Source organism: Vigna umbellata, chromosome 6 (genome assembly GCF_029865625.1).
Source record: "Vigna umbellata cultivar VRB3 chromosome 6, Vumbellata_1.0, whole genome shotgun sequence".
In the NCBI taxonomy this organism is placed as follows: Eukaryota; Viridiplantae; Streptophyta; class Magnoliopsida; order Fabales; family Fabaceae; genus Vigna; species Vigna umbellata.
In genome coordinates this window covers 8,812,716-8,884,804 of record NC_142170.1, presented here as the reverse complement: position 1 = coordinate 8,884,804, position 72,089 = coordinate 8,812,716, and the positions used below count along the sequence as shown (strand labels likewise).

Genomic DNA, 72,089 nt, shown 5'->3' with positions numbered 1-72,089 from the left:
CAATTATTTTGATTGGGATGCGTACATGATCATATTGCTTAAAAGGGTTTCTGTAGTCTATAAACCCTATTCTTTTTCTTGATTGTTGTACATTGCAATATTATAATGAAAGTGAGGGTTAATCCTCTGCCACGTACTGGAGAATTCAGAAATTATTTTTTATTTTTATAGGTCATTTTAATGACCTGAAGAATGCTCTGCAGCTTTATTTTGCACGCATACATTAAATGCTAATGCATGCTTTTATGTTTAAATAATATTATTATTATTTTTATTTTTATTTAACATATTATATAGAATATGTTTTTATAATATTACGTTTTATTATGATACGTAAGCATATCATGTTTTATATATATATATATATATATGTGTGTGTGTTTAAATGTTTTTGGGTTGATAATTATGTATATTTTATAGATATTATTTGTATGTATATATTTGTTGTTATACGTGCAAATAAAATATACATTATTATTACTATATTTGCATATTATGAATTTTATGTAAATATTTATATATTATTAATGTTTTGGTAGTAATATAATTTTAATAAATTAAAGAGTAGCCACAGCATCTTTAATCAATTAAAATTGTGTATAAAGTTTTGCTACATGAGAAACATTAATTGTAATTAATTATATATAATGTGATGAAATATACCCACAGGATTTTCCTTACATTTGTATGATTAATTAGGATAAAATGTTTATTATAATTCTTAAATTTCCCACAGGAATTAGGAATGTGATATAATTTAATAGTTTTATCATTAGGTTAAATGAGTCTAATTGAGTAAGACTTTAGCCCACAGGCAAGTTTTATGTTAATAGACTTATTGGTAAAGACATGTTTTACATTGGTAAAACATGATATTTATTTTAGTCTCAAATTTTGATAATGAACATGAAAATTTTGAATTTGCAGTTTCTCAATCTGTGAATATTTCTGATATCAAGTGTGGTATTCCCGAATTGAAAGGAGATAATTATAAGATTTGGAAGGAGAGAGTTCTTCTTCATTTAGGCTGGATGGACATAGATTATGCTATTAGAAAACCTGAACCACCGGGTATTACTGAGACTAGCAATTCAGATGCCATTGAACTTTATGAAAAATGGGAGAGGTCAAATCGTCTCTCCGTAACGTTCATAAAAACCAATATTTCCGCTGGAATCCGGGGTTCGGTTGATCAGTATGAGAATGTCAAGGATTTACTGAAGGCTATTGATGAGCAGTTTACGACATCTGATAAATCTCCATTTGCTTTTGTCTGTTATGAATCTAATTTGACTAGTTTTAATCATAACACATGGTGGATTGATTCTGGTTCTACAATCCATGTTTCTAATACCTTGCAGGGTATGGAAAACCTAAGGAAACCGATGGGAAGTGAGCAACACATCTATTCAGGAAGCAAGATGAGTTCACATGTTGAAGCCATTGGGACGTGCAATTTAGTTTTAAGCAGTGGTTTTGTTTTATGTTTAGAAAAGACCTTTTATGTTCCTAGTTTTAGCAAGAACTTGATTTCTATTTCACAACTTGCACCTTTGGGTTTTTCATTTAATTTTACGGATTCTGGTTTTACTTTATTGAATAAATCCAAGGTTATTGGCTTTGGGGAATTATGCGATGGTCTTTACTTTATTAAATTGCAAAACAATGCTGCCTATAGTTCTATGCATGTTTCCGCTGGGTTAAAAAGATGTGTTATGAATGAGGATTCTTCTGTTTTATGGCACCGAAGATTGGGACATATCTCCATTGAGAGAATTAAGCGATTAGTAAATGAAGGAGTACTTAGTACTTTGGATTTTACTGATTTTGAGACTTGCGTGGATTGCATTAAGGGTAAGCAAACTAACAAGTCCAAAAGAGGTGCTAAGAGGAGTTCAAATTTACTAGAAATTATTCATACAGATATTTGTTGTCCGGATATGGATGCAAGTAGTCCGAAATACTTTATCACCTTTATAGATGATTACTCACGATACATGTATCTGTATTTACTTCGTTCTAAGGATGAAGCCTTAGATGCCTTTAAAGTTTTTAAGGTTGAAGTAGAATTGCAATGCGGAAAGAAAATTAAGATTGTGAGATCAGATAGAGGTGGAGAGTACTACGGTAGATACACGGAGAATGGACAAGCACCTGGTCCGTTTGCTAGATTTCTTCAAGAACATGGGATTGTTGCCCAATATACCATGCCTGGCTCTCCAGATCAGAATGGTGTAGCAGAAAGAAGAAATCGAACCTTGATGGATATGGTGAGAAGTATGAGAAGTAATTCAAAACTTCCTCAGTTCTTGTGGACTGAAGCACTTAAGACGGCTGTGTATATAGTAAATCGGGTCCCAACTAAGGCTGTTTTAAAAACACCTTTTGAGTTATTCAAAGGTTGGAAACCTAGTTTGCGACATGTACGCGTTTGGGGATGTCCGTCTGAAGTAAGAATTTATAATCCACAAGAGAAGAAACTAGACCCAAGGACTATTAGTGGGTATTTCATTGGATATGCTGAAAAGTCCAAAGGGTATAGATTCTATTGTCCAAACCATAACACTAGGATTGTGGAATCAAGAAATGCAAAGTTTCTTGAAAATGACTTGATTAGTGGGAGTGATTTAAATCAAGACGTTGATCTTGAAAAAGATCACTATGAAGCTCAAACCTCTCAATCAAATGAAAGATTGGTAGTCATTCACGCTCCTTCAGTTCAAAAGCGTATTGAACAACCAATAATTGATGTTCCACAAATTGCTGAAAATGATAATATAGATCAAGTTGTTAACGAGGAGCAACAAGTAAATGTTGAACAACCAGTTGAACAACAAGCTTCTCATCAAGATGTTGACACAACATTAAGAAGATCTACTAGAATCAGAAGACCAGCAGTTTCTAGTGATTATGAAGTGTATTTACAAGAATCGGATTACAACATTGGAGCTGAAAATGATCCTGAAACGTTTTCACAAGCCATGAGTTCTAAAGAATCAAACCTATGGTATGATGCCATGAAAGACGAGATGGATTCTATGGCATCCAACAAAGTCTGGGATCTCGTTCAGTTGCCTGATGGTGTAAAATCCATTGGATGTAGATGGGTTTTCAAAACCAAAAAGGACTCAAAAGGCAACATTGAGAGACATAAGGCAAGACTTGTTGCCAAAGGATTCACTCAGAAAGAAGGAATTGATTACACAGAGACATTTTCTCCTGTATCTAAGAAAGATTCCTTCCGAGTAATTATGGCATTAGTAGCTCATTTTGATTTTGAGTTACATCAAATGGATGTGAAAACAGCATTCCTTAATGGTGATCTAGAGGAAGAGGTTTACATGAAACAACCTGAAGGATTCTTTTCTAAAGACAGTGAACACTTGGTATGTAAGCTTAATAAATCCATCTATGGATTAAAACAAGCCTCCCGCCAATGGTATTTAAAATTTCATGATGTTATCACTTCATTCGGTTTTGAAGAAAACATCATGGATCAATGTATATACCAAAAGGTCAGTGGGAGTAAGATTTGTTTCCTTGTTTTATATGTGGATGACATTTTGCTTGCAACCAACGACAAGGGTATGCTATATGAAGTGAAACAATTTCTCTCAAATAACTTTGACATGAAGGATATGGGAGAGGCATCTTATGTCATCGGCATTAAGATTCATAGGGAAAGATCTCGAGGCATTTTGGGTTTGTCTCAAGAGACCTATATCAACAAAGTTTTAGAGAGGTTTAATATGAAGAATTGTTCACCAAGTGTAGCTCCCATTGTAAAGGGTGACAAACTTGAATTAAGTCAATGTCCGAAAAATGATCTTGAGCGGGAACAGATGAAAAATATTCCATATGCTTCAGCTGTCGGAAGTCTTATGTATGCTCAAGTTTGCACTAGACCTGACATTGCATTTGCAGTTGGAGTTTTAGGAAGATATCAGAGTAATCCAGGTGTTGACCACTGGAAAGCTGCAAAGAAAGTAATGAGATATCTTCAAGGAACAAAAGATTTCATGCTCATGTATAGACGAACTGCTAATTTAGAAGTGATTGGCTACTCCGATTCAGACTATGCTGGCTGCGTTGATTCACGAAAATCAACGTCTGGTTACATTTTTATGTTAGCTGATGGAGCAGTATCTTGGAGTAGCAAAAAGCAGACCTTGACTGCTACTTCTACTATGGAAGCTGAATTCGTTTCTTGTTTTGAGGCTTCTTCACATGGTGTATGGTTGAAGAGTTTTATATCTGGGCTTAGAGTTGTGGACTCAATTGCTAGGCCACTGAAGTTGTACTGTGATAACTCTGCTGCTGTTTTCATGGCTAAGAATAATAAAAGTGGAAGTCGAAGTAAGCACATCGACATTAAATATCTGGCCATAAGAGAACGTGTTAAAGAAAAGAAAGTGGTTATTGAGCACGTTAGCACTGAGTTGATGATTGCTGATCCTTTAACTAAAGGCATGCCACCAAAGAATTTTAAGGATCATGTAACGCGAATGGGACTTGGTTCCATGACGTGACAATCATTGTAAGTACTTTCATTTTGATAAAACTCTTATTCAGTTTGATGTTTTTCTCATATGTTTTTGTGCACATTTATTTTGAGAAGATATCATTTAGTTTTGATCTAGCATAAACATATGGTTTATGCATTAAGTTGAGAGCTAATGTTGAGAGAAATATATATTGTGGTACATGGAAGATAACACTCACTATCAGAGGACCTATCGCCATGACTCGTATATATTCTGTCACTTGTTGTGGTTAATAATTGGATAAATGGACCAAGTGGGAGAATGTTAGCATTATTTTAAATATAAAATAAATATTATAGCATTTTCAGTTCCTATTTTTAAGGAACATAAAGTGGTCCATTAAGCCATTATTTTTATGCTTTTAACTGCATAGAGGTTATAGAGCAGTTATTAATTTTTAAACGTAAAGCCCATTTATTTTGAAACCTGTGATGGCCAGACTTTATATAAGGGAATGGGTTACTCTCAGTTTTGATCACTAAGCCTACTCCTCTATTCAGAAAAACACACCATCGAGTTTGAGTGAGTCAAGGTTTAGAAAACAAAGCTGTCTTGTGTTTAGATTTACAAAATTGCAATGGCAGGAGGTACGCACATTATTCTTTCATTTTTTCTTCCGCTGTTTTTGATCTGAATGTGTTACTGTGATGTTAATATAACATGTTTAGGTCAATTTCATACTCTGCTATTTTATCAAAAGGACCACCCAAACTTTAATTTTATGAGTAGTCATGTTCAATGAGAAGATGTACAGGCTAAGGCCAAAAAGTTATCTTTTGAGCAGAAGGTGATAATGATAAGTCATGAATAGCAGTGTCTACACAAATGATATCCAGCAACTGCATTTAGGGTCCAGAGGGACCTCCTGTAATTTTTGTTTTCTATTTTCATGGAAATGAAATTTGATGTTAATTGGGAGGTGAAAAAGGACAACATGGTCCATGAGACAAAACGAATCAGAGCTGCCGGATTCGAACCAGCGACTAAGGATAACTGAAGGTGGTCCCACGATACAGTCTCCTCCGTGATGTCGTTGTTTTTAAATATTCAAGGATGTCCTTAGGGTTAAAGACTTGATACGATAAATCACTGGATATATGTTTGAAAATGGCTTCTAGATAAATATTAATTCATTGAATTTTTTTATAAATTTATAATAGGTTGTTAAAAAAAATTGTAGAAGTTATTTTTTATAAGCTTCTTTCAAATCTTATTTCAATTGATTCCAGAAAAATAATAAGTTAATTGCAGTTACATGTTTTACAGACAGATTTTACATATATGATTTTTGTATCTAACATATTAGTATGAATGTCACCATTTTTGGAATCACAATATAGAAATTAAGCAATATCCACAAAATATATAAAAACAAGCCCATTTCAACCAAAACCATCTTGAATAAATTGCTCTCTGATATGATTGCTTTTAAAGATTTTGTGAACTGTATCCTTATAACAGTGATAATAAATCCCATATCAAACTCTTATTAGGCAATAAAAACTCATCATTTAACGATGAATTTGCACGCCATGTCAACTTTGAAGGAAATAATTAAAATGGTGACCGTGAACCTAAGAATAAGCATTCTCAGTGAACTCTGAATAACATTATATAAAGGTTTACTGAGTAATTAATTTGATTATATATATAAACTTTTCTTTCCTTTTAGTCTTTATATTTGTATTTTATATTTGTTTTTTCCTTAATGAAGTCTCTATTTTTTTTAAAAAAAAATTCATGTTATTTTTTCCATTTAAATTTATGTTAATACAGTTCAAAAGTGTTGTGTAAAAATTTAAGTATGTTAGATATCAAAATCTTGATTATTTTTTACTTTGAAATCTCTCTGATTTTGAAATAATATTTCAGATTTTGACATATAACATTTTAAAATTACGTTAACGTCAATTTAATGAAAAAATAATAATATTGAATCTTCTTTAAAAAGAAAATTGATTGAATTTAAAAAAAATATTTAATTGAGTAAAAAATATAGAAACTAAAATGAATCAATAATATAAATATAAAGAAGAAATTATTAATTAAATCTTATATAGAAAAGTATTTCCTAATTTGATTGTATAAAAGTAATGATACTTAAGAGACAATTATTGTAGTAAAAAGTTAGGTAAAAACGACTTTTATCTTTAATGAGACAACTTTATCTGTGTGAAATCCATGTCTACCGTCCGCTTTGAAGATATAGGATGAGTCTTAGTATATAAATTGTTTTGAAAATGAGAAAAACTAAGCAATGCGAGATATGTAAAACAAAAAAATAAGAGAGAAATAAAGAAGAAAAATCTTAGTTTGATAGAAAACGTAACGCACATTACTCATATACTTGTGTCAAATGCAACAAACCCAGTGTTCAAAGCACTTGAAATGGCCAATAGGACTTTAAAATCAAGTTATGAAGAAAGAATCCATGAATATAGAAGGAGGAGGTTCGTCGTAGTGTCCTTAGTGAGTGTGAAATGTTGTTTTGAGAATATTTTGTTCGACCTTCTTACTGTTAAAATCCTGTTGGAGATCAAATTTGGAAAACCATAAAGCATACTCATACTCCTCCCTCCACAAATACAGAAAAAAGGTTTTTTATATTTCACCCTTTTGGCTATTTATGTCTCTTTTAGATTAAAAGTAGATTTGAAAAATGTAAATTTAAGTATGTTAAAATAATATACGCAAATTTACCTCTAGTGTTAAAATAAGACACGTAAGTTTAATAGGGATGTGTATCCCATGATTCAATCAATTGTTTGTGAAGTGATGAGCAACATTTTAAAGAAAGTGTCGCATCTCAGATTTTCTCTTCTTTAACCGTTTTTTCCTTTCTCAATACAAAACAATGTACAATAATAGAAAAAAAAGAGAGTTTTCCATCTTCCTTTTCAATTTGAATATCTTCAGTGATGTGTGCACAATCTTTATAGTTTTTCAATGAAGTATTCATGGATTTGCGCTATGGTGGAAACAAATGGTGGTTCGAGTCTTATTTTTGTGTCTCAAAAGTAAAAGCTTCACACAGATTTGGAAGTGCTCACGATGACTTTGAATGTTCAAAACTGAGAAAAAGAAACGCGAGTGAAGAAAGGAAGTTTCATATTAGAAGAAGAAGAAAAAGTTCAAAGATGAAACATAATGTTTGTAGGGTGTGTTCGCACTGTTTCCTTATAGTTATATGTAAAATTTGATATTTACATCTGTTCCTCTATAAGTCATACGTAAATATCAAATTTTGCATTTGACCATAAAAAATTAGACGTAAATTTTGACATATTATTACAACAATTTTACTGCAAAATTTTTAATGTTTGATTTTCTCTTTTCAAACATAAAACATTTGACATAATAGACGTTTTATGTGTTATTACCCCCAAATATTGACTAGTAGATTTTTTAGTATTATGTTATGCCAATCCTAGTCAAACCAATTGATAAAAAAATTATATTAAAATATGCTAAGCTAGTATAATTTCTTGACAAATGATAATCCCTCTTTCTTAACAAGATATTTAAAAGATTTACACTTTCAATGATTGGTGGTCCATGAAAAAAATAGAATTTACAAAACATATTTTATAAATAGCATGTGATTATTGCAGCTAACTATTAAATATATATAATCCTTAAAATGATTGCAACTTTCGGAGATTCTTGTAGGCCTTTTGGGAGTTAGGCTTTGTTATTATGACATAAGCTAGTATAGATCACAAATAAAACCCAAAAATGTAGATAACAAAGTCATTCATAGAATCTTTTTAGTTAAGCAATGAAACTTCGTATATTTATAAAGTTATGACAATGTATGGCGACAGTGATCCTAGTTAAAAATTTTACTCCTTGTATTATGTTTATTTTGGAGATGAAAGTATTTAAATGTATGTTTATCATAATAATTTAATTAAACATCCATTTTTTACATTGAGAAGGGAACCTGTAAATCAATACACACTAATTAGAATATAACCAAGTAATATAATCTCTACTGAATATTACTATATGTTAACAAAACCAAATACATGTATGCAAAATTAGTTGAGATCGCAATAGAAATGTATATATTGTTATTAGGTAACTGGAAGGTATAAACTTAATTGTGTAAGCGATACGTGTATAAAACATATTTATAAAAATGAACGATAAAGGAAAATCGTCGACAGCAGGATTCGAACCTGCGCAGGCAAAGCCCAACAGATTTCGAGTCTGTCTCCTTAACCACTCGGACATATCGACATCACGACGTTCGACTTAGAAGCTTAATTAATGATTTAATCCAATAAATTATGTTTGCATTACCTCTTCCTTAATTTTAGAAAATAATACTTATTTCAATAAGAAAAAATTACAGTATTCCTTGTTTTTCGTTTGTTTAAGTTTTTAAATTTTAATGGATACAAAAGTGAAAATAAATAAGAAACAAAAATAGCATAGCAAAAAAATAAACTTTTTTTAGAACTATAACCTAGCATAATATAGAATCTTATTTTATAAAAATTGTTTGGTTTTAAAAATATCATATCACCTCCAAATAAACGCATAAAATTTGCACGAGAAAGAAACCAAGAACAAATAGTTGATAAGTCATAAAGTTGGTGGATAGATATAACATGTAAAAGAATTAAATTTATCAAGAACGATTTGTTTATGTTTCTTGATCTATTTTCGTAATGTTTAAATTCATTTTCATAGAGGTGTATACGTGGTGTGAAAAGAGAAGATTTATATTTAGAAAAAATTACGTTGTTCTTTACTTTTTATATTATGAAAGTAGCAAGTTGTTTTTTTAATAGTACACGTTAATTTACATATAACTATGTCAAATATTGCAAATTTACATTTAACAATACTAAATATGATTTTATTCAACTTCGTAAAAAAAACTTTTAAAAAGATATATTTGAAATACTCTCATCAAATTCTACAGTCTCGAGTAGAGCTTAAACTAAAAAATTAATTAAGTGTTTGATACATATGATGGAGGACAATATATTGATGAAGATTTTTTAGCATTTTACAATTATGAAGATATTAAGACACAATTTTTTATTCCACATACACCTTAGTAGAATGTGTGGTATACTGGATGAATATAATTCTCCATGATAGAATAAAAGTTATGCTAAGTATAATTAATGTGGATAAGTCATTTTAGGTACAAGTAGTTAAAACCACTTCTTACGTGATAAATCAATTATTGTTAATAACAATAGGTTTGAGGACATCCAATAAAGATATGGTATGACAAACTAGTTAATTAATCTTCCTTACAAGTATTTAACTATCATATATGTTATATATAACTTCCAAGAAAAAAAACAAAGTTGAATATAAAATTTAAAAAAGTTGTATTCTTTGGCTATACGAACAATTTGAAGGAGTATTGTCTACATATACCACTGCATACAAGGTTGATTTTAGGAGAGATGTATTTTTTTTTTTTTGTAGAATATGAACTATAAAATGAGCAAACAGATTTACAAAGGACACTACCATAATATAAATAGAGAATAAGCCTTTAGATTATTCTTCTAAGTTCAAGTAGGATCTATAGTAGCTTTATTTCTATAACAATGAAAATAAATGACCATCATACAAATTATATTAATACTTATTGTACTATAAATGTTCGAATACACCTCAGTCATGTCAATATAATAACATTGTTTGTCTAAATACATCTCGACCACCTAAGTTAATATGTATTTGGCTCAAACATATGCGACTAGGATGAGACTATATCAGCCAGACTACTGATATAGCTAAACTATGATTAATTTAGAAGGAAGGGTTAAATTAAAATTAACAAGTAATTAGGAAACACACCTAAGTCTATTCGGGTATGGGCCTATGAATAATAGTATAACTAGAACATTATATGAGGTACATTAATTACATTAATTAATTACCGCATTTATTACCATCTGACGCACTTGATTGACTTGAGCGGCAAAATATTTTCTATAGACACAATCGTCATTCAAATTGAAGAGGACAAGTGTCCTTGGAGAGGACAAGTGTCCTTGGAGAGGACGAGTCCCTATAATTGGAACTAACAAGATTGGAATGTAGTTTGTGTAGAAACAGTTGTATTTTAGTGATATTTTTTATTGAGGATATAACAAATTTATCCTGTGATTAATGGAATTATCATTTGAGGTGTAAGATTGAAAATATCATATGAAGGATAAATTTGTAATTATTATTGAAGAATCACAAATTGTTGATATTGTTTATGAGTCAATCGTTACTTGGTATACGTTGAATCTTTCTTTCAAAACATCACACCTCGTTGAAAATTTTCCATTTGAGTGGCTAATGCTATAGTCACATTCAAAAAAATAATTTGGGAAGCATGTAAACCATTTTAAATATTTAATATCCGTAGAAAATAATAAGATAAAGATAAAAAAATAAATAATGTAGGAAAGTTAATGGGACGGAACATGTACACATTTGATTTTTCCATTCACATCTTCAAAGTAAATTTTTTCTTCATTTACGAGTATGAAGTTTTAATTCCATCCTTTTCTCTATTGGATAAATAGTATACATGTACTCACGCCAGTACTTCTCTATTTACTATTCCAAATATGTTTTAGTAATTTAAAACAAAAACAAATAAAAAAACAGATACGGAATAAATATAAAATCAGAGACAAAATAAATGTATACTTATTCATCTCATCGTATCCAATTAAAAAGGTGGATATTATCCCATATCCATCCATATTTCGTCATTAAGTTCATTCACTATTAAAAAAAAAGAATTTTGTTTTTCTCTTTTTAATTTTTACAAGATCATTATTGTATCTATGTAAAAGATGATGATAATACCAATAGAAATACATAAAAATAAGAAAACAAAAGTTGAAATTATGTGAGTGCAATACATGCACAATTATGAGATCCTAGAACCTACTGTTGAATATTTGTAAGAGATATCAATATAAGTTTGTTGGCATTCATTGAGGGTTTAAACATAAATATCATTTTAAATAAAATCTAAAACTAATTTGCATACATATCACACATATCTTAAATACATATTAAAATAAATTAGAACTTAAACATAAATTAAATTTAATTATATTTTTCAATTTATTTTCTTCAATTATATTAAAACCCAAAATAAGTCATTTCAATCATAATCATAATGTTGTCGTCATTCTTGTCTTAAAATTTGTGAAAGGGATTTAAAAATATTTATCATTAATTTTCTTAATTTAAAAATTAAAAAATTGTGAAAGAATTATTGCCGTTATCAACAATTATTTTACAAAATAACTATATTATTTTGATAAAAAAGTTTTATTTTATTATCTAAGTTCAATTAAGTCAAATAAATACTTATATCATATCATTTTAGTTCAGAAAAAAAAGACATTAAAAAGTTAATATAGTTTTATTATTATTATTATAATATATATATATATATATATATATATATATATATATATATATATATATATATATATATATATATATATATATATGGGGTTTGCTAACGCGCGTACGCCTGTTTTTCAGTTGGTACCGGGTTTTAGTAGACAAAAATATCCTTATATATCATGGATTCTAAGTTTTAAGGTTAAGGGTATTTTAATAATTTTCATTCTCAAAACTAAAAAAAGAAAATAGAAACCCCCAAACCCTTACTCACCTCTCTCATTCCTCTCAACCTTTTCTTTTTCCTCTTTCTCACTCCAATCTTTTCTCTCTCATCCTACTATAGCCCCAATTGAAAAAATCAGAAACACTTGCTGTTAAACAATCTTACAAAAAAATGATTTTATAATGAGTTTTCATCATATAATTTTTGTCTTATCTAATTTTATCCAATTTTCACAAACATAAAGAAATTGGTAATTGACCTGAAAAAAATCAGAAATACTCGCTGTTAAACAATTTCTTACAAAAATTGATTTTATAATGAGTTTTTATTTTATAATTTTTATCTTATCTAATTTTCACAAGCAACTGAAAAACATGAATTGGTAATTGGCCTGGAAAAAAATCAGAAACACTCAGTTGTTAAACAATTTCTTACAAAAAATACTTTATAATGAGTTTTTATTTTATAATTTTTGTCGTATATAATTTTATCTAATTTTCACAAGCATAATAACATCCGAAAGAATTGGTAATTGGCCTGGAGGGTTTTTTAGAGATGATGATTCAACAAATACAGATGATGAAATTAGAGAGGTTAGTGAAGATGGTGAAATTGAAGAGAGGAAAATTTTTTAAAGGCATGTGTTTCTGATTTTTTTCAATTGGGGCTACAATAGTGATGACAGAGAAAAGGTTAGAGTGAGAGAGATGAAAGAGAAAGGATTGAGAGGAATGAGAGAGGTGAGTAAGGGTTTGGAGGGTTTCTTTTTTTTTTTTAAGTTTTGAGAATGAAAATTATTAAAATACCCTTAACCTTAAAACTTGGAATCCATAATATATAAGGGTATTTTTGTCTACTAAAATCCGGTACACATTGCTAAAATGTACCAACTGAAAAACAGGCGTACGCGCGTTAGCAAACCCCTATATATATATATATATATATATATATATATATATATATATGGGTTAAATATGTTTTTAGTCCCTAAACTATTGGCCGTTTCTGGTTTTCGTCCCTCTTTCAAAATAAGGTACAATTTGGTCCTCATTCTTTTCGAAACTTTGGTTTTAGTCCTCTAAAACTAATACCTTTAAAAATTAGCTGACGTGGCTAACGGTAGACTGACACACGATTTTTTTTTAATGTGTTTCTCACCTTTTCTCCCCTTCTCTCTCTTCCTTCCATCTTCCACCCAACTTCATCTTTCACAGCATCCCTGGTCACATCTGTAACGTAACCAGCTTTCTTTCCTTCACAACTCTTCCCTCTCGCAACCTCCACGCATATCCCAGCGGAGCGTATCCTTGTTCTTGCTGCGACAAATAGGCCGTTTGACCTGGATGAAGCAATAATTAGGAGATTTGAAAGGAGGTATGTCTACTTTGAAATTCAGTAAACATATATATATATATATATATATATATATATATATATATATATATATATATATATATGTTTGTGACAATCTGAATACTTTGAAATTCAGTAATACTTTATCATTTGTAATTACTGTAACTCCCATCTTTTGTTAATAGAATAATGGTGGGGATGCCAAGCGTGTTGAACTGGGAAAAAATTTTGAGGACTCTTTTGCGAAGAGAAAAGGTGGACAAGAAATTTGATTTTAAGGAACTCGCAACTATGACAGAAGGATACAGCGGAAGTGACGGAATGGTAGAACACAGGAATTGTTGATCGTCCGCGTGTAAAATATTTAATTAAGAAATGGTTCTAATTTTAGCTTCTATTAGCGAATTTCTTTTTGTTTGGCTATAGTAAATCAAAGCGATATTGATTTAAGGGTTTGATTTCTGGGTAGCTTGTTTTCCTTTTGTGCAACGTGAACTGCGGCTTACACTGTAGTGTTTGAAAAATTTCAGCCCAGAACGACAGCAGCAGCACGCAGAGCAGAACAACGCTGCTATGGATCTGATAAATAGCGTTGTAGGTGTTGATGATGAAGGTTGGTCCCGACAGAGGATTCTAACATTTGCTGCCAGGAGGTAACATGGCCGCTTCTATTTGCTACTGGGAATTACCCATGCTGCCTAACACATTTTCCCTCCCACTAATTGTTAAATGTAGGACTTGTGTACAACTGCTGCTTACAGACCTGTTAGAGAGTTAATTCAACAAGAGAGGGAAGATGGAAGGAAGAGAGAGAAGGGGAGAAAAGGTGAAAAACACTTTAAAAAAAAATCGTGTGTCAGTCTACCATTAGCCATGTCAGCTAATTTTTAACGGTGTTAGTTTTAGAGGACTAAAACCAAAGTTTCGAAAAAAATGAGGACCAAATTGTACCTTATTTTGAAAGAGGGACGAAAACCAGAAACGACCAATAGTTTAGGGACTAAAGACATATTTAACCATATATATATATATATATATATATGTTATAGATAAAATTTAAGAATAAAACTTAAACTTAAAACTTACTTAATAATTTTTAAAAATAAATAATTTGTAAGAAAGGTTAAAACTTTCAAAGGTTGTTTATAATAATCAATCATTTAAAAAACATAGTTATGCAATATAATTGTAAATATATTCATACAAAAGACTAGTAATTGTAATTGTTAGGGGTGACAATTTAAGTTCGATGAATTAACTTGGTAGTCCGAAAAAAAAAAGTAGATTAGATTATCTTTTGAACATGACAGTTTGGTATAACTTTTTCTATTCAGCTCAACCTTATTAACAAAATTAAATGTAAAATACTCATTTTCGTCTAGTTTGGCACGCCAATTCAGCTAGCAGAGCAACTTAACATCATTAAAAAAAGCCTACATGTACAACATTTGCTCTTGTCCAGTCCGACCAGCCCGTCAATTCGTTCGTATGACAAAAATATTATATTTAAATAATTGATAAATTATTTAATATATAAATATATTTTGATATTTAATAAAAATTAAAATGTCACGAGTTACCATAATTAAATGATAAATTATTCAAATTCAACTTAAATTCATAGTCTGACATAAATTCCTTTTAACTTAACCAACTCAATATGCCAACAATTCAATGAAACGAATCCATAAAAGTCAATCCATAGTTAATTCTTTTGCAATCAAATTGTAATGTTTTGGTATAATTTAAGAAAGTAAACCTTTGAAAAAATCTGGACAGTCAATTGTAACGATTTGATAGTTTTCTAAAACCGCACACTTAAAATACAAATAAAGTAGACTATAAATTATAATTAATGCAACGATATTGGTAAGAGGGTTTTGGTTGAGTGTACAATAGCCAAATTGTCATAAAGGTATTCATATTCAGAAACATTTATTAAACCTATTCAAATTAACTAATTTTAAGTTATTTAAGATTTGATTCACAGTCCAGAAGACAAAATATTCATATTGTACGTGTTTAAACATGTGACTATTTTGAATATTACTTTTTATGATGAACAATTTATATCAATACCACATAAAATAAATAATTTTAGAAAATAGTTACTTTTTCAACTCTAGATTTTAATTTTTTTAGTCTCATTTTAAAAAACCTTTTGGCAACTTTTATTTTAAATTTTAGCCAATTTAATCATTTCCAATTTCAAAACACGATTTCAAACTTTTTTCTTGATTTAAAACGTAAAACATCATTAAGTTCATCTCCTTAAAAACTATATACATCTCAAAACCGATGTTTAAAGTAAAAAATAAATATAAAGAAAGCCAAGCTTACATGAAAAATAAGTCACACGTGTAAAAATACTTGTTTTTTTTATTTCCCATAAAACCTATTTTTCATGCAATTTTCATCATATTTATTTTTATCTTTTTATTTTAACATAAGTTAAGTTATACAATTTACACGTGAAAATGTAAGAGTACAAGTTTCACAACTTCGATTAGTAAAAAACATATTTACAATTAAGTTCCAAAATTTAAATGGTCCTTATTTTGAACAGGTTAAAGTGATACAAATTTAAAAGATTAAGGATTACAATGAAAGAAAATTGTAATTCATAATGTATTTAAATAGTTTTTTTTTATATATATATAGCCGCCCAAATTGTTGAAGGTGGTTATTGATAGCGCAGTACTTCTTTACTTTGGACTGGAAAGTTGTGAATTTCTTAAATAACCTAACTATATGTAGAGTGACATTTTCGATGTCAAATTCAACCTTCAAATCCATAAGTACATGCTATCCTGAAAATAAATAAAAAATAATATATGTTTATATTATAAAAATATCTTCCATTTGCGTTAATTGTATAATTAAGAATTTGACGCGCCATGTAGTAAATCGTAAAAAACAAATTTTAAGCTTAATCTGAAATTTACGCAAAGTTAAAAAATAAACATTATCTAAATTTTCGAAATTAGTAAGATTTGAACCAATTATCACGTCATGTCAACTCACTTAGTACTACATTTAACATAAGTTTAACTATCAATGATTTATTTTAAACTATATTTATAAACTTGTACGCTATGTTCGGATAAAAGAAATTTTCTGTTTACGTGAATTAGGGAAGATGTATTTACGAGAAAAAATTGTGTTCGCTTGTGCTGATATGCAACGATAGAAAAACAATGATTTGCACAAATTTCATTCTTCAGACCATCTCTCCAGGATTTGCAATGATTTATGAGTAAATGACTTATATGCCATGTATCATTATTAAAAATTCCAAGATAATGTGCATTCCTACATAATATAAAAAAACATAATATTAACGTTTGAAAGTGTATTGGATTCTTAAGTGCACTTTTGGATTCCACTGAAGCGCTTTTTGTGTCAAATATAAGACATAACTACTAATTTTAAAATTATATTAAGAAAAAATAACTTTATTTAATTAAATAAACTATATTATTTTAAAGTATAGGTTTTCTATTTAAACTTTTATCATCAAAATAAAAGTATATTTTAATTTTTTAATCTTAAAATTATACTGAGGTAAAATATGGTATTGTTTAAATAATTATTAATTTTTTTACATTTTAAAAATTAATTTTATTAATTATTTTTTATTTTTTATAAACATTTTTTACAATTAAATATAACATTAACAAATATCATTTTATATTACTTTAATAACTAGGGACATTTTGGTAATCTTTAATTTCTATCAATTAAACAAATTTTTTAAATCTGTCCTATCAATCAAATCCTACACTAATTCTCACAAACTTTACTCTCAAATCTACTCTCAATTACCCACAAATTCACTCAAAAAAATAATAAAAATATTACCCTCAAATCTATTCAAATCCATTCAAATCATCTCTAGATTGGGATTCGTGGATAAGATAAGATATTTTTTTGTCGGCTTTATTGCTTTTTGAGTTTCAGCTACTTTTGATTACTTAAAAATGAAGTTATCAATCAACCATTTTCATTCTATTTTTAAATAAAGTTCCACGTTTATTGTTATATTTCGTTTTGTTCAATTAGTTGTTTAGTTTTTAGTTTAGTAGAAAAATTTTAAGTTGATTATTTTTTTAGTAGAACATGTACATAAAAGGAAGACCCATTTTTGTCTTTTTTTTCTTTTTTTTGTGCATTTTTTCCTTATTTGTAGGAAAGCAAGCAGGTTCACAAGTTTTATTTTCTTTAGAAAGCAAGTGATCTATAAACTAATTTTTATTCTAGTTTTAAATATAGTTGAACTTTTAGGTGCACTGTAATATTTTTTTTTTCTCAATTACTTTATTAGTCTTCATTGGAAAATTTGAAGTTAGTTCTTTCTTCTTAGAAAGTTTTAATTGCATTTAATTTTTGAAAACTTCATTAAGTTTTTACGAAAAAATTTTAGCAACTTTAGCGGTGTGAATGTGTTTTTAATTTTTATTGTTTTACAAATGTTTTGTTCTTAATGTGATTTTTATTGTCGTATCACATGATTTCATGATAGAACAATAGCACACGTTAAGATTTATGTCAAAATTTTAATTTACTTTCTATATATATTTATTCCGATTTAGTCTTTTTTTATATAGAAAATAGAATAATAGTATTTTTTTCTAGATTGAAATTAAATTGACTAAATTTATTATTTATAAAAATATTATATTAATATTTTTTTTATTAAAAATAACTTTTAAAATTTTATATTATTATATATTATTAACTCATTTTATTAATAATGACTGTTAACACCAAATTTTAATATAAATATTAATATAGTATTTATATAGATAATAAATTTGGTACCAATTTAGTATTTGAATAATTAATTAAGTTATTCTTATAAAAAGATATGAATTAATAATATATTAGTTTTAAACTTTTTTTAAAAAAATATTTATATTTAATTAGTTTTAAAGTAGATTAATAATATATAATAATATAATATTTTTAAAATTTAATTTTAATAAAAAATTAATATAATATTTATACAAATAATAAATTGGGTCTCAAATTCGAAAAGAACAATATTCTTTTACTTTGAAAAGAAATAAAATAAAATTAAATTAAGCATATATATATATATATATATATATATATATATATATATATATATATATTCTTTTGTACTAAATTGAAATTAAGATAATCACATTTGATATTAATACTATTGTTCTAACATGTAACAGTGATGGTGTTACATGTCATACTATCAAATCTTTTTACAAAATAGTAAAAATAAAAAAATTAAAAATATAAAAATTCACAACACTTTTCTAATGTCTGTTAGTAATTGTTTTTTTAAAATAATAATTGAAACACCCATAAGTTAGGATATAATTGAAAATTTTTAATAAACAAAAACTAACATGATATTTTATAATAAAAATGAGAATTAAACAAGTAATTAAATTTTTTATTTTCAAAATATTAGAATGTTTATAAACTCTAATTAATGACCTCCTTACGGATGGTTTTTATCTAAAAGTTAAATGTAAATAGGAGATACGAAAAGAATGAGATTTCAGTTTTAAACTTGTAAATTTTTTAACGATGTGATAGAAGTGCGTTATGTAATTCCAAAATTAAGATGTTCGTTAAAAGTAAAATTTTTGAAATCATAATATCATCGTGAAAATCTTGATACCAAAATTTAGTAAAATAAAAACGAAATAAAATAAACCTGATTACATTGTCTTTAATATTTATAGTACAAAAACTTTAAATAATATAAATTTTTTCTCATTCTCGCGTCTCTATTATACATCTGGAGCATCTACAACATCTGCTCTCGAATAACCAAAAATTATACGATAATCGCAAGACACACACAACCACAAACACAAACAAATATGGGTAAGCTACCATAGCACAACCAATAACAATAAAATACACACATAGGAAGCAAACACAACTCAATAACAAATCAATAATCTACAGTGATATCCTACTAACACAATCATTTATACACCCTGATCATCATCAACATCCTCATTAACTATATCATGCCTATACCATCAACGTCATCCTTATCAACATCGTCTCCAAACACATCGTTACTATGAATCATCATGACACGTACCTCCATCAAAACTATCATCGTCATGAATCCTTCATCATGAATAACACCATGAGGATCTACAATACCATAACTCCATAGTGAAAAGAATTAGTCACACTCCTGTACCCTACCTCAAACCTATAGCCACCCCACAGGTCCCCTATAGCCTCTCCTACAGGTCTCCTCGAGGTCGCGGTGATTGCGCGAGGACGCTGGTCGTCCTGATTCGCGACACAAAGGGGAGGCTCCCTTTCTCTTTTCCTTTGTTGTTTCGCCTTACAATGAGAGAAGAAGACGAAGACGTGTCGTGAGTGACCTCCAATGACGACGACGAGGTTGAAGGGCTGATTATCCGGTGATGGCAGCGTCAAATACGACACTATGATTTTGGTGGTTCTGATTCTGCGTTTTAGGGTTTAGGTTGTTCATCAATTTTTGGGGTTTTGCTTATGATGATCTGATTTCTTCTGGTATTTGAGATGTAGGGTTTCATTCGAATTAAATTCGGGGTTTTTCCTGTTATTGTGTTTCGATTAAGGTTTGATGACTGTGATGTTCGCCTCTTGAATCAAAAGTGTTGTTTTGTTATCTGATGTTTGGCTCTTCTTTGGTTGCGCGAGTGGTGGCCATGGAGGGCTGATGGATGCCGCCGTAGGGTCGCGGTGGCGGCGTTATCAGCTTCGATTTGACTAAGGATTTTCTAAACTTGTTATTGAGTTAATGATGATGTTGATGATGATCAAGGTGTATAGATGATTCTGTTAGTAAGATAACACTGTAGATGATTGATTTGTTATTGAGTTGTGTTTGCTTCCTATGTACATATTTTATTGTTATATGTTGTGCTATGGTAGCTTACCCATATTTGTTTGTGTTAGTGGTTGTGTGTGTCTTGCGATGATCGTATAACTTTTGGTTATACGGGAGCAAATGTTCTAGATGCTTCAGATGTATGATAGAGACGCGAAAGTAGGAAAAAAAATGTGTTATTTAAAGTTTTTGTACTATAAATGTTAGAGACAGTGTAATCGAATTTATTTTATTTCGTTTTTATTTTACTAAATTTTGGAATCATATAAGTAGATTTTCGCTTATGATTTTAAATATTTTAAATTTTACTCTTAATCGGGGCATCCCAAAAATCGAGATATTCTCATTATATTTAATGTAGATAATTGAATAGAGATTTTCAATGTAAGATATTAATGGAGTTTGTTCTATTTTTAGTAGTTATGTTAATTTGGTTCCTTTTGAAACAGTTAGTTTCCTTTTTGTTCTTTGTTCCTTCTTATGCATATATTCATGTATGGGTCTCTTTTATATATAATTTGTTTTTACGGTAAAGTGTTCTTTTATCTTTTTCATCGCTTTGCGATATGCTTTCCAACTTTTAACCGAGAGTTTTGACACAATAATCATGTTTGTGTTTTTATAAACTTTAAGACTTATAATTATAAGTTCAATAGTATTTTTTTTAATATTCGAAATGTTTATTTATGTGATTCTCAATATTTTTCTTTCTATTTAATTTTAAAATTATTTAAAAAGAGTGTGATTCTTCAATTAAATTGATTTTCGTTTTGAAGGTGACTATGTATAAGTAATTTTGAAATTTTATAACCCTTCACTCTATTTATTTTTACTTGGTGTATCAGTTTCTATTTTCATTTAGGATCGGTCGTGAAACTGCAATTAGTAGAAACACAAAGAATAAAGGGTCAGAGAAATCCAAATCACCAACATAGTCACCTTTAAAAGAATATTAATATTAATTTAACTACAAGAACTACATTAGTTATTTTTTAAATAAAATGGTTAAAGAATCACAATTATTAAACCTTCAGATATTGAAATCGAAAAATCTATTAACTTCCGTAATATAAAAGATATATTATTTTTATTTGTTACAAAACTTAAACCTACTTTATTATTGAATCGCGGTTTAAGTCTACGACTCAAGTGATAAAATTACAAACCTAATGAATTTAGGTCCAAGATTTTCAAAAGTATATAATAATAATAATAATAATAATAATAATAATAATAATAATAATAATAATAATAATATATTAATTATTATTATTATTATTATTATTATTATTATTATTATTATTATTATTATTATTATTATTATTATTATTATTATTATTATTATTATTATTATTATTATTATTATTATTATCATAACCGAAACATATATTCTAAGAAAGTTGAAAATAAAATAAATAAAATATAATTATTTGAAAAAATTGTATTAGATAAATAATAATAAAAATATAAAGAATATAAGATTAATTAATTTATTATTTTTTTTTACTATAAAAATTATAAAAAATCGATTTTCACTTTAAAGCCTATGTAAAGTTTAGATCACATTTAAACCCTTGTAGTATCTATATATCTTTTTCTTTATTAGCATTCCGAATGTCAATGCATTATTTTGATTCGTGCACCCACGTCCTCTTCAAATAAACTCCTCTTGACAATTAAAGAGAAGGACAATTAGACAATTAATGAAAAGTACAGTTTCCGATGAATGTATTTAGATAACAACTTGACAGTTAATGAAAAGTCATTCACTTTTTCAACAAGCATGATTATTTAATATTGGTATGTCAACTAGTTGATATATCTTTTTAAAAATATTTGAAATTGAGAATTATTTTTAATTTTGAAATATATTTGTTTTTATTGGGCCCATTAGTCTCATGTCATTTAAAAATTGAGATCAAAGTACTTTAAATATTTATCTTTATTATCTGATATGTTTTTTGAAGATAAAATTATGATGGTGTTTGATGTTGTAAAATAAATAATATTTTAAATATATGGTATAATTTTTCAAACTTTGAATTAGAATAATATTAAAGGAAAAGTAATTATATTTTAGAGAAAAGATAGGTCGAATTATAGTTCATGCAAAACTTGAACAAAATAATAGTAGAGAAGACAGAAGCGTGTATATATATATAGAAGTGCAAACAAAGGTATTAACATCCATCATTATTCCTAGAACACCAGTTAAATACTAAATAATACGATAATGGTGGTTACAGAAGCAAGAGTTGCGTCCTTTACAACCTCACTGGCTTCGCACACTTCACGCTCTTTCATGCATCATCCACCATGCATTTTATCTTCGTTTCAAACATCACGACCACATACTATGAAGCAAAACAAATTATCCATTAAATCGGTTGCTTTCCGCGACAAGGTACTTCTCCTACATAGATGTCTTCCATAGATGTTTTTTGTAAGATTCTTCGCTGGAATCTTCTTCTCATTCGCTTTCGTATGAATAATCTGCTTTCATAATTTTCTGCCATGAACTTCTTTGACGTAATATTTTTCTGTTTTTTGTTATAATATTTTGTCTCAGTCTGAGATGGATTTTCCTGTTGCAGACACCGATTGTTCTTAATAATCACTGTCAACGCTGTCCGTTTGGTAAAGAAGAAACTAATTAAACTGATAGAAAAGAAATGAGAAATAAAAGTTGTTTGATTAAAGAGAAATAAAAAGTCAAGTAAAAACAAATTCTATAACAGTTTACTTTTCAAAAATAAAGAAATACTAGCTTATTAATATTATTTTTATTACTAATATTATTATCAGTAATAATATTTATTTATTTACTGTATATTTCGAATAAAAACATAAGTTATTTTTAGGGTTTGTACGTAGAACATGTAATTCAAATTAGGGTTCAAAATTAAACCCATCTAAAAAATAATAAATATTAATCTAAAAGATAAAAAAGTTAATGCATATTGTCTTCTTATTTTTCGAACCCTCTTAAACCGAATAATTTATTTTCAATTGAAAATTAAGAATTGAATAAATTTATTTAAAATATTTAAATGTAAAATATTATATATTGATAGTTAATTAACCACTGACATCCGTACATAAGTATATATATTAAAAGTTGTTTTATTATACTTTACTTACTAAAATAAGATAACACATAGCTATTATTAATAATTTTTATCCACAAAATTATGTTATGGTGTTTATAAGTATAAGAAAAAGTTAAAATCATGTTAATTGACATGACTTTTTATTTTACGAGTTTTAATTATAGAAATGTTTATCACCTTTTTTCTGTAAAAAGTATTTTATAATTTTATAATAACAAAAAACGTAAAAATCCATTCAAAAGAAAATTTGAAATATTGGTTTGATTTAATTCAAATATTATATTAAGTTAAACTAATTTTTACATTGGATTCAGATCTCTCTTTAGTGAAAAAAACTAATTAAATCGAACTGCAACCATATTCCAAACTTTATATAAAACCTTTCAGATCTCATTTACATTATTTGTCTATTATAATCTTACAAATATACATATAGCATTTAAAAAAGCTACTAAAAGTCTCGTTTAAAAATTATTATTGTATGTTAATAAAAAAAAACTTGTTTGGTACACACGAATAATTAGTTGAAACAACTTTGAAATATTAAAAAAAAACTAAAAATTAACTAAAATAACATGTGAACCATATATAATACCTAAAAAAAGAGGTACAAAGAAGGCAAGTCTCTAGAAAGATGGTTTTGAACTAAAATTATAATTTTAGTTTTATATATATAATGTTTTTGTTATTTTAGTCTGATTGAGTTCTATACCAAACATATTATTTAATTACTTTCCATTACGAATATTAAAAATGAAATTTAAAAAAAAAATGTAATTACTTATAGTGGTTTCTAATTAATTATGAATACAAAAATCATTACACCAATAATATATGAAAATATTTATTTATGTTCTTTAGATTTGTATGAATATTGTTGTTTGACAGTATTAATATGTGATGAGAGAATGCAAGAGTGATGAGAAACTTAAAAAATGTTGACAATCTTCTCTTTAATGGGTTTTGTCATGTTGGTGGTTGAAGGTGCCTATTCAAATTGATCCTGGGAAAAAGAAACTGGAGCAAGTTAAAAGAAGCAGCCAAGAGACACTATTAAACTCAAGTGATCCAACCAAAACATTGAAGATAATTGACAACATTCAAAGGTTAGGAATTGGCCACCATTTTGAAGAAGAGATCAATGTAAAACTTGGAAAGGTAGCGGATTGCGATTTTTCTCAAGACCTCTGTGCCACTGCTCTTCAATTTCGACTACTCAGACATAATGGCTGCCATGCTTCTTCTGGTACATTCATATTCAGTCTTTGCAAAGTTAGTTTCTGAATATGTTGTTACACACACATGCTAGTTTGATTAATTCATTGCATTGGTAACAGATGTTTTCAAGAAATTTTTGGACCACAGTGGGAACTTCAAGGAATCGATTACCACTGACATTTGGGGAATGTTAAGTATGTATGAGGCATCATATTTGGGTGCAAAAGGGGAAGAAGTGTTGCAACAGGCCATGGACTTCTCCAGTGCTCATCTGCAGCAATCACTTCCACTTCTAAGTCCTGATGTAGGGAATCATGTTGTCAGAGCCTTAACACTTCCGAGACACCTAAGAATGAGTAGGTTGGAAGCCAGAAACTACATTGAAGAATATAGCCAAGTGAGCAGCAAGATGCCATATCTTCTGGAAATGGCAAAGATAGACAATGACATGGTTCAGTCAATGCACCAAAAAGAATTAGCAGATATCTCTAGGTAATCTTGTGCTGAATTAGGATTTTTTCTATTGTACTTTTAAAATACATTGATTTTGATGTTTAAGATATATTAGAAATAAATTTAAAACACGAACAACATCGGTATATGATTTTTACTTTTACTTGATTAGGTGGTGGAAGGACTTGGGACTTGTTGAAAGGCTTGGTTTTGCGAGAGATAAACCAGCAGAGTGCTTTCTATGGACAGTGGGGGTGTTTCCAGAACCATGTTATTCAAATTGTCGCATTGAACTTGCAAAAACCATTTGTATTTTGCTAGTTATGGATGATATTTTCGACACTTACGGCACATTAGACGAACTCGTTCTTTTTACCGAGGCAATCAAAAGGTTTGCATCTAAAATTTTTGTGAATTAAAATCAGCTAGCAAAATGAATAACCAAAATATGAAACCTCCGTTATCATTTACAGGTGGGATCTTGATGCGATGGAACAGTTGCCTGAATACATGAAGATAAGCTATTTGGCATTGTATAACACCATCCAAGAAATTGCATGTAGAATTCAAATGGAGCACGGACAAACCGTTCTTTCTTGCTTGAAAAGAACTGTAAGATTTTGCATATCCTTATAATTTGAAACATGTATGTAACTGTATAGAAGAGTAAGAGTAAGAGGTTAATGAGAGATTTTTGCTGAATTGGTGCAGTGGATAGACATATTTGAAGCTTTTCTGAAAGAAGCCAAATGGTTCAGCAACAAATATGTGCCAACTTTTGAGGAATATTTGGCTAATGGGGTGATTTCTTCAGGATCATACATGGCATTGGTGCATGCAACTTTTCTTATTGGGGATGGTATCTCAAAGGAAACCATTTCCATGATGAACCCATATCCAAGACTTTTCTCATGTTCAGGGGAAATTCTTAGGCTTTGGGATGACTTAGGAACTTCAAGGGTATTGATTTTCATTTGATTGATGTGATGTTAAAAATATGTTAGAACAAGAAAGTGACACTGATGAGAAGTTATTGATGTTTCATGTTCAGGAGGAGCAAGAAAGAGGAGATAATGCTTGCAGCTTACAGTGTTTGATGACAGAAAATAATATTTCTGATGAAATTGTTGCAAGAAAACAAATAAGAGGATTTATCAGGAACTTATGGCCAGAGTTAAATAGTCTTGCTTTGACCACAGCCTCTTTGCCTTTCTCAGTTATAAAGGCTTCTCTTAACATGGCTAGAACTTCTCAGGTAATTTATCAGAATGGAGACGATCAAAACACATTCACAGTTGATGATTATGTCCAAACACTACTCTTTACACCAGCTCTCGAATATTGAGATGAAATTCATGTATCAGTTATCGATTATGTGTCACAGGATTAGAAGCTAAGTTTGTATCAGCTGTTTGTACCATTATTTTGGCTTTAATTCCCCTTTTGTTCATTCAATCAAAACAAGTTAAATTGAAGGTGAATTTAAGTTTATCACACAATTTGTAAAATGAGATTTGTTATTATTTGTTTTAACAGAATTATTTAATAATATATATATGTGATTTGATTGAAAGATCGGGATTTTGAAAGTGTATTTTCCTATTTATAAAATAAATGTTCTCATAAAGTTTTCAAGGTAGAAATTATACTGCTTGCATGTTATGAGCTTTACAATTTATTACATTTGAGATGCAAGATGATCCTCTGTTTGGACAATAAATAGATGAGAATGATGGAACACAACAGTATATTTAAACCTTATTGTTTTTAAAAGTTTAAAATCTAAAAGGATAAAAAACACCCTGTTACTAAGTAAAATATTATAATTAAACTAAATATTTTAAATTGTCATATACTTATGTTAAACTCTCGGTGAAACTAGACACTAAAAAACTTTAAAACAAGCATTTAGAGATAAAAGGTATTAACATATTTAAAAGGAAAGGAAATAAATTATTGATGAATGAATTGAAGTAGAATTACTATATAAAGTCAAGTCAGATTTAGATCACCCTAAAAGGTGAGACGAGTCTCAAACATGAGGCGGATTTAAATATTAATACAAACTCTCCATTTCTGTTAAGTTTGATCATGTTTGAGTAAATCTACGGATAATCGTGTCCCCATTTTTTTATAAATTTACCCTGCATTTTAAATAGTTTGAATATCAAGTTATTAGTTATTTTTAAATATAGACATGAAAAATATTTTATGCATAATAAGTGTTGTGAACAATTGATATAATTAGTTGTAAATTTTTTATATTAAATAATAACGAATTGATGTAAAAAATCATGATAAGCTAATTGTGAAATGGTCATTGTTAGAATTTCATTTATTTTATTTTCGATGTTGAAAAATTGGAACAATCCTACCAAGTGGCACGAGTTCATGTTTTTTATTTTATCAGTGCAATGAATAAACTTAAAGAAATATAAACAAAAATTATAAGGCGGGTCGAAAACTAAGGGTGGGGAAGGATTGCACTACTTATTTCTGATGATCTTGAATCCGAACTTTTTTATAAGAAAAAAAAATCCGTAAACTTGGTCCGTTTCCTTCAAATTCAGAACAGGTCCCCTTATATGTGGGATAAACTTGTCTTTTCCAAACTTTCATTTTTCAAGAAAAAGTTAAAGAAATAAATTGACAAAAGTTTTGGGAGAAAAATACGTATCAATACAATTATAGTAGAAAACCAAATAGGTTATTTATTATATGATAGTATCAAGCGTCCATAGTAAAAATTTTATAAAATAGTCTTTCAAAAGAAAATAAGACATAATATATTTATATTCATATCTATATTATAGACCATACATTTCACACGAGTCAATTATGTTTTCTATCGTACATTACTTTTTTTTTTCATGAACTACACAATTATTACATATAGATATTATAATTACAAGAAAATACGTGTTGATAAATTAGAATTAATTTAAATCATACTACTTATAAATTCAAATCAATTCATAACAATCATTCATCCTTTCACATTTAACATATCGTACTCAAAACATTAATAAAACATTAATTGTCTAAAGCATATAACACAAACAAAACTCTCACAACTCATTTATATTCAACTAGACATATAATTCTACTTCTAAAAGATAAGTGTATTTAGTAGAACATGAGACTTTGTACTTGTCACTCAAAAACTATAATTATATCATGGTTGAACTCTATTATAATCAAAAGAGTATGACAAAATAAATTCTATATCAACAAGTTTGATCTCATATTGAAGCTCCATATATGAACTTCTTTTGATTCTCACAACTAAATATCTTCCTCTATATGAATCCAACACTAGTAGAGTCAAATAATCTGATTACAATCTCTATCGTCAATACAATATACACATCACCACAAGGTAGTATTCATAACCTACAAATCACTACATACACAATTCACATAATTAATTAAATCACACCACAAAATACAAGGATTTAAAGCTATATTTGTAAGTTCATGAATATATATTCTCACTTAACGAATGCATGTCTCGCTTTGTGAGTTCCCTTTACAATGTGACCTTCCCAACAAAAATATGTTACCAATGTTCTCTGTCCTAACATAAAATTGTCTTGTCCAACAAAGTGCATGCTTGCTTAGCAAGAATACTGTGACTAAATTCTTTAAAAAAATTTCGAACGAAAATCCTCTCATCCAACTAGTTAAACACACATCTTGCTCTCAAGTTTTTTATATTTTCGTTTTCTCTCAGCCACTCTTTTACTCACTCAAGGAACATATTTTCTAGTACCCCTTTTGAAAAGCTCTCCCAACGAGTGTTAATTTGCCCAAAGAAAAAAAGTTTTGGAGCTCTTTAGAAGGTAAATTATATGAAAAAAAGTGTTAATTTGCCTCAACATGAGAGTATGTGTTGAACATCTCACATAGACTAAAGATAAATAAAATTTACAATAGATAAATATATATATAAAATCTCACTTTACATGCCAATTTTATAGAATTATGTTAAGTTTAAATTCCATTTTCTTAAGATGATATCACAACCATCAGAGACCTATTACAGTAAGATTTGTTATTTGTTAGGCTTACCATTCAACTCACTATTGAACCATCCAGTTTAGTTTCATGTTCGAAATGTATAAATCTCAATAAGAAAAGATGTATTAGAAATCTCATATCGATCGATTAGATATAAAATGAATTTATAATATATAAATGAATGCAAACTCAATCTTACAAATTAATTTTGAAAAATTAAATTAAACATAATTTTTTTGAAACTAAATAAAGACTCAATTTTCATACACTAAAAAAAATTATGACTAATGAAATTGTAAATTTTAACAATTAAAAACCGTCGCAAATAGATTTTTTGGCTGTTAAAATAATCATCAAAATTGTATATGTTGTGATAGGAATATTTTAACCGCTGGTATATTTTTAGAAAAAGAAAAAAAAAATCCTACACCACAAAATTTACTCTTGTTTTATTTTTTTCTCTTCTTTTTAATCTTTTATCATATTCTAACAAATAAAAATCACCACAAAAGATTTTATATTTTATTAGCATTTATTACTTATTAAAGGTTTAGAATCGTCACAAATAATTTAATTTTCTTATTTTCAATTATTACTTTTTTACTTAATTTGTTATAAATAATTAATTTATCTATTTTATTTTAAATTATTTTTCAGATGATAACAAATAGTATTAATAATTAAATTTCCATTTAACCTAAACATGCCAATTTTTTCATATACCACACACAACAGTATATATTATAAAGCAATTATAATATGTAATTACATGTTTTTCATCATAATAGAAATCAAAAGGGTTTCATTCAAGTTTTACATGTTTCTCGACATGAGCTTTAATACCACCTATCCAACCATAGCCAACTTATGAGGTTTGGCCACATCAAGTTAATCTGTGAAGGATTGAATTGAAAAGATAACTGTGGAAACGTATGAGGATAAACAGTAGTCAATTTTAAAATAAAAACATTAGGAATCTAACCTCCAAAAGTGGCACAGAAACTTCTCCAACAACTCGCAAAACACTTTCTTTCAAATCAACTTTACAGTATCCACAGCTATAAGAATAGCAGCTTAAAGTAACAATTGAAGGCAATGATTTCAGAAAGATTAAAGAGAGAAATAAAATTCTAGTTCTATTTTTCCATTCTTTTCTAATATCAGTCCTATCAAACTACCTGATTTATGTATGCTGAAAAAGAAAACCTCACCAAAGGGAATAAATCCGAACTGTATTTTTCACTTAGGATTTGCTTACATATACCTATGAATATCGGTGGAAATATTCATCCCATTCAAGAATGTATAATCTCCACAGGCAATTAAGATGAACTTTACTTCCTCAATAGCATATCTATCAAGATATGTATGAGTAAATTCATAGGCAAGCAGTTGAGCTACTAATAAATTCAATATTTTATGGTATCATAGGAAGCAAATTTCAGTCAATCAAATTTCTCATACCCAAAACGCTCAGCACAACTTTTTGATATAATGGTAGACTTTGTTGCAGTATCAACAAATCCCTGAAACAAAGTGAGAATCTTATTAATGCATGTCCCATTTCATATAACAATTAAAAAGTGAAATTGAAATCAACAGGCAGAAAAGAAAACATATTATATTTTGCGTAGTTTGAACCGAAAGTTGAAAATAAAATACTAATTGTCACAAATCACTCACCTTCAATGGGGGCATCATTAACCTCCATATCAACATACAACATGACCTGATATAAGCTTCTATCATTGAAAATACAACTCCCAAAAAATCATACATATCACTCTAGCAAAAGCTTCGGGGTTTTGTTCTAATGCAGCAGCCCAATTTTCATCAATCCCTTTCTGTAAGATTAAACAGAACAAACATGATAACATTAATCAGGAAGAGGGGTGCCCGATACAAGATCAATGATTACACACAATGCTTTTGCTGACAAGACAAGTAATAGATTGCACATAACACGGTAATCTAATAGAAAGTGAAAGTGCCTACATATTTGTCAACTTCACACAAGCATAAACAAGCCCAAATTTAATTTGACAAGGTAATGTCTCTTTAGCCAAGATATTATCATAAACAAACTGGTTAGTTAAAGAGTCACAAGTCAAAGAAATTATATAAAAAGAAAAAGAACTATAGATTGACACATGAAAAAGAGCTCAAAATTCATACTATTAAAAATACTCTGTCGAAATTTTCTAACCCTGTTTTTAAAAGCATTATTGCTCCCACATTATCATTTCACTATTTGTCATTGTCGTCTACACACCAAACAAATGAGCGTATGCGTTATAATCACAATTCACATTGTTATAATTGGAGGCAGAGAAGATAAACCACAGTGATTATAGATCAGAACAATTAGGATATGAAAAATAACCTTTGGCTTGACATTTTACGAGTGATTCAGTGTTATCAAGTGTTTCAAACAAATCCTCAACAGGCTTCATACCAAGTAATCCCCCTTCTCTAATAGACCCGGTTCCTTTGCAGGTGGAGCAAGCCAATCGCCTCAGGTTGCCACATCGCTTGCACATCCCCAATGAACTGCAAGTAAAAGATTGCAGCATGTGTCAATAAAGAGAGGATATAAAAAAACAGAAAGCACCAATGCCTCACTGCAGAGTTTGTTTACAACATTTTTCTCCTCATAGTTCTGCAGAATCTACTATTTTATTCTTGTGCTTCTAGTAAACAATTCCCGAAATTCATAACAATGTATAATAGTATGTAAACCTCCTGCAGAACATCCAGATACAAGAGCCTGAAAAAGAAAAAAACATAGATGATATCAAAACGAAAGGGTGGGAAAGGCGAACAAAGTAACGAAACCAATGGGGATCCTATACTGTTATATCAAATTCAAAGCAATTAACTGAAACAGAAACTAAACCATAAATTACATAGAGAGAAGGAAATATACTAAACGTGATCATGCAACGCGAAGAGAGTAGGCATCAGAGATGGAGGGAAATAAGAAAAAGAAAACTAGAATGACAGAGACGATGAAGTGAGAGAGCGGTGAATGGTGTAGAGCTATGGTGAAGATCTTGATCTCACCGGCGACAGTGCTAGTGGTGATCGACGTCGGGTTTACGACAGCGTAGAGGAGTTGATGAACGAAAAAGGACAAAAAAGTGACGAAGAATACAATAATGCAGAAAGCTGAAAATTACTAGAATATTTTTAGTTATTTCATTTTATTTATACATTTTATCTTTAGTATGTTTTTGCATTTTGTTTGTGTAAAATAAATATTTTTAATTATTTACTTTATATATTTTTCTTGTTTCTTTATGCACTTTTTTTTTTGTTTTTTGTATTTTTAATTTTAAATTTAAGACGCATACAATCTTAAATGAATTCTATGTCCTATAATATCTTAATTTCTAAATATATTTGTGCAATCAATTTATATGGGAAAGTGAAATGATTTCAAAGAAAATATCTACAACTGAGTGTCAGACCCATTAAAAATTCACCCGAAATCCAACTGAGTGGAAGACAAGTGTCGAGGAAGGGAAGCTGGAAAACACAAAGTGAAAGACAGGTGTGAGCAGTGGAGTGACCGTTCAGTTTTGACGGTAGGAGTAAAACTCTAAGTTTTCAAAAATTCACGCCACTCTCTGCATGCAACCATCTTCTTCAACCTTCTGAAACTCCATTCTTCTCCTCCTTCTCTCTAAGATTTTTTCATCTTCTCTCTACGAAATCTTACTATTTTCTTCCTCTGATCATCAAATAGACCACACTGAGCATTCCCGGCGTCGAGGGCGTTCGTTTGAACCGATTAGTTTTCGATTTCGAGCTGGTAAGTTCATCTCTCCTTCAGCCGTGTGGTTTCCTGGATGCAACCCAAGTTCTGGTTTCATGTGTCGATCACTCTTCTAAAAAGAGTGATTCTGATAGTGTTTTGATCTTTACTTGATTTAGTTTCGGAAGTTGTCGAGCGTTGAGGGTAGAAGGATTGGTCGAGGTGAACCAGTAACCATATCTGTGAGCGTTCGGTCACGTTAAGAGGTAAGGGAAGCTTATATAATTTGATTTAGATTATTGCTTTGTGTGGATGCATGTTCGTTGATTTTTGAATGAATATGAAAAATGGTTGTTATTGCATTGTTGACTGTATGAGGAACTAGAATGATATTGTGTTTGATGATTTGGTTGATGATGAAATATGGTATGTCGTTTAAAAGTATTGATGATTAATGAAAGCCATGAAATGGGTAGGGATGTTGTCGAGAGTCAGTATTGATCATTCAATTATACCAACGTTCGTTCTCAGTAGAATTCGTTCTTAATAAGTGTTTGGTATTAGACCATGTTGTCGAGAGTCAGTATTGACCATTCAATTATACAAGCGTTCGTTCTCAGTAGCGTTCGTTCTTAATAAGTGTTTGGTATTAGACCAGCTCGTTCGATATAGTGTTCGGTTTTCTTGTGGACTAGGTTGGAACTGGATTCTTTCATTTGGAGAGAGTTCTAGTTGAAGACCAGCGTCTTCGTTTCGTTTTGTAATATTTGTACTTAAGCGTTCAACCAAGGATATTCATTCCTTGGTATTTGATTATAAACTTCAGTATATCTATATGTATTTGTATATTTCGCTCGTTCTTGAACATTAGCTAAACGATATCTTATATTTATCAAGCCTTTATTTTATAAATTAAGTAGTGCTCGGTCTTACACCAAGAGTTCGTACTAAGTAGTGCTCGGTCTTACATCAAGCGCTCGTACTAAGTAGTGCTCGGTCTTACACCAAGCGCTCGTACTAAGTAAGTACTCGGTCTTACACCAGGCGCTAGTTCTCATTTCCGCAATCTATCTTTAAAATAAGAGCATTCGTCCAAACTCAATAGTGTTCGCTCTCTACAGTACTTGGTCTTCGACTGACATTCGGTTTCCTTGATGTTTAATTCATTAAGAAGCTAAGTATTTATTGGCGTTCGGTTTCTTCATATGATTCCTTCAAATGCTATTATTTGATGTTCTACAACATCTGTCTTAATTGGTTTCGTCCTAGAGTCTTAGTACTCGGCCTAGGCTTTACGGTGTTCAGTTTGAAATCTCAAGAGTCAGTTCATTAAATTGGCTCACTTGGAAATAACGTTCGATTCTATTGGTCTCTGAGAAGTATTATTGTATTCGGTCCCTTTCCCAACAAGTGAGTAACTCTCTCGATTTGATTTGTTTTGAGTTGGAGACATCTCGGTCTCACTCCAAGTTTTCAGTCTCGTTCTGGGTTAAAAACTAACGTTCGGTATTTGGTATCCTACGAGATCTTTATTCAAATTGGTTAAGTTGAGGTTTTAATGATGAAAGATGATGGAATATGATATGGATGAAATGACTTTGATTATGAAAGAGTATTCCAGGGAGGAGTATCTTATGAATGGATATTGGAATTGGTAAAGTATGAATGTGGATAAAGCTAAGCTGGCGATTCATCCTGATATTCCGTGATTACTCGTTCTCACGTAGAGAAGGGTAAGTCATGTGTGGGAATGACAAGAGGTCCTAGTCCTTATGGTTAATTTGGACAGATAGGACTAACCTCGGGTAGCAGCTGTTGAGGGTATCCAGTTACTACATCACCCGGGTGTACGAACGTCGTAGCTACACAAAATTCATACAGTCCGGACAGTCAGAGTCTAGTATTAGGCTTTGCATGAAAGAGTTAATGATTTTATCTGGTTTAATTGATTGTGTGAAATATATGCTGATACATGAATTAAATTACATAAGCTTACCCTATTTTCCTGTCTTGTCCGTTTTGTACGTTCGGTTATTGTCCTGTCACAATGATCATCCGTGTGGATGTGAGTAGGAGGAGAAGAGTTGCTGGAAGAAGCGCTAGAAGAAGAAAATTTGGTCGAGGTAGAAGTTAAGACCGAACAATAGAACCGTTCGGTCAGTAGTCAGTTTACTTGTACGATGACCGTTCGATCATCTTTTACCTTTTTTTCTTTTGTATGACTGTTCGATATAGGTCTTTTGTAAACCATTCGGTCTAGATTACTTATTTATACAGTTTTAACTTTCTCGTTATTCTGTAAGGTCGTTCGGCCATAAGTGTACGTCCTATCTTTTGTAAGACTAATATGTAATATTATTAACATGTGATTATTCTATTATATAATTTTATACTATATTTTTGGGATGTTATATTGAGGATATGAAATGATTTCAAAGAAAGTATATTTATAATTTAAAAGAAAATAAAAGAAAAATTAACGACAAATTGGGGCATGCCTGTATAAATAGAACAACCAGAACAAAATGTGCAAATGTGCACAAAGAAAAGTTGGGTCTAATTATTCAAACCAAATTGTTTTTATGTCTAGAATTATACATAAATAGCTTTTGTTATCGACATGGAAAGTGGGATAGTGAAAAGGAATATATAAAAAAAGAGAGAAAAAAATATATAAAAGATAAACTTTAGTTTGTATTAGAAAAATAGAATGAAAATACTTTTGTTTTGTATATTATTAATATTTATTTATTATATTTACAATAAAGTATTCGAAAATAACAAATGGACAAAATTAGTTATGATTAAAATGTAAAACAAAACATATAGATCTATAAATTTAGGAAAATGATACTTGAACAACCATTTTTGACAACATTTAGACACGCGCACACGTGTCAAAATCTGAGTGGTCCAGTTGGAAAAATTAAATGAAAATGGACCACTCAGATTTTGACACATGTGCGTATGTCTAAATGTTGTCAAAAATGGTTGTTCAAGTGTCATTTTCCATAAATTTATCAGGTTGTACATGAACCCTTTTTTTTTTTACTTTATGCTTATGTAAAGAAAGCAAGCAGCACCACAAGTTCTGTTTTCGGGAACTGTGTTGAATTCGTAATACTTTGCCCACTAAGGGTATTGTTTTGCAGTGTTCAAGCTCTCTCTTTCTCCAATAAAAGCTTGTATTGTGTGTTGATTCTTATGGTCATGCCTACACCACGTAGACTAATTTAAACATATGTCCTTTTATAGGATATTTATGGCAAGGATTTGAAATAGAGTGGGTGAATAGATTTAAAGAGATACGAGAATAAAATATTTGTTGTTTTTTAAAGGAATTTGAAAGTAATAAAAGAGGATTTGAAAGTAAATTAATTTATGAAGGTTGGTGTAAGATTTAATTTATTATATATAGAACAGTAAAAATCATTACAAATTTAAAATTAGTCAAAATTTTATATGTATTCTAATAATTGAGTCTTGTTTAGTATTTAATTATAATATGTTTAACTCTACGAATGTTTAAAGTAACGTTAAATTATAGTTTTATTATAGGAAAATTCATTTGCAAATTTGTTTACACTTTTTTTATAGTGTTCAATTTTATATTTATTTTCTTTTTTTATAATACCTCAGTGGTACGAGGACACTCTAAAACATAGGAGTTGATCCGTCCAAAGTGAAAAGATACAACATTTTACTTTTTTTATAACCCTTTGGATAAGGGCATTTTGGAAGACGTGTCATTTTCTTTTGTCACATTCACAATCTTTTTGCTATATATGTATCCATCTTTATTTAGTATATTTTTTTTGTGAATAACTCTAATAAAATAATTATATGTTAATATTTCCCTATTTAATGATTATAAAATAGTTTTATATTATTAAATGGGATATTACATTTTTATAGATATTATTTGGATAGTATATATCTTATTTGTATTTCTTTTTTCCCTTGTTTGTTTCAATAGTTTCATTTTCAAGCATTACTTTATATATATATATATATATATATATATATATATATATATATATATATATATATATATATATACTTTTTTTTTTCTTTTATTACTTGTTTGCATCTTTTGTCTTTAGTATTTTTTATTTGCATATTTTGTTTGCATCTTATGTGAGAAAATGAATTCATAAAACTTGGACCTTTGCAAAAGTAAGAAAATGAACAAAATTAATTATGTTTAAAACGTTCGGATTTTTAAGCAAAATAAAAGTATACATCTACAAATAGACCATGTCGTGCAAGAAAAGAAGACCCACAGTTGTTTATCTTTTCTCTTTTTATTGTGCATTTTTTACTTTTTTTACTTATTTGTAGGAAAGCAAGTTTTGTTTTATTAGTGCCTTTCCATCAAAGGAATATGATGAATTCGTAAAACTTGGACCTTTCCACAAGTCCACTCGTCTTCAGCCACCAGCTTTCTCCAACAAAGGACACTGATATGATTCCAAATATAATAAAAAAGAATTCACACCAAACAATTTTTTCTAATAAAATAACTCAAGTTAAAAAATAAATAAAAAATCATGGATACACTAGTGCAGCGAGGGGCTTTTACCGCGGTTGATTTTCACTATACGTCGCGGTTCTTGAACCGCGGCATATTCAGCCGCGGTAGTAAGTCAGACACTTTATGCCGCGGTCATAACCGCGGTATATAGTCTGCGCAATATGCCGCGGTTGTCTAGGGAACCGCTGCCTAAATTCATTTTTTTTAAAAAAAAATTCAAAAAAAATAATTAAAAAATGCACTATATGCCGCGGTTCGCGGTTGAACCGCGGCATATAGGCCGACAAATATGCCGCGGTTAGTGTCAAAACCGCGGCCATATGTCTCGTTTTTAAAAAAAAAACGAAGCACTATATGCCGCGGTTGTGGTTAGAACCGCGGCATATAGGGGGAATATGCCGCGGTTAGAACCGCGGCATATTCCCCTGCAGTTTTTTAAAATTGCAGGTCTGTTTTTGTGATATCCACTACCACAAAAACAGACCTGCATATAAAAACATTTACAGAAATGCAATTTCAACATAACAAACACATGTTCAAATGTATTTCAACATCAAATAAAGTAGAGAGTCTAAGAAATCAAAAGCTAATCAAATGCATTGTTTAAATCTAAATCTAAGAGCTATTGTATAATCTAACTATATACTTCGCAGCAGCGTTCCTAATGAATAGTAGGGACTTCTCAGGAACTGGTGTAGTAGTCTTGAATCTCTGCAAAAGACAATTCATTTTAATTAGTGTATATGAATTCAACATTTGTTAAAAAATCAAAATTTGTTAAAGTTAAATATTACCGTTTCCCAGCTTCTTGTGATGTGAGAACGAACAATATGGGTCATCCAATACATTACATAGTATCCACACTCATATGACCCATTTTGTCTGTTACACTACAATATATCATCACAGTTGATAATAGTTAGTGAATAACATTTGTTATAAAACAATTATAACAAAGTATGACTTTAGCATATGTCAAACCTTGAGAGAAATCCAAGCAATCTTTCTACTCTTAGCAATTGATCTCCCGTCCATCATCATACTTGCTGGAATAGAACTGTATATAAAAAAATGTTTTAGCATTCAGTTATATAACAAAGAAAGTCCAAACATTGAGGTTCTTACCAATCAATTGCTTGTCTGAGTTGTGTGGGAGGAGGCCTGTGCAATGAGCAGAACCACAAAGCATAGTTGTCTTGCACAGACATAACAAGAAGTTGCCAATGGCGCCTGAAATTCATAATAACGTAACTATTAAATATTAAAATCACATATGGAACATTATTATGTTAACAAAGTTCACTTACCCGGATATATAAGGCAAAAAGTATATTTTCTTGCCCCTTCCAAAACTTCTTATCAGACTCATGTTGATATGGTCAAAATCATTTGATTCATGAATTTCTTGGGGATCAATGAATCCATAATCATCAGAACGCCCCAACTTATTAGCGACCCCAAACATATACCTGAAATCAAAAATTAACTTTGATATAAGGATACTTGATATATAAATCAATTTTATATATAAATAATTGGTCATAGACTTACATCGTCCATAGTTGAATAATTGAAATATTCAACTCTTGTGTTCCCGACGCAAGCTCACGGACATCTTGGCTATTAAGGTATATTGGGACCTCAGAGCCATGCCCAAATACATTAGCATCATACTGAACCTCCAAAGGCTTATCATCAAGGATGTCAGCAAGTAGATGCAATGAAGAAAGAGGGTCATCCTCAGATAGAGGAATCTTCTGTTGTTCCTGCGTCTGTTGTTACATGAAAAGATAAGATAAGTTTTGAAATCAAAAACCTTTAAAATTGAGAAGTGTAAAGAAGAATTTCATACCGAGGGGTCAGAAACTGGTTTAACCAAAAATTTAGGCCAAGTGATAAACGACTTATATGCTTGTTCCACAGTGAAAATCTCTTCCGTGGACAGTGGAACCGAGGCATCTGGCATGATCATTTCATCCACTGAGACCTTCACCTCATCCTCTAATAGTTGCATACCATGACATACAGTCGCTGACCTAAACTCTGTTCCACGAGCTACCAGCACCATCTGATCTTCTTCTAAAATGTATAGCAGACATGGACTACCATCGTCCATGTCATCCTCTGGGATGGCTGATGCGGAACAACTTCCTTTGCCGCTTCTCCCTGTCAGAGTAAATGTTAGATTATACAAGAGATAGAAATAATTGCACATAAATGTTTATTAAGTTTACCTGTGGGAGGGGGAGGGACCACATGTTCCTCTATAGGAGACTGCATCGGGCGCATGCTCTGAAACTGCTCCTGGTAGAGCATCTGGAATTCAGCCCTCACCTCGGCCCTGATCTCCTGCATAAGGTCTTGTCGGACCTTTTTTGTGATCTCTTCTGTCATCCTTTGTGTATCGCTGTACGAATATGAAGGCTGACGAGAAGAGCTCCCAAAATAATCCGTAATTCCTACTCCAGGACCTGCAGCACGTACACGTCCAGGGTGCTCAGGTCGTCCAATTGCAGCAGCAAGAATATCCTGGCGACCCTCTGGAGTGAATTGGCCTTGGGAGCTCTGCTCAACCAAGGCGTCCTGTAACATTACAAAACACCATTATCAGTTAAATAGTTTAATGTAGTATGTATAATGACAATATTTATTATTTTAGGAACAGTGATAACTTACAATTTTTTCAGAAATCTCTCGTGCTGAGTCGGAAGAGTAGGTGCCCGATGGTCGCATACGGGCCAACTTCCATTTCTCGTGTCTAGACGGTGGAGAAGGAGGCTGAGGAGGGCTACCACTCTGAGATGGTGGTATAGCATCTGCCTTTTGCTTGAGGATTTTCTCCTCAAGCTTCCTATACCCACCACGAGATAATAGGTGGGGTTTTTGTTCTTAGCACTTGTTCCTTGTGCTTTGCTTCTAATTGCCTGTCACATACACATTAATTAATGAGTTCATATGATATATATTTGTTAATGAGGAATTAAATAATATGAACTACACTAACCTGCCATTCCTCTGACATCCGACTCTCTTTAAAAACCCGCCAAGTCTCCTCATCAATGGACTTATATGCATTACATGGAGTTTTATGTTTAAGGTGTCCAAAGATGTACCTTGATGTCAACTTGCTTTTAAAGTTTCTGAAATTTTCTGCAACAGTTGACAAACACTTATTTCTAAGTGTTGGGACATTTGGAATGTCAAATGTCATCTGAAAAAAACATAATAAAGTTGTATTAGTACAAAATTATCAATATAAACAAATTATAATTCAAATGCTATTAACTAACTTACCAATATATCTTGCCAAATAATGTTCCGATCACCCTCGGACACATGATCAAAAGATGGAATGAGAATACTAATCTTATCACGTGCCACTACTCCAAGGTATGATCGGAAGTCATCTGCATTGGGGCCAGTTGCCACACCCGTGGTGACATTCACATTCACCGGAGTTCTTTCACCACTATTTTTCCTGATTAATAGTTGTTTCATCCTAGTGGGTCCTCTAGTGGATCTGGGTGGGGGAGCCTCATCCCCTGAAGAATGTGGATGATCAGCCATATATCTGTCAAAATAAATAACAACATTAAATTTTCTTTCAAGACTTATGTAATATCATATAAATTAACAAAACATGTAATAGTATCCAAATTGAAAATTCATACATAAAGATATGGATTCATGATACAAAAGCAGGATCTGATGGAGCAGGGAAGGAAATTCACACCTAACAATTCATCATATGTATATTCCCTCATCATGATCTGACCGAATTGCATGTACATCATCGTCAACTACAGATTGGTCATCCAACTTTGTTGTAGTTTGAAATGAATGGTTGTCAGCAATATCAATATTAATTAGATTGTCTTCGTTAACTTCAATTTGTTTTTTGCCTTGAAGAGCAACATACCAATGGTCAGACGAAGGATCTTTGACATAAAAAACTTGAGATGGTTGATGTACCATGATAAACGGTTCGTCTCGATAACCCACCTTGCGAAAATCAACCAGTGTCATACCCGAGTCATCTATTTTCACACCACTCTTATTGTCAAACCACTTACACTTGAACAATGGAACGGAAAACTTGGTGTAATCAACCTCCCATATCTCTTCTATTATACCATAATATCTCATTGATCCAAGTACAGGAGATTGATCTTTTGATGTGGAAAATTGAAGTGACTCAGCTTCTAAACTGACTCCACTATTTTGTACTGTGCTTTTATCATCCAAAGTCTTCGTATAGAATGTGCAATTATTGACTTCATAACCTGTACAACACACGACATCAAACTTCAAACCATTTGCAAGCCACAATAAAGTTTCAGAAGAATGTGGCTCTTTGTCAATTTCAGATTTGAACCAAGACATAAATGTTTTGTTATGCTCCATCAATTGCCATTTCTCTGATTGTCTTGGATTTTTATTCTTAACAATGGTTTTGTGTGCTTCCAAAAAGGGATCACCTCATCTGTGTTGTTCAATATATAAAGATGCGCTTGCAACAATTCTTCGCGATCTTTTGTCACCACATTGACACCTCGGATGCTTTTACTTGTAGAAAATTTATTCAACCATGCTGTGCGAGGAACTCCTATTGGATTCGTTGATGTCATGTAATCTGAACAAAACTCGATACTTTCTTCAGCAATATACCTTTCAATCATCGAACCTTCAGGATGATATGGATTTTTAACGTACCCTTTCAAAATCTTCATATAACGCTCAATAGGATACATCCATCTTAAGTATACCGGTCCGCACAACTTGATTTCTCTAACCAAATGAACAAGTAAATGTACCATGATGTCAAAAAAAGATGGAGGGAAAAACATCTCTAGTTCACACAAGATGATAACAATCTCGCCTTGAAGTTCATCTAACTTTGTAGGATCGATGGCTTTACTACATATTGACGAGAAAAATGAACACAACCTGTTTATGGTGTGCCTAACATTTTTGGGCAAAATTCCACGAATAGCCACCGGTAACAACTGTTGCATTAAGACGTGACAATCGTGAGACTTCATGCCAACAAGCTTTAAGTCCTGCATTGACACTAAACTCTTGATATTTGAAGAGTATCCTTGTGGTACTTTGATACTCTTTAAACATACACAAAAACTTATCTTCTCTTGTCTAGACATTGTGTAACATGCAGGGGGCAAATAAGTACGTTTACCAATCTCCTTCGGTGCCAACTCTTCTCGGATATTCATGTCAACCAAATCCAAACGAGCATTCACTCCATCTTTTGTCTTTCCCTGAATGTTGAGTAATGTACCAATCAAGCTATCACACACATTCTTTTCTACATGCATCACATCTATGCAATGTCGAACATCTAACTTTGACCAATATGGAAGATCAAAGAATATTGATTTCTTCTTCCAAGGGGTCGTTACAGATGACTTCTTCGATGTTTTCCCAAATACATGATGTATTTTATTAACTTTTTGAAGAACTTCAAGGCCAGTAAGTGGATTTGGTGCTTCGTCCCTCTCTTGATCTCCATTGAATGCTTTTTTTAAACCTTCGATATGGATGATTACGTTTTAGAAATCTCCGATGACGCAGATACAACCGTCTTTCTTCCATGTTTCAATTGATGAGCTGCAGTGTTTTCTTCACATATAGGACACGCTTTATGACCCTTGACACTGTATCCTGACAAATTACCATAAGCAGGAAAGTCATTAATGGTGCAAAATAACATTGCACGCATCATAAAAGTCTCTGAAGCGAATGCATCAAATATTTCAACCCCGTCAACCCACAAAACCTTCAAGTCTTCAACTAGTGGGCTTAGATAAACATCTATGTCATTTCCAGGCTGCTTTGGACCAGATATCATCATAGACAACATCATGTACTTCCTCTTCATGCACAATGCAGGAGATAAGTTGTAAATTATCAATATAACTGGCCAACAACTGTGATTGGTACTCAGATTACCAAATGGGTTCATTCCATCAGTGGCTAAACCAAGCCTAAGATTTCTACACTCTTTACCAAATTCGGGGAATTGTCGATCAATATTTTTCCATTGCTTTGAATCAGCTGGATGACGAAGCAGCCCGTCAATTTTTCTCTCATCTGCATGCCATCTAAGGTTTTTAGCATCTTTGGGATTCGCAAACAAACGCTTCAGTCTGGGCACTATTGGAAGGTACCAAACTACTTTCAAAGCAGATCCATTTTTTTCTATCTGACCATTATCTTCAGTATTGTTTTTTGACTTGTATCGTGATAAGCCACATTTTGGACACTTTGTCAAAAATTCAAACTCTTTCCTATACAAAATGCAGTCATTAGGACAAGCATGTATCCTTTTATACTCCATACCCATTGGACAAAGAATTTTCTTTGCATCATAATTACGAGTGGGCAGTGTATTTCCATCTGGCAACATTACATTCAACAACGTCAACAGTTCTGTAAAACTCTTATCAGTCCATCCATTGCTCGCCTTCAAATTCATGAGCCTTAACACCGCTGACAAACGTGTGAACTTAGTTGAACCGACATACAAAGGTGTTTCTGCATCAGTCGACATCGTCTCATACACATGAGCTTTGGCAAAATTTTCTGCTCCAACATCGCGGATCATGTCCTCCAATTTGTCTTCATCCGGTCGATCTTCTTCCATGGTGGAATCAGTAACATTTACACTTTGAGAGTCAGTGGGAAAATCCATTTCTTCGCCGTGCCAGATCCATGTTGTATAGCATCTTAGAAAACCATCACATATAAGATGTTCTCTAATTTGAGTTGCGTTCAACTTTCTCCCATTCAAACAGTTCACACAAGGACATCTAAATTTCACTTCATTATCAGTTCTCCCCTCATTACGTTGCGCAAATTGTATAAATTCCTCTACCCCTCTCTCGTACTCAACACTAATGCGTGGTAAATTAATCCAATTTCGATCCATACGTAAATATTCTACAAAATTACAATCATACAATTATACAATATATTCAACATACAATCAATTCAATCATACAATCAAACAATTAATAAACTATAACAATTTCATGCACTATCAAAATTAAAGCAAAAATTATACCATAATACATTACCAAAACTATAGAAACTTCATACATTACCAAAACTATAGCATTATGCAAAAATTAATGAAAAAATCACGTTAAAAATGCAAATGGACATAAATACCTGGAAGAGGAACGGCGGCGGAGAGGGTGAAAAACGCAACACAACGGCGGCGGCGGCGGAGAGGGTGAAAAACGCAAGGAAATCACGATTTTGATCGGCTAAAACTCGTTTTTATCGTCAAAAACGAATAATGACCGAACAATTTTGAGTTTAAACGGTTAAAAATGCAAAATCTGAGATGAAGGGTGGTTCGGAGGAAGAAGAAACGCGAAAACAGAGAGAACGCGCGAGGAAGACGATGCACTGTTCCAAGTTTTTTTTTTTAACTCTGAACAGGGGAATCTACCGCGGTTCACTACTTAACCGCGGTATAAAAGGGTTATATGCCGCGGTTTAACCCCCAACCGCGGCATATATTAATTTAAAAAATTATCAGAAATGGCATTTTTGAAATTATTTTCAAACTATATGCCGCGGTTCAGCGGGCAACCGCGGCATATACCTCGAAATATTTCAAATAAATATTAAATTAATTTCATATAGGCGAATATGTCGCGGTTCCCTGGGGAACCGCGGCATATACCCCTGAAACGTGTTCAGGACAACTGTCTCCCCAACTGCCTTTCAGAGAATTTCAGAAGTTACAGGGGGTATATGCCGCGGTTCTCTGTGGAACCGCGGCATATACCCCCTGTAACTTCTGAAATTCTCTGACTAGCAGAGAAGTTAAGACGTTACAGGGGGTATATGCCGCGGTTCCCCAGGGAACCGCGGCATATACCCCCTGTAACTTTTCAAATTCACTGACCCAGTCAGCACCTGCAATAAATTGGCAGGGTATATGCCGCGGTTGTGCAGAGAACCGCGGCATATACTCTGTTATTTAATTTTTTATTCATACGTGGCGTCAAAGGCAAAGTTTGACTGGGGTATATGCCGCGGTTCTATTGGGAACCGCGGCATATATGTTCGTTTTATTTACAAAACTGCCACCGCGCACCATTATGCTGCGGTTTTCGTTGAACCGTGGCATAATGTGCGCTGTAAAAACCCGATTTTTTACTAGTGATACTTGCGAAAAATGATAATATATATTAAAAATCTTGGAACCATAACATATATTTGTGAAATAAAAACATCCCGTTTGTGAGTGATTAAAGAGATTTCTTTATAAAAAATGTGGAAAATGTTAGATTGTGGACTAAAATATATTAATAATGAAGAATCAAATCTTATCATATAATAAATTATTTCAATTATATTAAGGGAAGTATGTGGAAATGTGTTTAAATATTAACCATTAGAAATAATATAAATGAAAACATAGTATATAATCTTTTAACTGTAAAATATTTTAGATTTTTTTTTCTTAATAGAGATAAAGAAAAAGAAATAAAAATAATATATATGTGCTCACATATATTAAGATTATAATAATTATACAGTTAATATTTTATAACATAATATTTTATAATTAATAATATATATATATATATATATATATATATATATATATATATATATATATATATATATATTGTTTAATAGGTTGATTTTAGTATACAAATATTTATTCGTAACATATGTTTAATGATATATATTCTTTTATAAAATCGATAAATTTAAAGTGTTATTTTGATAATAAGGAAGTGGTGTGACAAGAAAGAAATTGAAAGCACAATAATTCACTTATTTTGGAATAGTAGTCCCCTCTACGTATGGAATAGTCGTCCCCTCAATTTTGGAACAGTAGTCCCCTCAATTTTCACGGGTGATAACGAAGTCAACTTTGTTTGCAACTTGTGGCGTGTAGGAGTTTGCTCAATTGTATATATTACATCTTTTTAATGAAAAATAATAAACATTAAATTTAAATCTTTGGATCATCCTCGTATTTGTCGAAGAATGTCAAGCAAGTTCTCTTATTTTTAATTGTCTCAATTGGACACAAATTTTTAAAAAATTGAGTCAATTAAGTCATATTCGTTAAGTTATGGACACCATGTCCGTTAAGTTTTTATGGATAATGCTGACATGATGCACACATAATATGCTAATGTATAAGTATTATATTACGTAAAATTTGTTATTTAAATAAAGAATGTTTGACGTGGCACCAAATGTAATTGTTTACTTTAGAGATTTGTTCAGATTAGAACATCTTTACTGAAATAGGGTTAGAGAAAGGAAATTAGGAATTTGGTCAGTATGAGACGAGGAATTGCAATCTTAGAGAAGACGAAGACAATCAGTTGGAGGTGGACGAACCAAATCGAAAGTGGACGTGAGCTAAGGTTAGTTTCCTTTCGTGGTTGGTTTTCTGTTTGGGATTTGTAGAGGTATAATGGGTTTTTGCGTTTATGACGTATTGCATTTATGTTTTATGGATGGGTAATGGTAAATGAATTTTTGTGTTGTTCTCTCACTATTTATGCGTTGTGGTCCCGATTTTGTATGTTCAAATGTGTACAGTGTAGACATTGTCGTCCCGATTTTGCATTTTTGAATTGTTTAGAAGTAGTGATCCCCTGTTTGTGTGAGTGTTTTCTCTACACAAAGAAACATCACAAGAACGATTGAATCACACAATTATGATCGCTTATTAACATAAACTCATTGATAACTCATAGGACATATGCAAGCAAGAAGTACTCACATGCATGAGAAAAACAAAGTTAACCAAAGAAAAAAAAAATCAAAATTCACTTACTTAGACAAAAAAACTGATTGAACATAAAAGAGAAGTTTGACAAGAGGATCAATCCAACCGTCTTCGTTCTTCAAACATATTAATAGAGGGTCAGAAAGACTAGAAAGAAGATATAAAACTTTAAAAAAATAACTCCTAGATAAATAGTATATTTTAAAATAATAAAACTCGTTTATAAAACTTTTATTCATACTTTAATGATTTAATATTAAAATAATTAATCTCAATCTTAAAATATCAATTTCTAAGTCCTTACAAATTAAGAATATATATATATATATATATATATATATATATATATATATATATATATATGAATAAATTATGAATTTTAGTATTAATTAATATAAATCATAAAAAAATATTAGCTTTATTAATAATTAAATTACATAGTTTACTTTTTTTTTTGTGAAAAGTTGAAGAAATTTGTAAAATATCTTTATTTATGTAAAAACTACTCTAATATCAATGAGTTTAAATATTATTATATTGAAAGAACTTAAAATGAAATATTAGTTTTTGTTGGAAAATACTGAGTTCTGGTATTTCAAAATAAATTTAGATATGTTTAGTTATCTTAATTTTATAGAATTAATATTTGTTTAGGTTTAGTTGGTTGGATGATATAATTCGATTAGAACTTATATATGTTTTATGATGCAAATTTTAATAATGGGTGTAATAATTTTGCATATTATGACGTGGGCTGTTAGTGTCATAATAGGCTTATGAATTTATACAGGAAAATGATACTTTAACAATAGGTTTTGATAATATTTTGACAAGAGATAGGTGTCAAAATGTTACTGGTCTACGTGGAAAATTGGATTAAAAATTTTAAATGACATGGAAAGGGAGTGCAGAAGGGGTTTGAAGTTTGGCGGTTTCAATTTCACTTTTCAGAATTTCAAATTGGGACGTTCGTAGAGAGAGAAGAGAAGCTTGAGAGAGAGAGAGTTGAACCCTAGATAAAGAGTTCCGACGGAGCGCCGGTGGAGTGTCGCTGGAGTTCCGACGTTCGATCGGCTTACGGACAACGTTGAACACTGCCGTATTTCTTTCACCCAGCCAGTTCCGATTCAGGGTCGCCGCAGCTCCGGCGTTCGCAGACGAAACGAAAACGACATCGTCTTCCCTCCGACCCAGCCAACTAAGGGCGCGTTTTGAGTCTCGATTCCTCCCACTCGCTTCCTTCCCTGTGCCGGACCCTTGCGGTGGCCGCCGGAGTGCCACCGGAGCATCGCCGGAGTGTCGATTGTGGAAGGAATCGTGAACGGTAGATAGAGTCCTTCTTCCTCCGACCTAGGCAGACATTCGGACAATAGTTCCATAGCCGAAACTCCGGCGGACAGGACACCGCGTCGGTCAAGGGAATGAACCAAGTGGGAACACGCTACTACCTCAAAAAGCCACGTGACAATCCTTTGTGCGTAGGTGTGTTTTATTTGATTTTTAATTTTTGAGGCCCGATTTTGGTAACGTTATTTTGATGGTTGTAGCGTGACATCTACTTTCCCTCAGGAAAATACTCCCTACAAACACTACGATGTCCAACTTTATTTAAATCTATCACTTTATTAAAATTAGAAAATTATCATTTTACTTTTAAAAATAAATATGATATAAATTTAAATATAAATAATGAAAATTATGTTAAAATAAAATTGAAGTTATTATTTAAATTTTTTATTATTATTTATTAATATTAATATTAATAATATTATTATTATTATCATTAATATTAATAATATTATTAAAACAATTATACTAAGGAGAATAATTCTTCAAAGAGGAGAATATTTCTCCCTCCCATTACATGGCATTAAATCAATTTTAGAAGCTTATATGCAGAGTATCATGGATGGTGAATCAATGATGGAAAGAGGAAAATTAATTCTTTCTCCTTTATACACAGCACAGAATCGATTTTGAAAGATGGAAATAGATTCTCTCCAACACATCTCACGCATTTCTCATACATAAAATTACTATTCATCTACACAAATCTCTTCACTCTTCCAAAAGATGCAAATCAAGCGCTCTCTCTTAAGTCCACGTCCTTGTCGCAAATTCGCTTAAACAAATATCATGTTGAAAATTCTATATCGATCAAAAATAAAATCAATTTATACTTTATAAGTGGATGTAAATTTCATTTTACAAATCAGAATCATGAGTCTATCCTAACAATATTTATTGTAGCCTTAAACTCCACTCATGTATATCATACAAACGTGATGATTTAGAAATAGACTTCGAAAGTCTTAAAAACTCTCAACAATTTTTTTTAAAACATACATGAAACGTGTGAGTGGGAATAGTGAAAGGACAGTCACACTTACCTTGTTGAGTTGCTTTGTTTTCAAAATTTATATTTAAAAAAAAAATCATCACGTGGTGGGAGAGAAAGAGAATATGCTTTCAAACTTACGCTTAAAATATAATTTAAATAAAATGTAAAATTTATTTTACTATTTTCACTTATTTAATTTTTTCCATATTTTATATTAAATGAATTAAATTATACGTATTTGTAATATAAGCACGTTGTTGATAATGAGGTGTGCAAGTAGTTGGAGCAGAGCACATCCATAGTTTCATATGAATAATGTGTGAACTGTTGGCATAATGCGAACGCGTGAGTGTGAGGACTGAGTCTATATAAGGCTATCCCCCGACTCTCTTGACCTCCATAGCCGCCACCACCTATCATATATACCTTTACCAGAAACACTCTTGAATGTCTTCAACGATAACCATGGCAATTACACAGCCAAGAGTTTCATCTTTTACTTCCAGATTTGCTTATCGCAGTTCGCAACCGTTGATGAATCAACTGCGCAACCTATCCTGCAAAACATCAACACCATACATCATGAAATTATCCATCAACTCCATAGCTCTCCCTCCAAAGGTTTGTACCTTTACACTCTCTTCTCCTTCTCAGCAATCTTCATTAATTCCGCAGGTTTTGTCTTTTTTTTCTCTCTAGACGCTATAAGTAAAGAGAACTCTTATTTAGTTTATGAAAAAGAAATATGTTTCTACATTTGTTTATGAAAAAGGAGCTTTGTTCGGTTATTTGAGGGGGAACGGGGGAGAGGTTAATTATCTTCGGTAAATAATTTTTAGTAATGATTTTATTCTATATTTAAAAATTTATTATGTCAATTTTCATGAAAAATAACTTTATTTCATATATTTTTAATTTTGTGATTATTAATTATTTATTTCTTATGTGAAATAAACAAGTTATTGAAAAAAGTTAATTATATTCTAAAATAGCTAATAATTTAGATTAGATAAATATTTTTACAGTGTCAGAGAAGACATCCGTACATACCAAATAAAGAAAAGCGTTGTATTTTCCAAAAATGTTAAAGTCTGCAATAAATTATCGCTACATTATTTCATTCATCTTTTAAGTTTTTAATATAGGATAAATAAATATTTGTAAAGTAAAACATAAACGTCTATTTGTAAATATTATATAAAGAATATTTCTCCTTATATACTTTTCTAGGTGATGTTATTTTAAATTTAATCATTTTTTAAAATCCATTGTTTTTAAATTTAATTATTTTTAAAACTAAAATAATTATTTATAATAAAATATTATATACAAAAAAATAAAATTATAAAAGATATTAATATTTAGTTTTATAATTATTAATTTTATTATTATAATTTTATTATATTCTATTATCAATAAAAATATAAACACAACACAACACATGTATTTTCATTAGTTTAATTTAAATGTTTATAAAACAGGTAAACTTCCTTTTTAAGTATTTTATTATCGATTAAAATTTATTTAAAAGAATTCTCTTATGCTAATTAAGCAATTTAACTTATAATTTAAATTTAAAATTTAAAAACTTATTTTTATGCTATAAATAAAAAAAGAGATAAGTCTACTAGTTTTTTTTTTAAATATTTATGTTAATATAATATATGTGTAGTAAAATATAATTAATAGCTAAATATTTTGTAAAATTTTACTAATAAATTAATTTTTTTAACCAGGTAAATTAATTAATTTGTTACTTATATACAACTAATAAAAGAGTAATTTGTAAATCTATATCTATAATTATATCTAAAGAGGATACATCTATTTGGTGTCCTTTTTTTGTTTTCTCAAATTTATCTTTTTAATTATTATTTTTTAAATTTAAATTACTACTTATAGTAAAAAAACTATTTTTTAGTTTTATCGTTTTCATAAATATTTTTTAAATATAAATAATTACTCATAATAAAAAAATTATTTATAAAATTATTTCTTATAATATTTTTTAATTCAATAACTAAAATTTATTTTATCTATAGTTATATTTATAACTATAAACATCTTTTGTTTTTCTAATTTTATCATTACATTTAAAATTTAAATAATTTATAAATGTTTAAAAAATACGAATACTATACTATGTTTGTTAGTATTTATAATTTATTATATTATAGTACTATAATTCTTTAAATAATAAGTCTTTATTTTAATTTTAATAAATTAAATAAATAGACAGACCAACTTAGCAGTCTATCATGCGGCCCCTTGAATTATTAGCCTGAAAAACAGATTCAACCACAGAATTATTCTTTCCATATGAATCTGGGTGTCTGTGATCACACAATTTCATGCCCTGAATCTTAACGTGTGTTTGAGACTGCATTACTCTAATTGAAATGAGAATAGCTTTTATATATATATTCACATTGAAAGACTTATTAAATTTTTTAATAAAGAATTCAGTCCTAAAAATTCTACTATTAATCAACAACACGTGTGTTTTAAATTTTAAATTTCTGTTTAAGCTAATTAAATGGTATGTTGATTGAAATCCAGTAGCTGACTTAAGTCAACCACGACGGAGGAGCGTGGGATAACTACCCAGGAATAAGGATTAAGGAATTTGTATTAAGCACAATTTATTTATTTATTTATTTTTGTTATTGATTTATATATTTTTTTTTTGTTAGCTAATTGTACTTTGACCTATTATTTTAAAGTGAAATAGTTGTTACCTTAAACGGCATAGTCGTAGAAGTCCTAGGAGAATGATTACGAAAGAAAAGTGGAGAAGAAACACTTTATACATATTTAATATTATTACTTTATTTATTTTGTAATCATATCATATGAATTCACCTAATCTCTATTAAAATATGATTGCCTATATATCCATTAGTTATATTATATTCCTCTGTGAAAAGGTTACAGACTTTCGTCATTCCGTTTATACCGTTCCTTTTCTTGAAGCTGCTTCTCCCTCTCAACATCTGAACTCCAAAAATTTGTATGTTTCAAAGTGTTTTTGGGGAACACACTGACATAATTTTTTTTCAATTTTCCTTCATTGACGTTGTTGGTAACATAACAGGTGCCTACTCAAACTATTCCTACGATGACAAGTTTGGAGCAACTCAAAATAAAAAGCCAAGAGGTATTACTAGACTCAAGTGATTCATTGAGAACATTGAAGTTGATTGACACCATCCAAAGGCTAGGAATTGACCACCATTTCGAAGAATGAGATCAACTTACAACTTGGAAGAGTGGCGGATTGTAACAATGCTCAAGACCTCTTTGCCACGGCTCTTCAATTTCGCTTGCTAAGACATAATGGCTGGTCTACATCTTCAGGTAATGAACATTATATCAGACAAAAGAATAATTGTTTCGTGATTCGCATTATTTGCACTACATTTCTTAAACTTGTTTAAGTGTTTGTTTCATTTTTAAAGCATTGAGAAAATTCAATTATATTCACTTTGTTTATGTTGTCATATTGCCTTTGCATCAATACCTAGCTACCTTAACGTACGTTGTTACACAAACATACTAATTTGGTTATGTATTGATTATTTGATATAGATGTTTTCAATAAATTTTTGGACAAGAGTGGGAATTTCAAGGAATCGGTCACCGGAGACGTTTGGGGCATGTTAAGTTTGCATGAGGCATCGTATTTAGGTTCAGAAGGTGAAGAAGTACTACAACATGCCATGGAGTACTCAAGGGCTCACCTGCACCAGTCACTACCACACTTAAGTCCTGAAGTAGGAAGAGTAGTTGTTGAAGCGTTAAAACTTCCAAGACACCAAAGAATGGTAAGGTTGGAAGCAAAAAATTACACGGTACAATATAGCAAAGAAAGTAGCCAAATTCCTGCTCTTCTAGAATTGGCAAGGCTAGACTATGACATGGTTCAGTCGATGCACCAGAAAGAATTAGCAGAGATCTCAAGGTACTTTTGCTTTCCACCCTATGATAATAACAAATAATTGAATCATGATTGAGGTTGGTTTTGAGTCAAGTTGAAAAATGACCTTAAAAGAAATGTATTTAATAAAGGTTATATGTATAATCTTTGTCAATGGCTTGTTTGATTTCTGTTCTCCAAAGTAGTTTCTAAATTTCGAATTTCTGAATAGATGTCTGCAACCAGCACATAAAAAATTGGTTGTCTAGCTTAGTGTTGAATTTATCTCAGTTTTACTTTTACCAATTTCATTTTTTTATGATATGAAACATAGGACTGTTTCCATGATTTGATTAGGTGGTGGAAAGACCTGGGACTGATCGAAAGACTTGGTTTTGGAAGAGATGGACCAAGAGAGTGCTTCCTATGGGCGTTGGGAATTTTTCCAGAACCACGTCATTCAAATTGTCGTATCGAACTTGCAAAAGCTATTTGCATTTTGCAAGTTATAGATGATATGTTCGACACATACGGAACATTAGATGACCTTATTCTTTTCACCGAGGCAGTGCAGAGGTTTGCATCTAGAATTTCTTCGAATTACACTCAACTAGCCAAATTAAGAATCAAAATGAGAAACTATCGTTGTTTGCAGGTGGGATCTTGATGCAATGGAGAAGCTACCTGAATATATGAAGATATGTTACATGGCCTTGTATAACACCACCCATGAGATTGCATACAGAATTCAGAGGGATCATGGGCAAACTGTTGTTTCTTCCTTGAAAAGAACAGTAAGATAATATCATCATCCTTTTAAATTGAAACATTGCTGAAACTATAGGTAGAGTGGGAGGTTAATGAGAGAATGGTGTTTAATTGTTGCAGTGGATAGACTTACTAGAAGCTTATCTAAAAGAAGCTAAATGGTTCAACAACAAATATGTTCCTGCTTTTGGGGAATATTTGGATAATGGGGTGATTTCTTCAGGATCATGCTTGGCCTTAGTACATGCAACTGTCCTCATTGGGGAAAACCTCTCAAGAGAAACCATTTCCATGATGAGTCCATATCCCAGACTCTTCACTTGTTCTGGAGAAATTCTTAGGCTTTGGGACGACTTAGGAACCTCAAAGGTATATCACTCTATATTGGTACATCAACATATATACACATCTAATTCACTTGCTCATAAAAACTGTTTTTGTTCCTAAACATCCTAATTGTAGTTATGCTAAATTTTTAAATTAGATTACTGTTATATTGGAACATGAATCTGGACAATGGGATGAGAAGTTGATGATGTTTCATTTTCAGGAGGAACAAGAAAGAGGTGATAATGCTTGTAGCATACAATGTCTCATGAAAGAAAACGATATTTTAGATGAAAGTTTTGCTAGAAAGCATATAAGACGACTCCTGGGAAACTTATGGCCTGAGCTAAATGGTCTTGCTATGGCTACTACCACTCTACCTTCTGCTGTTACGAAGGCTTCTTTCAACATGGCTAGAACTTCTCAGTTTATTTATCAACATGGCGATGATCAACAGATGCCTACAGTTGATGATCTAGTACAGGCATTGTTGTTTACACCTTCTGACCAATATAGGGAAGAAAGTGATATCAATTGTGTTGTATGATTGTGTTAACCACTGCTGCTCATTTTTTATTATCTTTGTTAGTTTATCACATTTATTCCCTTACATATTATAGGCGGTACTTCTTTGTAACATAACACTGTAATTGTTATTTTGATCCTACGATAAATTTTTGCTTTCTTTTTCTTTTTATTTATCTGATAGAGTATTAGGATCAATAAATTTATATTTATATGATATTTTAAATAAATTTCAATGTAAAATATAAATATACATAATTTTGTTAAAAATATTTATCTAAAAATTAAATTTGATTTTAATTTAGAGATAAATAAAATTATTTATTTTTAAAAATAATTAACATTGAATGGAGTAAAATAAATATATAGGAATTAAATTGAGACTAAGATATTAATACTTAGTGTTAAATCCATATACATCTTTACACAGATAAGATATTGTCTGCTTTCGGTCAAATTTTTACGGATTTATTTTGTTGTATTACTCTAAAAGGTATCTTATCAAGAGATATATATTATGTATATATAAATTTATGTGAGATTTTATTTGTACCTTCTCTTGTTCTGTTTGAACAATCAAATTTTATCTCTTTTCTCCACTTAGTTTTTTTATATGTTATGTTTGAGATTGGTTGCTTGAACTTCAGCAGCTGCAGCAACTGCCTTGTCAAAAGTGCAAAAGTGGGGTAGCTGAAGTTATTGCATTTACTGCTTACACATGGTGTTCTTTTCACTGAGCTCTCTTCACCAAATAGCAATAATGGGGTGCAGAGGAAAAAACGTTCTTATGAGAGAAAAGTAGGAGGGAAACAAAATTGTTCTAATGAGAAAAAATAATGCACTGACTACATAATATATTGTTTCAGCTAAGAATATTGTATTTGTTTACATACTAAGAATTTTTTTCTTTTACTTGCTTTTGCGTTATATTAAATTTGTTAATTTCAGTTTTTATTCGTGAAAGGAAATGAGAAGGTAATGAATGTAAAGATCAAATTTAATATCCTAAAAATTTAAAATGCATTCAATACCTCTTTTGTTTGCAAACTATATGGCCTTAAACAAGGAGTTGTTTTACCAAGTTCAATAATACTTTGCTCTGTCATCATTATAAACAATATAAATCAGATTATTCTTTGCTTTGGTATTTCATGACCAATGGTTTGGGCCGAGTCTGTCGATATGTGCATACACCCATTATCCAATGCTTCTTCTAAGTTACTCACATCATCCAACTTATCCAAATCCTCTATTTTCTTAATTACTTATTGTTTTTTAGTTTTCATAAACCCGAAAACATCTTTATTTCATGTCTTTAGATCGAATTTCAGCTTTTTAAATTTTTCTTTCAAAACTATGATAGGTTCCTTATTCCATTGTATGAATTCGAGGACTTTCTTACTACCTCCTTAAATCCATGGTCAAAATTCCAAATTGTCTATGTGCTAACATTTACAAATATCAATATTCAAATGTAATTTTATATTGCAATATAAATATTTATTATAAATCTAAAATATGATTTATACATATATAAATTTTTATTTTTCAAAATTTAAATGCAATACATGTAATATATTCAAAAGTGTTTAATTACTATAAATTTTAATTAAATCAAAAAATAGTTATCATTTACCCCGTTCATGTTACAAGATGAATTTACAAATAAAGATGGAAATGATATATTAAAAGAATATGATTACACGTGTCATGGTAAAAAAATAGCTGTATATAATTGAGAATTTATTTGAACTGAAATTTAAATAGCTTTAAATTAAATTTAAAATAGCTTTAGATAATTGAGAATTTAAAATAACTTTAAATTAAATTTAAATTCATATTGTATTTAAAAACTAGATTTCCATCCGTAAACAAATATTATAAGGACTATAAAACTTTAAAAAAATACTTAATGTATAATGATTAAGTCAAGACTCTAGTCTTAATAAAAATGGTATTACTCTTAACAATGTTTAATAAAGATGGTTTTTTTTATTAAAAACAATCTAAAAATCAATTCCCATCCAAATTAAAGATTCATAGTCACAATAAAGTATGGTTATGTTTTTATATGAAAAGTTATTTTTTCATTAAAATGATGGTTTACAAATTATGTTACCAAAATTGACAATAATAATTATTTTCGAAGAATGGTAAGCATAATAATACTTTTAATTTTTATGTGATAATATAATTCGAAGTTTGAATGACCATAAATCTTCCTTCTTACCATTAAATTACCACTTTGCATAAAATGTCTAAGTCTTGAAAATGATCATCTGTAATGCAAACATTTAAGTTGATGTAAAAGTAGGTTGAATACATTTGAAAAATGTAAATTGTAATAGAGACATCTAGGTGATGTGCCCAAAGTAGTTGCTACAATCACCAAATGTCTTTATCAATTGTCAAATATATTTTAAAAAGGTTAAGCACCTTATAATAAAAAAAATAAAACTCACTTTACCAAAAAAAATTTATAAAAACATGAGCTGAAGAATATATATATATATATAACTTTATTAAGTTATCATCTTCGCACAAATTTACTAGCATAAAAGCATTTTTATATAGATTTTTTAATAATATATATAATTCATTTGGTATAAAAAGTTCTACGATATAAAATTTCAAAACCTTTTATATCAATTAAAACTATAATCAATATATAAAACCTTGAGCGTGACAAAATGATAATAAAATATAACAATTTTTAAACTAATTAGATTTAGAACTCGTATAAAAAGTTGTATATGTTTATAATATTAAAGAAGCATTTATATATCGGTTAGCCACTAGTATAGAATGTTTAATGTTCTTCTTTTTAGTCATTTTCACATCTTAGTTTCACTTCTTTTTACTCTTTCTTCGCACAGCACTTGACTCCCTCCTCTCGTCGTTGCTTAAGCTTCAGTTTCACCTCATGATTTTGTTCGTCATTGACTCTACTCACATCGTTGATGATCGCATTTGTTGAAGGTTCTGTTGTGGTTCGCTTCATCACTGACCTGCTCTCATCGTTAGTGCCTCTCATGCTTTAGTCATCATTGGTGATGCATTCCTTCCTTCCTCTCACCCTTATAGCTATAAATAGTGAGTGTATTTTTTAGGTAAGTTTTATTCTATGTAAGCTTCATTTATTTTTTTCATTACTTATGTTTTTTTCTTAATTTATTATAACAGTGTTTTTTTTATTTTTTTTACTCCAAATAGTCATTATAAATTGTAGTGATGTTGGAGAGGTTAGCAATAAATTATTAGTATTAAGCTTCTAATATTCCCCTCACTTTTTAAGAGAGATTAAGTTTAGAGGTAGAAAACTAATAAGCTTGTGACTCTAGTCCAATTGGATAATCAGAAACATGTAGAAAAGAATCATAAGTAATTGTTTATGTTGTGGCAAATGTAATAATAGTTGGTTCCTAGTTGAAGATAGCACATAGACTACCTTTGATATTTTATCGTCATGTGGTTTTCCTTCCTATGACATGCCTAAGTGTTAGAATCTCCAAGAATGTTATACAGTCATTTAGAACAAGCAGTCGGAACATAAGCAGTCAATTGAAGTCGAAGCTTCTCATTTTCACCTTTCAACATTTCATTTTCTATGTCTTTAAAGTTGCTTTTACGTTCAAGATCTTCACATGCATAGGCTAGCTCATAGACCTTCTCTTCAAATAATGTCTCATTGACGGCTAAAATCTGGAGTATAATATAAAGTGTTGCTGCCTAAGTTTTCCATTGTTCAATCCCATTTTTTCCCTTGAGTAGTTCATGACTTAGCTTATCTTCCATCACTTTAATTTCTCTAAGTTCTTAGTACATGTGCCTCGTTTTTGCTTCCAACTTCTGATTCACTCCACCAGGTTCCAAGCTCATAATTTTTTTTATCCTTATTAGAGGATAATTTTAAATTTTGACTAGCTTGTTCTTCAAGTATCACCTTAGTTTCATCATATATACTCTTTAAAACTTGCACCAATCTTTGCAATTCTCTTTTTCCATCATGTAAAGGGCTAAACATATCTGATTCTTCCAAAATCTCATTTTTCTTTTGAGACAACAATTGCTTTTCATTCTTAATTTGACAATTTAACATATCATTAACGGATTGAACTAATTTTAATTTAATGCTTAACGCTGCAAAGGAATCTTTGAGATTAGAATTTTCCATTTCTACATCTTATATTTTATTCATCAATATTTTTAGTTTCCCCTTAATGTTGGTATTTACAAGTTTGTCGAGATTGTTGCTTAGTTCTTTAAGTGCTAGGAGTTTTTCAAAGACAATGTTCTAGTAGACCAGTGAAAGATTAAATTTTGTTATTATCTCATGAATCATAATGCAGATGTCATCTTCCACCTTAATTTCCTTTTCACCTAGGTCCATAAATCTTATCATCAAGGAATTTTTCTCTTTAAAAGGTTTTGCAATTTTCTTCCTTTATGTTTTGGTGATCCTCTTTTAAATCTAACAGTTGTTTGCATAAATTATTTATTTTAGTGGCCATCACTTTCCTTTTCTCTTCTAATTTCCTTATTGTCAACTTCAATTCCTGATTCTTCTCTGATATATTTTTGTACCTCTGCTTATAATGTTAAGAATTGTGTACACTCGGTTTTCAACTCCTTGCATAGGGATATTATTTTTGTTAAAAGATTTTCAACCTCTAATTTGAGTTGGTTGAGGAATGTAACAAGAACTAAATTCTCAATGGCCACATGTCGAGTTTCACTGAAAATTGTGACAAAAGAACTTTGTGTCTCTTGAAGTTTTCCATGCATGTGGTTTAGAAGCTTTTGATCATTTGCAACCATATTTTCACACCAAGGCTCGTGGTTAACATCAAAGCCTTCAACACTTGAAGCCGTTCGATCCTGAATATTTTAATTTTCTCAAACAATAAATTAACATAAACTTGCTTTTGAGTGTTGTCATTCTCCAATTTACATATAAATCTATTAGACAGTTTGGAAGCTTCCAAGCATCCAAGGGTATTGAGCTAAATTCGTTGATTCATTGTTTATGATGTGGTTTAGTGGCAAGGTTGAGTTCACACATTGATTCGTCTTTAGAACCTCGTTATCGGTCTCATGATAAAAAATCTCAAGTCTGGTTAATGATATCGTTAAAGTCAGTCACCTCTTATCTGATGTATTTTCTGCTTTGGAACATAAAACTCTGTCATAATTGTGTTCTTAAAAAATATCTCAAAAAATAAAGAAAAAATATTTAAATATAATATAGTTAAACAATCTTTATTTCAAATTTTAATATAATTTAATCTCAAAATTTAAAATAAATAAATAAAAATTAATAGGACAACTTAAATTTAAAAATAATACAAACACGTTTTAAACATATTTAACACTAAAACTAATACAAGCTTGTTATAAACTTATTTAACACTAAAATTAACAAAGTAAAAATTTTAAGTATTATAACTTACAATATATCTTTTTAACCTTAAATAAAATCAATATAATTTTTAAATCGATTTCCTGAAGTGGTGGAGTAACAGCATATTGTAGATTCCCAATAAACACAGTGCACAGATCTCAAGAAAAGAAAATGTAGCAGCATGATAAGACGAAGAGGGAATTGATGAATGAATATAAAAAAGATGAATTGGTCCCTTTATATAATTGCTCCTTCCACCCTCCAGCTGGAAATGCTGTCACAAAAGCAAAAAAGACAACAAACCAAAGCACATATCCCACTCCAATTTTAAAACCACTCATCAACCAAGGAATGTTGTTACACTAATATCTTTTTCTTAAGTCACCAATCTTATTAATACACATTATTCTGTGATTAAGAAACTGCAAACACATTCTATCCAATACAAAATTATGTTAAAAAAATGAAAATACTTTCTAACTCACTCTCTCGTTTATTCTTTAACTTGGTGTTGGTTAATTTCAGTAAATTGTTTTAAAATTCAACTTAATGTACCGTTTGTATGAGTGACAAATTTTATCGAAATTTGCAAATTTTGAAACGTGTTATTCGATAAAAAAATTTAATGAACTGTTTGTTTATGAGAAAGCAATAACATTAAACACGAGAAAGTATATTCACGAATTTTCAGGGAATTAAAAGTATTTACTTATTGAATGATGCAAAATGTACAAAATCAAGCTTACAAAAATGTACTATGAATTAGCATAACAATTTAGAAGAAAAAAAAGTAGCATAAATAAAAATATTTGTCGGAACTCCTCCATGTTTGAAAGGATGGGGGACCCAACTGTGGAAGGGGAAAGCACGAGAATTTTATGCTCATACAGCCGGTGACAACTGTTGAATTAAGACCCTCCAGCTGGATTTGTCCACGTGGTGCCAACGTATTGGCGGAGATCTGGCATCATTCTTTTTAGAAGCAGTGGTACTACTACACACTCACTGCGAACAGCTTTTGCCAGCTATCACTGCCACAGTAACGGCTATATTTTTTAATCTCGCGTCAATCTATGTTGTGTAATTTTTGTTCATTCCTTGAAATTTTTGAAAACCGTGGCACGTGACATGGCACCGCTACGTGGAATTAAGGGAAGAATGAGTGAGCTGGGCTATAAATAACACTTAACACCCACAGGCCTATCTCGTGAGCGCTCACAGCGAAAGCATTTTGAGTAGAGAACCAGAAGAAGCTTCACTTCGGTCTGTTCGTTTCTCAGTTGCATAGAATCTGACCCTTGTTTTGTTATTTTCTTTCGTCTTTACCATAACAATGTCGAAGATGTTGGGACTGTTTGTTGGTCTTTTGTTTCTGGGGTTGGCTGCTTCTGTCAAGTTTGATGAACTCTTCCAACCCAGTTGGGCCATGGACCATTTCATCCATGAAGGAGAACTCCTCAAACTCAAACTTGATAACTATTCTGGTAACTAACCTAACTCTTCAACTTTCTTCAATCATCTTTTGCACAGTGTTATTTCCTTTCAATGATTTTTTGTTAGATCTGCTTCTTAATAGACACTAAAAAGCCCTGCAATATTTAACATGTAAGTTTTGGGACATTGCAGGTGCTGGGTTTGGATCCAAGAGCAAGTACATGTTTGGGAAAGTGGCCATCCAACTCAAGCTTGTGGAGGGTGACTCGGCCGGAACCGTTACTGCATTTTATGTAAGGGAAATTTTATCAATTAAAAGTGCAACATTTAATTGCTTTTATCCGCAATTCGATTCCACGTTCTGTTCAATGAATGCGTCATGGATGGTAACAATCGATCACAAGAGCCATTACTGTCGTCTACCTAATTCATTTCATCTCGTGAATCTGCATACGTCTAATTTATTCTTGCATTTATTAATTGTCTCTGTCACTGTCGCTGTCTCCGTTCTTGAGCCTCGTTCTAATACTTTTAGTGTAATCTTATTATAGAATATGTTATATGGGTAAACTACATATAGTTAATCATGCGTGGTTTTATTCCACTTTGCATTGACCATTATGACCCACCGGGTCATGCCTATATCGATAATTGATGGCATCTTAAATGACCTGAACATTGATGATGATTTTCCATTTGCGTGATGCAGATGTCATCAGACGGTCCAACTCACAACGAATTTGATTTCGAGTTTCTGGGCAACACCAGTGGAGAACCATACTCGGTGCAAACGAACGTGTACGTGAACGGTGTTGGTAACAGGGAGCAGAGGCTCAACCTCTGGTTCGACCCCACCAAGGACTTCCACACCTACTCCATCTTCTGGAACCAGCGCCAAGTTGTGTGAGTATTATATACACATCATCGTTCCATTTCAGTTAATTAATTAAACCGTCATTATCGAAAGCATTCACAAGTTAGTAGAGTCTTTACATAACCCGAAAAGCTGTCAAGAAGACACGAAAATGCATGCTTTTGTCAGTTGAGCTTTTGCTATCAAAGCGTGACTGTGTCCCCGTTGGGTCCCATCAATTTAGAAAAACAATGGTAAAAGCCAAAGCAGAAGGAATCTTTATTACACAGGTCATTTTCACGACTAGGTTAAAAATTGAAATCCTTGAAAGAAAGACTTGATTTTGCATAGGCATGTACATATATATAAAAGTAGTGACATTGGGAAATGTGTGTTGTGAATGTTTAGATTCGAAGTGGATGGGACGCCAATAAGGGTGCATACAAATCTTGAACACAAGGGAATTCCTTTCCCAAAGGACCAAGCCATGGGTGTATACAGCTCAATATGGAACGCAGATGACTGGGCCACACAGGGTGGTCGCGTGAAGACAGATTGGAGCCACGCACCCTTCTTTGCCACCTACAAGGACTTCCAAATCGACGCCTGCGAGTTTTCCGTGCCAGTCACATCGACTGCTTCTGCCAACAAATGTAACAGCAGTGAGGATAAGAAGTATTGGTGGGACGAACCCACACAGTCGGAACTGAACCTGCACCAGAGCCACCAGCTTATGTGGGTTAGGGCTAACCATATGGTCTATGACTACTGCACTGACACTACTAGGTTTCCGGTCACACCTGCCGAGTGTGTCCATCATCGTCACAACTGAAGACAACAAACCCTGTTAACATGTCCTTCATGTTTAACTATGTAATATATTTTCCGTAGTCTTATCTTATGGTAATTCTTTTATTTTGTTGCATGTTTGTGCAATCCATTTTTCTTTTATTAACATCTTATTTTTTATTAGTTTATTTGGGGGTGTGTCGTATTAGGATATTATTGGGTTACTATAGATAATAGTAAAATGAATAATATATAAGAATTAATTTACTATTAAAAAATCTATTTAACGCTAAGGTTGAAATTACTTTAATATATCTTCAATCATTCTTAATAATCAATTTTAGAAAACAGTCCCTTTTATCTTTTGTTATGCAACTATACACTTTCCTGCCCTCACACACGAACATGTGAAAAATATGCTGCTAACTGGAATTAAAGTGTTTCGCCAGTCATCCTCGATAACACTGCTTGGGTTATGTGTCCAATATTACTTGTTACAAAATTTTGAGGAGGAAATATAAAAAATATTATTTTTTCACAAAGGAAAATTAATTTCTTTAAGTTATAAAACTATGTAAAATATAAAGAAGTCAGTTTTAAAATGTTTGTTATATTTTTCTTCACTAGAAGCTAGTTCAATTAGATTCTTACTCATTTTTCCATAGAGAAAAAAAATAGGATGCATAGAATAGAAAATTAGTAAAAAATAGAGTTATATGTTTAGCGGTAAGGAAGTACGAGGAGAAAGCAATAAAATATTGACAGTTTATTTTCATTTTATTTTCCTTTATTTTAACTTAATTATCTTTTCTTTAACGTTTAATTAAATACTTTTACTTTTAATTTCACATGTTTCTATTATTTTAACTTTATAAAATGGAGTCCAATGCACATTAAGGGCCTGATGTGTGGGCCATTATGGGCCACCATAAAAAAAGTGAGGGTGTTGCTCTCTCCACCACCACAGCCTTCTCCCTCCACCTCCCCTTTACTATTTTGCCCCTTAGTAAAATTTTATTTTTAGAATTATTATTTTTTAATTTTACTCATTTATAACATATTTCACTGATAACCTACGTAGTTCCTTGTATGAGTAAAATATTTTTCTGCAAAGCTCAGTGATCGTGAAAAGAATTATCAAGCAATCTTCCTCCTGCTTTCGGTGCAGTACGTGGTGCAGTGCATTTGTGGTGTAATGTGCTTGTCGTGGTTCCTCTCCAGGTACGTAGTCATAATCCTTCCAATAATCCTAAACCCTAAACCCTAAATCCTTCCAATAATCCTTTCAATAATCTTTCCAATAATCCTTTAACCCTAAAACGTAAAATGAAAACGAAGCCTAAACGGATGACATCCTTCAACGGATGTCAACATCCGTTTAAGGCAAAACGGATGTCGACATCCGTTTCGCCTTAAACGGATGTTGACATCCGTTTCGCCTTAAACGGATGTTGACATCCGTTTCGCCTTAAACGGATGTTGACATCCGTTGAAGGATGTCATCCGTTTAAGCTTTGTTTTAATTTTATGTTTCTGTTATTATTTTATTAGATATTTTAATATTTTGATTTATTATTTTTGAATATCTTTTTAATGTATTTTAATAATGTATATTTATATTAGTTTATATTTAAATATTAAAATAATAAAATAATAAAAATAAAAAATTTTAACTTTAAGGATATAATTGGAATTAAAGATAATTGAGGAGGTGGAGGGAGAAGGCTGTGGAAGTGGAGGGAGCAACACCCAAAAAGTGAAAAACCTTCTCTCTTTTTGAGCCCAATGATTTAGTTGAAGGCCCTGATTTCATAAACTAAAGGAAAATACAGAAACAATGAGGAGAGGATTGAAGTGCTAAAACTGATATAGAAAATTAAAAATGAAAGTATGCAAATTCAAAGAACAAGCCAATATTTTTTTATCCCATTTTCCTCCTTTGTTCTTTTCCCATTTTTCAAAAAGTGCCCTCTAATGTCTCTTATAACTTACTTTACTTTAAGCTGATCATGATTTCAACTGTTCCTATTATTAAATTTTTGGTATATGTTTATACTTATAATTATAATTGTTATACATACAACACTATTTTCTTTACAAAATTCAACAATAGGAACATTAAAAAAAATGAGGTGGATGTTTTGTGATCAACGGTAAAATTAGATTAATTAAAATTTAAAGAAGACAATTATGAAATTTTTAGTCCAACTCTTTTAAATGGTAATTTTCAATAATTGTTTTTTGTTTTGCTAATTTGCTTAAAGTTGCATTATCGAACCCTTACGAAGTGTTTATTTATTGGCTATTGATAAATGAGAATGGATTTTAATTATTGTATTTTAATTAATGAATGTTTTAAAATTAATATCAATGTATTTTTGTAGTTGATAAAACATTTTAAATTGTTTAAAAGTAATATATATATATATATATATATATATATATATATATATATATATATGGAGTTTACTAATTTACGTACACGGTTTTTTCAGTTGGTATAGCAATGTGTACCGGATTTTAGTAGATAAAAATATCCTAATATAATATGGATTATAAGTTTTAAGGTCAAAGGTATTTCAATAATTTTCAATCTCAAAACTAAAAAAAAAAAAACTCTCAAACCTTACTCACCTCCCTCATTCCTCTCAGCCCTTTCTCTTTCTTCTCTCTCACTCCAACATTTTCTCTGTCATCCTGTAGTTCCAACTAAAAAAATCAGAAACACTCGCCCAACCCTAATCCACCTTCCTTACTTATCCAATTTATTTATCTCTCATCTCCATACTCTCTCTCTCACCCACACAATTCCAATTGAAGTGAAATCTTTCAAATAAATCAATGCAATTAGGAGGATTCAATGAAAGGACATCAATTGAAATCCTGAATTTTCGAATTGAGAGAAATCAAGAATTCTCGCTATTTCTTAGATTCATGGATAGGTTGGGGCAACAATATCATAAAAAATACTTAAAAAAAGAACTAAAATACTGACAATTTGAAACGAAATATAGTTCCAGATTCATGTACTCTTCTTGTACTAACTTTTTTGTACTAGATTCAATTAAATTGGAACAAAATCTTTCATCATTTTTTGAATTCTTCCTTTTTATCATAATTATTTTCATATTTTTCTTAGATTCGAATCCAAAAAGAGATATAAGTTAATTAAAAGCAACCCGCGACATCGCAATTTGTTGCTATTGCTCTGTTCGTTCATTTTTTTTCACTTCAATAACAAAATAATTTTGTGTGTGGGTGAGAGAGAGTACGGAGATGAGAGATAAACAAATTTGATAAGTGAAGAAGGTGGATTAAGGTTAGACGAGTGTTTCGGATTGGAGTGAGAGAGATAAAAGAGAAGGAGTTGAGAGAAATAAGGGAGGTGAGTAAGAGTTTGAGGGTTTCTTGAATTTTTTTTTAGTTTTGAGAATAAAGATTATTCAAATACCCCTAACCTTAAAGCTTAGAATCAATAATATATGAGAGTATTTTTGTCTACTAAAACTCGATACACATTGCTAAAATGTAACAACTAAAAAAAGAGCGTTAACAAATTAGCAAACCCATATATATATTCGACGTGAAAGGCCAAAAATATTCGACGTGATACGTTGTTTTTGTACTAGTGGACTTTTAAATTCGACGTCAAAAGGTTAGTGCATTCAATAAAAATTTGAGCGGAAGATTGAAAATTCATTCACTTTATCTTAGTGCGCGATACTCTCTTCTCAAACTTTTCTCAAACGAAGTTTGACGAGCATCACATGTAATCTTTCTTTCATTTGATATTAATGCATGTTAATTAATTACTTTATGTATGATTTTTGTTTGTTTTAACCGATTATTTTCGTGCTTTTGTCCTTCATAGGCGCATTCTGTTTTCTCTCACACTGTGACAAAACTTTATTCCGACGAATCCACTTTTTGAAGGTTAGTTTTCGTTTTGGAGAACTTATTTGTAGAACTTGTTTGTTGTTTTTTTGTTAAACTTGTTTATTGTTGTTGTTTAGTTGAACTTGTTTGTTGTTGGTTATTATTGTTTGTTGTGATACTATACTATACGTTCATAGTTCATGCTTTATAAAATACCAAACATTGTGTGTTGTTTTTTTTCTTTTCAGGTCTTGTAAAGTTGTAAAAATGGATCACAATTAATTAAAAAAAATAAAAAAATTTGATTAACGTCAAATATTAACAAAATTCGACGCGTCAAACTTTTTAAATTCGACATAAATTTAACGTCTTTTAATATGACGTCGTTCGCGAATTCTCCTATGACGTCGTGCGAATTCGTCGTTTAAACGAGAGATTGGTAGTATTGTTGAGAAATTTAACATGAGAACAAAAAATCATAATAAATTTTTTCAACCGAATTTAAAATATAAAATAAAAAGTATAATACAATTTATTTACAATAAAATATAAGAGTCTGAAATATGTTAAACCCACATGTACAAAAATAAAATTAGTTTGATTTATATTAAGTTTAACTTAATCATTAATAAAAGCTAACCTAATTTAATTAGGTTAAATTTGGTGGGAGTGGATGAGGAATTCATTGAAGGTCGTAGTGTTTGACTAAAATGTAAATATGGCAGAAATTAAAAACAATTAGAATGTTAAAATGAAAGATAAGCAAAAGACAACAGTAACACTGCAATTAAAGAGTGATGGAAGTAATATTAATTTTCTTTATTGCCACATTTATTATTGATTACCTTCTTTGTTTGTTAGCATATTCTTGAAAATGATGACCAAAGCGAAGCGGCTGGTGAACCCTAATTAGTTGTCGGTGTTTGTTGGCAGAGCTCGTCTCTGTTTTCTTCGTCATCTCCCATCCTCGGCCAGAGATGCGCCGAACACACTAAAGCTTTCGACTTTCCGACACCCTCTCAGGTTTTACCTCTTTCATCTTTTTTTTTTTCTTGTTTTTTCCTTCTCAAAGGGCTTTTATTTTCTCTGGTATTTTTTTTTAGTCTGCCCCTAAGTTTTTCTTATTCCCAATTGTACTGATGAACCGAGGAAGGGGACTGATCACTTGCTGACATTTGCATTAGATATTGTTTGGATAATTTTCGTAGTAATTGTATTGGTGATTGTAGAGTTGGGTTAGCACAAATATGTGTAGAGTGGTGTGATGTTTGCTATGTTATTGAAGGGACAGTGGAATGATAAGCATGTTAAATGGGGTTATTTGTTTCAGTTTCTCATCGGAGATATGTTACAATTTGAGTTACAGCGAGTGAGCACTTGAATTTTTATTACCTGTGTGTTTGGGTTCACATTAAGTTATCTAGAAGCACGTTGAAGTACCAGCTAAATGCCTTGTTGTTTGATTGCACACTGAATATTTGATCTTGAGTTCAAGCAACTTTATGGAGCTTTGATAAAAATAATTTATACAAAGTTTTACCATTGCTTTAAGAATAAAAACATCCACACGTGAATCACATCCTCTTTTCTTTCAAAACCAGTTTTGCAAAATAATTACTCAAGCACACATAAGCTTGAAGACTTGTTTTCTTGACAGGTGTTTGATTAAGTGTTGCTATGTTATAATGTTAACATTGTAGGTTTTTCCTGTTCATTACATAGTGCAACTTGAATTGGATGCACATGTTAGCGAAAGCACATAGTAAGGGGGATGGAACCAAGTCCCTGGCTAAGATACTGGCGAAATGGAAAGAATATAATGCCCAGCTTGATTCCTGTGATGATGCGGATAAACCAGTTCGCAAAGTTCCTGCCAAGGGATCAAAAAAAGGGTGTATGAAAGGTAAAGGTGGGCCTGAGAACTCGCGGTGTAATTACAGAGGTGTTAGGCAGAGGACTTGGGGAAAGTGGGTTGCTGAAATCAGAGAGCCGAACAGAGGGAATAGGCTCTGGCTAGGTACTTTTCCCACTGCCATTGGAGCTGCCCTTGCATATGATGAAGCAGCGAGGGCAATGTATGGATCCTGTGCCCGTCTTAACTTTCCCAATGTTTCTGTTTCCAGTTTCTCTGAGGAATCCTCCAAAGATTCTCCATTGGCGAATCATTCTGGTTCCTCAAAGGCAGTGTCTGCAAATGAATCCATGGTTTCACTTAGTAACTCTAAGGGGGGAGGAGCAGAAGAGGATGTCGATATGGAGCCCATTTCCTTATCCTTAAGTGTAAAACACGAGAACGGTGAAGGTGAATCAGGGATAAGTTCATCTCCTCCTTCTTCTTCATAGTGTACATTTGAACATGGCTAAAATTCTTAGCTCATGTACTTGTTAATGGTAGCTTAGGTTTAATGAATCCTGATATGTGGTCCCTGGAGATTAACTGCTGTAAAACTAAAATGAACTTGGTTGCAAAATGGTCATTCTTCTGATTTTGGCCCAATGTGCTCAAGGTATCCCCATTCTGTTTTTAACTCATCATATGTGAATTATACTTACCTTTGTTTTGTCTTGTAAGATGCTCCTTCCCTGCCAACTCTACACCTCCAAACCCACTGCTACTGTCTCTTAATTTTCCTGCTAATGCTGCATGAGTTGCCACTCTCAGAATTGATTTATTTCATTTGCAGAATTTCCATTTTTATATTATACTGTTTTTGCTATGAATGATTGATTGGATTATAATAGGATAGAATAGTGTATGGTGACTCTACACAAAGCAGATGGGAACAAAGCATGAAGTATTTGAGTTTGAGATGGATTTGCCGCAGTTTCAAACCAACATGGATGGGAAACCCGATCTTTTCTATATAATAAAATCATATCGGATTAACAAAAAAGACGACATTCTCGAGACCAGGAGAATAGGAGGATTCATAACCATAATTATGTCAAAGTTTTCGAGTTTTTTCTTTTCTCATCATAGAATATTTGTTGTGCTGTTTCCTGTGACCCTCCGCCCGCAATCCCATGATGCTAGCTGTACTGAATATCGATTCTTTCAATTATAGACAATCTGAAAAGGTTACACTAGTATGTAGCTGATATTCTATATTCTTGGGCTCCAAATTAGATTATATTTTGAAGTGACAATTTGGATGATGTATTAAGAGATTTTTTTCTAATCAAAAAAGAAAAAGAAAAAGAAAATACAAAGATGAGATTTTGAAAAAAGGGCCGTTCTTTAAAATTATCTGGTCCTTTTCGACATTATCCGTGGACTAATAAATGAGTATTTTCTTGGGTCAAATAGAAAGATTTCTGTTTTGGGGCGAAAATAAATATCTCCCTATTTTATTTCGTCAATCCCAGTTTTTGTAGTTACTCACATTTAAAAATATGGCTATTCCTGTTATCTTATTAATCCTTTTTTATTCTTGTTACTTTTATCTGTAAATTTTAAAAATATGTTTTATTTGTGTATTCAGGAAAATGGCAACATCAATAACTATCTTATCCAATTATATAGTTGTTTCTATTTTTTTTAAAAACACAAGCTAAAGAATAAAATATAAAAATCAAGGGGTAAACGTATTTGCAGCATTTTTTAAGAACTTTCTAAATTTATATTATTTTGTCGTAATTATTGGCATTATTAATGTGGGTTACTCCTTATACATCAGATTTCTTCCTACACCACCACAATTTTAAAAAACTCTAAAGTTATCCTTTATATTTTAAAAAATCTTACACTCTCACTTCTTTTCTTCAATGAATATTAATATCTATGTCACAAATGCGGTCACATTAGTTTAAGTTTTATGTTTTTTATTTTTATTTATTAATTTATTTTTATTTTAAATTAATATATAAATATTATTTAAATTTCTTTTAAATTTGTTACGTAAATATAAATTAATTTTATTTTATTTAATGAAATAATTAATATTAATTTAATTTAATTATATTATTTTTTAATTAATTATAAGCAACGAATATAATAAAATAAAATTAATTTACGTAATATTTTATAAAAAACAAAAAAGTTTAAATAATCTATAAATTAATTTAAAATATAATATTTTAATAAATTAAAAACTTGAAAAACGGATGTGACGTTTATTAAAATTAATTAAAAAATGATATAATTAAATTAATAATAATTATTTAATTAAATAAAATAAAATTAATTTAAATAATATTATAAAAAAATAATTTAAATAGTCTATAAATTAATTTAAAATATAATATTTTAATAAACTAAAAACTGAAAAAAGGCATAAAGCTTAAACGGATTGACATATCCGTTGAAGAATAGAAGTGAGAGTGTAAGATTTTTTAAAATGTAAAGTATAGTTTTATAATTTTTTAAAAATGTGGTGGTGCAAGAAACAATTTGGCTGGTGTAGGGAGTAACCCCTCATTATTAATTAGCATGGGAGTTTGGATACGATTTTCTTAACTGTTAAAGGAATAATTTAAGAGTGTTTCATCTTCACCCCAAACATTTCATTCTGCACTTTAAAATGTCCCTAATTAATAAGTGGTTTAAAAATTTAAATTTTTTATTATTGAGAAA

The 72,089-nt window shown here is 30.7% G+C and overlaps 2 protein-coding genes, 2 long non-coding RNA genes, 1 other non-coding gene and 2 pseudogenes across 8 annotated transcripts; 4 read left to right on the top strand and 3 right to left on the bottom strand.

The window, feature by feature from the left end:
• Positions 1 to 8,704: 8,704 nt before the first annotated feature.
• On the bottom strand, positions 8,705 to 8,786 carry TRNAS-CGA (transfer RNA serine (anticodon CGA)). Its single transcript has one exon. It is a non-coding gene; the product is annotated as a tRNA-Ser (tRNA).
• A 13,834-nt stretch (positions 8,787 to 22,620) lies between these two features.
• On the top strand, positions 22,621 to 26,666 carry LOC124845966 (putative terpene synthase 11). Its single transcript, XM_047323155.2, has 7 exons — positions 22,621 to 22,808; positions 24,499 to 24,760; positions 24,852 to 25,224; positions 25,358 to 25,576; positions 25,659 to 25,797; positions 25,897 to 26,145; positions 26,237 to 26,666. Exons 1-7 carry the CDS (start codon positions 22,638 to 22,640, stop codon positions 26,528 to 26,530), a joined length of 1,707 nt encoding a protein of 568 aa, XP_047179111.2. The 5' UTR covers positions 22,621 to 22,637; the 3' UTR covers positions 26,531 to 26,666.
• Positions 26,667 to 29,995: 3,329 nt separating this feature from the next.
• On the bottom strand, positions 29,996 to 32,458 carry LOC148196753 (uncharacterized). The gene is made up of 5 exons (XR_015780476.1): positions 32,269 to 32,458; positions 31,847 to 31,972; positions 31,589 to 31,755; positions 30,889 to 31,049; positions 29,996 to 30,731 (listed from the first exon to the last, which is right to left on the bottom strand). It is a non-coding gene; the product is annotated as an uncharacterized LOC148196753 (long non-coding RNA).
• A 5,573-nt stretch (positions 32,459 to 38,031) lies between these two features.
• Positions 38,032 to 38,544, bottom strand: LOC148196752 (uncharacterized). The gene is made up of 3 exons (XR_015780226.1): positions 38,478 to 38,544; positions 38,291 to 38,386; positions 38,032 to 38,207 (listed from the first exon to the last, which is right to left on the bottom strand). It is a non-coding gene; the product is annotated as an uncharacterized LOC148196752 (long non-coding RNA).
• Positions 38,545 to 50,034: 11,490 nt separating this feature from the next.
• Positions 50,035 to 55,322, top strand: LOC148196751 (putative terpene synthase 11; annotated as a pseudogene). The gene is made up of 7 exons (XR_015780332.1): positions 50,035 to 50,248; positions 52,722 to 52,984; positions 53,216 to 53,588; positions 53,901 to 54,119; positions 54,199 to 54,337; positions 54,432 to 54,680; positions 54,862 to 55,322. The product of XR_015780332.1 is annotated as a putative terpene synthase 11 (transcript).
• A 6,439-nt stretch (positions 55,323 to 61,761) lies between these two features.
• LOC124832031 (xyloglucan endotransglucosylase protein 6-like) lies at positions 61,762 to 63,776 on the top strand. Its single transcript, XM_047306140.2, has 4 exons — positions 61,762 to 62,048; positions 62,191 to 62,291; positions 62,708 to 62,901; positions 63,260 to 63,776. The coding sequence occupies exons 1-4, from the start codon at positions 61,898 to 61,900 to the stop codon at positions 63,681 to 63,683; spliced, it is 870 nt and encodes a 289-aa protein (XP_047162096.1). The 5' UTR covers positions 61,762 to 61,897; the 3' UTR covers positions 63,684 to 63,776.
• Positions 63,777 to 68,366: 4,590 nt separating this feature from the next.
• LOC124832034 (putative dehydration-responsive element-binding protein 2H pseudogene) lies at positions 68,367 to 70,087 on the top strand (annotated as a pseudogene). Of its 2 annotated transcripts, none has more exons than XR_015780453.1 (2): positions 68,367 to 68,539; positions 69,239 to 70,087. The product of XR_015780453.1 is annotated as a putative dehydration-responsive element-binding protein 2H pseudogene, transcript variant X2 (transcript). The 2 variants fall into 2 exon arrangements; XR_015780452.1 differs by having other exon boundaries at positions 69,217 to 70,087.
• Positions 70,088 to 72,089: the final 2,002 nt, after the last annotated feature.

Bases quoted from the DNA above. Each gene is read 5' to 3' on its own strand.
- LOC124845966 (XM_047323155.2), top strand. From the start codon at position 22,638: ATGGTGGTTACAGAAGCAAGAGTTGCGTCCTTTACAACCTCACTGGCT. The intron at 25,225-25,357 runs GTAATCTTGTGC...TTACTTGATTAG, and splicing joins GAATTAGCAGATATCTCTAG to GTGGTGGAAGGACTTGGGAC. The intron at 25,577-25,658 runs GTTTGCATCTAA...TATCATTTACAG, and splicing joins TTTACCGAGGCAATCAAAAG to GTGGGATCTTGATGCGATGG.
- LOC124832031 (XM_047306140.2), top strand. From the start codon at position 61,898: ATGTCGAAGATGTTGGGACTGTTTGTTGGTCTTTTGTTTCTGGGGTTG. The intron at 62,049-62,190 runs GTAACTAACCTA...GGGACATTGCAG, and splicing joins CAAACTTGATAACTATTCTG to GTGCTGGGTTTGGATCCAAG. The intron at 62,292-62,707 runs GTAAGGGAAATT...TGCGTGATGCAG, and splicing joins GAACCGTTACTGCATTTTAT to ATGTCATCAGACGGTCCAAC.